The sequence below is a fragment of the Tauraco erythrolophus genome, chromosome 14 (assembly GCF_009769465.1).
Source record: "Tauraco erythrolophus isolate bTauEry1 chromosome 14, bTauEry1.pri, whole genome shotgun sequence".
Taxonomy (NCBI): Eukaryota; Metazoa; Chordata; class Aves; order Musophagiformes; family Musophagidae; genus Tauraco; species Tauraco erythrolophus.
The window spans coordinates 9037604-9107203 of record NC_141478.1 but is presented as its reverse complement, the minus strand read 5'-3'; the positions used below and the strand labels follow the sequence as shown (position 1 = coordinate 9107203).

Genomic DNA, 69600 nt, shown 5'->3' with positions numbered 1-69600 from the left:
TGCTTCTGCAGCTAGATCCACCACCTGGACCTTTGTTTGGTTTCCATAAGAAGAAAGCTAAGAGATTTCTGGACATGGCTATAAAAAAGACAGGGCAAAACATCACACAGAAACCCAAGAACATGCATGATGGTGAAACGTTTCCTTCCCACAACCACTGCGACAAAACGAAAGTCACTTGTGCAAACATTTGTGCTTAAAAAAGGCAAGTTACCGCCAAGTAAGCAAATCCGTGCTTTTTATCCAAACAAGTAGTTGTGAGCAGTTTTATCGCCACGTTCCTCTGCCCCAATACAGAGGGATAAGCACTCAACATACAGTGACACATAGGGACTCGGGGACAGAGCTGCGGTTTTAATAGGGCAATGCAGACACCGAATGAAATAAAACCCTACAGAGATCAGCTTGCCAGGGCTCAAGGCTGGGAAAAGCTATTTGATGGCAAAGAGAAACAAGGACACTCACAATTCTGCTCTCATTTCCATGCTGTAAATTTGGGCAGCTTTTACTGAACGCAATTAAATCTTCACTTAGGATTTAACCTGGTGAAGCTGAGGTCAGACCTTGGTACAAGACCCACCTCTGGGCTCTTCCCTTTGACTTGCTTTGCAGAGGTCAGCAGGAGCTCTGAAAAATTTGAGTGAAAAAGCAGGGAGATTCATAGCTCCCAGCCAACATGGCCATTTCAAAGCCCCCTCCAGCTTCGTCTCAGCTGTTCTTTCCTTCACCGGAGATTTGCTGCTTTGCTCACGGAGCCTTGGCTGCAGGGGAAAGTCAGTACCAGTCTCGTAGGCACAAAGACTCCAGGGTATTCGGGCATCTCCTTCCCTTTACCTCAACGGGAGCTGAAGACCTCAGTGTGGATTCCACACAAGACCCTTACAAGAAAACATGCAAGACCCTCTGTTATTAACACTTATTTGACTATTCTTTAAACTTTACCTTATTCTAAGGTTTTTTTGCTCACCAGCACAGTTCAACACTCTGGGTTTCACAAGCAACAAGTGGTAAAACTCCTCACCTATTTGCACCACATAGGTAAGGTCACTTCTGGACTGTGACCTTAAATCTATACATGCTTTTCGCCTCAGACATTGAGAGGTGTAAATCTCAACATCTCATTAAACAGCTCTGCAGATCACTCAGAACAGATTGCCTCACGACATAACTTTTCAGCTGGTCACTACCCACGAGCGGATGATTTTACATGACATTTATTCATGCAAATTGCAGAGGCTGTAGTCTGGTTACCCAGCAAGAGCGTAAAAAATTACAGTTTAGATGCATAAATACTGGTACCATCATAGAAGGCATGATGAGACTGGAAACACATCCCTGGGTTTCAAATGCAGGGCAACAAAACTTAGAGCAAGTCCTTGTCAGATGGGGGTTTATCAGGAATGACCTCCCCCCAACTCAAAATGACCCAGGGGAGACAGAGAAAGGCACGTGCAAGGCTGCAGGGGCTACAGAAAAATGAACTTCTCCCACTGCATGTGCAGGAACCTGCCATGGGGAGAGCACACGCGACATTTTACGTCACTCACAAAGCCTACTCTGTCCAATAAAGTGGGGAAGTAAAACAAAGCATGAAATCCAAGCATAAATTAGCATCCCTCTAGTCTAGCTTTATTTGTGCTGCGGCTGCGGTGGATTAGCATCTAGCTGGCTGACAGGCTGATAGGCAGACAGAAACAGGGAGAAATAAAAAAAAATAAAAATCAGTGGGTGTCTTTTTTCCCTATGGTTCCTGGGATGTCTGCCATCAAAGCACACTGTGTTCATCCCTTTCGGACCAGAATTTTTCCATTTTCCTGGGAGAGCAATAGGCTCTGCAGGAAACCACATCCCCCAAAAACGTTTGTGCCTGCGCCCTGCGAAGCTGGCACCTGTCGTCTGACTGCAAGCCCAGTGCAAACCCGTCACATCCACAGCCGGCATCCCTCCAGCATCCTCAGCATCACTCCAGCAGTGTTTCCAGAGAGGCACAGAGCCCCGGGAGCAGTTACAGTGTGGGGCTGGGAGACCTTGAGGACAGCACCTCGCTGCAGGCACGTGTGGGGAGCAGACGCTCCAGGATTAGCTCTGGATCATGTTCACCAGTGCTTGAGGCAGCTGCTTCCTTCACTGCTCGCAACCACTGGTACCTGATCCCAGATGACATGACCGGGATCTCACGCAGGCATCTCCTCTCAGTTCGTGTCAGAAATGTGTCACTACCACCTCCTCGGGCAGGGGGACCTGCGGAGAGCGTCCGTCGGGCTGTCACACAGCCTCCCACTCCTCAGGGCTGCGTGGCAAAATGAGTGGTCATCACCGGAGACGTCTCTTCTCCCCGGGCTCGGTGGCCTCACGCCCACCCACCCTTTCTGAGCACAGCCACAAAAGGACAACACTAAAGAGGTGCCAGTCCTGACGGCCACCACCTCAGTCCTTCCCAAACCAGACAGCCCTGCCAAAGGACATGTTGCTGCCCTAGCAACTTTGGGCAGCAGAAGGGAGCTGCGATGCTCAGGGAGGACGATATCAACGTGGCACTCTTGCCCAAACCGAGGGAACAACAACGGCAGCCTTGACTGTTCAAACCAAACTGCAAAACCTATTTCCACCCTCACTGAGCCATCCACAGCTTGGCTGAGTTCTCAAGTCACAGGAGATCTCTAGTCCCTGCCTGTCACTCGCGGAGCCAAACAGATAGCTCAGTTTTTAGGCTATGGAAAGCAAATTTTCAGCCATTTTCAAAGGTGGCCTAGAAAACACAGACCAACTCTGCACAGCCATAAAGCGAGTCCCTCAGAAGCACAGCGAGCAGTTCCAACACCTTGGTGTCCCTTTGCCTGCCAGCATGACACTTGCTGAGTGGGTCTGATCAGAGGCCACAGGTCTGAAAAATCCCCAGGATGTGGCGAATCCCTCCTCAGCAGAGCCTGCGCAGCTCCTGGCCTCGCAGCCAAGCGCATCAGCCCCATTGAGCACTGGTGCCAGCAATCCTGGGCTGACCCCAGCAGCTGGGTTCTGTCTTTGCAGTGGGGAGCAGGCGAAGCCTTGCATGCACCAGGTGTTCACGGCCAGTTCTGCATGCCCGTGCTCAAATGGGTCAACACAGGCAGCTCTTCCCCAAAGGAGGCACAACGGCACTCTGCAGTGCTTCAAGACAGCCTCAGCTGGGAATAGCCCAAGCAGAGGGGATGCATCCCTGTTCCTACAGCCTTGCCTCCCACAGTGTGCGTGGCCCAAGGCTGGAATAAGGCACATCATCACCATCCTTATCCCACTGCACACAGTGAGACAGTCCCCTCCACACCCACGCACCCACAGAGGCATCTATGGAAACGTTCCGTGATATCAGCAGGGTGGCTTCTTCTAGGGGTTAGGGAGGAAGGAAAGAAGGATGAAGACAGTGCAGAAACCTGAGCCTTTGTTTCCCAGCACTCAGCCATGTTGCACACTGTCCATGAGGTACTGGAGACCAGCCACTTCCTACCATCTCTTCAAGCTCTTGCAGTAATAGCAGGCACTCCTTTAACCTCTGGCATTTGGGGATGGAAGGAGGCAAAAGTCAGCCAGAGCTTACAGAAATGCAGCGAGCTGCAGGAAAAGATCTTCCCTTTGCAAGGAAACAGTCCCCTAACGGGTTCCCCAGCCAGCACTTGCCTACGTGAACCATTTCTTTCCTCCCCAGGCTCTCAGCTTGCTCCACCACATCACTCGTCAACCTGACTGCAAGCAAATAAGTCTGATGGGTGCCAGCCTAGCACCCACTCATGAGCCCTCTGTATTTCTACTCTGCTTCTCAGTGCCACGCCATCAGGAAGGCCAGCCCGGGGATGGTGCAGGACCACAACTGCTTTAAATGCTTGTACAAGTCTTGACTTGTGCATGCAGCTTGCCCGTGATTTTAGAGAGCTCCAGTACACTTCTGCGTAAAATATATTCAAGCTTACACTTGTTACAGCACATTCAGGCAAGTGGCCACTGGGGCCAGGGCGATGCCTATGAAATGTATCACAAATGGACTGAAGGAGCACATTCCCCTGAGACACTGGTCCGAGTGGCAACCTGGGACATGTCTGCAGCAGCCTGGGGAGATCCTGCACAGTCCCATGAGGACACCACAGAGACGGCATCTCCTCCTCTGGCTCTTAAGCAGAGTCTCCCAAAGCGCTACACACAGTACATGACCTCTCAGTTAAAGCAAGGACCAAATAAATTCAAAAAGGCATTTTTTCCCCAAGTCCTGGCAGTGGGGAAGTCAAATGCTGTTTTGCAAGCTGTTCTCAGAGCAAGACAAACCCATATGTGTCCACAGGCACAGCCAGCCTGCGTCTGTACAGCCTTGACCCCACCACCTGCACCAGCACATAGACAGATGTGCATCCCTCACCTGGTCTCTTACAAAATAGGGTGTCAAGGACCAACATCATCAATTATTACCTTCCGGAGGCTGAAGCACACACCATAGACATTTGCTTCCAAGTTTCTCTGTGCCCAGGGCCATATGACAGGGGGTGGGACCACTCCTGAGAGTCATCAGTATGTCTAGTGGTTTAAACAGGACCCAAGACAGCCACCATTCAACCAAAGGTGATCCATGACACTTTTCAGTTGTTAGGCTCTGTTTCACTCCCTGTCCAGTGTTACACAGCCTCCTAGCCTGTCAGCCTTGAACTTTGAATACCAGGAGTCTGGATCCCTAGAATTGCTAAGCCTGACCCCAAAGAAACAAATATTTGAAAGGATGTTTTTCAGACCGGTAATGTCTAAGCCCTGCGAGATCTTTGACTTGTTTCTAGATTTTTCCCTGCAATGATGATGTCCCCAAACACACTCCTTGTTGGCATCTTTTGATTACTTTGAAGAGAGAACTGAGACTTTCAAACAGCCCATGATCACAGTTGCTGGGGGTTTGCAACAGACACCCCAAATCCCAAGCTTTGCACTAAAACCCTTGTGAGTCATTCTGGTCCAGCCTTGCCAGCTGCTCTTCTACCCAAAAGGCACTTGCCTTTGAGAGCAGGATGGTAGAAGAAGAGAGGAAATCTGGAAAACAGCCATTTCTGGGACTATGGATTAAATCAGGAGGAATAGCCCCAAAAGCCTCCCCTAGCCTTGGCCACCAGCAGCAGCTACTTGTGAAGCTCCCACTGAATTTGTCTGAGTGGGAGCCAGAAGAAAAGACACAATGCTCCTGCCTTGCTAGATTTTCTGCCAAGCTTGTCAGCAAGACATGCTCAGCTGTGGCCACCGAGTGTACGCAAACCTGGCCTGACACCTTCTTCTTTGCACGGCTTTCTGGACACCTCCCTCTGCCTCCCGCCGCCCTTCCTAAATCACAAAGCCAGCACTGCTGCTCACAAGGTGCGCGCCGTGCCAGAAGCAGCAGAGGCGTGCTCCTCGCAGCCTCCCAGCCCCAGGCTTTCTGCCAACGCCGTCCCAACGCGAGGCACGCAGGCAAAAGAGCTGCCGGAGGAATCTACACCAAGCAGCGCTGAGCACGACCTTTCTGCTTTACAATGGTAACCTGAATCCTAAATACTGGATTTCTAGGCACGCATTAAGGCCATGAGACAATGGAGACGGCGAGGCTGGAGCTGGCTGGAAGCCAGCTCTGCACCGGCCCCGCCAGCGCCCGATGTTTCCCATTTCCCTCATTTTTGCCCTGGCAGATAAGCAAAGTCCCTCTAAGCCAGGAGGCAGGTGCATGCACAAGCTCACCCGTGACTTGGGGACTGTGAATGACTCACCCCTCACAGGAGGTGGATGCCCGAGAAGACATGGAGAGGTGGTTGTCTTCCTCTCTCGCTCACTCTCTCATACGAGCATTGCCTCTCTTTTAATTGGTTTCATTCATGGCGGCCCTTCGCTAAATGTAATTATGCCAGGCTCTCTCCATCTGTCTACGTTCAGGAAGAGCCATCCCTCTTAGTGGTTTTATTTTCAGTCTTTACTTCTGCATTAATCTTCCCTCAGCAGCTCACATGTACAACAATGCCCAGGACCTCCTGAGGACATACGGGCACCAAACGAAGAGCAGGATTTGTCCCTGGGTCTCTCCTGGCTGGAAAGCCCCATATCTCATTCGCTCTCTGTAACTACCTCCATCTCTCAATGATACCTGCACAAGTTAGTCCTTTTGCAGACACTCAAGAGCTGTCCGTGAGCCCAGGCAAGAGGACATAGCTTGATTTTGCCTGCACCCGCAGACGCAGAGTTCTCTCTGCCCTGACTTCCCAACCCCAGAACACAAAGGCAGCAAGGAGCTATCTGCTCAAGCTGACATGTACAGCTTTTTGCAGGAAGACAGCATTCAATCCTACACAAACTAATGCACTAGTTTTCTGATCCAGGAACGCAGATGGAGTGACGATGGCTGAGCACAGGCCTTAACAAATTTCAGCTCTCAAGGGCAGCTCATAGCTGCACGGCTGAGGATGCAAAGCACCCAATGCACCCAGAAGCATCTTGTCCCTTGAGGTATATTACCCAAGGTCCTTATTCCTTGCTCAGCCAGGCTAGGTAGATCTTGAAGGGAAAACACAATGCTAAAGGAATTGTTGGTTTATCGAAAGACTAAATCCAGCGACATAGACCCTGGGCAACCAAGCACCATCTGGTGACCGCCAGCTCCCGACACAATAGCCCACGTTGGCATGTTTATGATAGAGACCAGAGGCAGACTCCCATTATCCCCATCAGATCCTGTGATGTGGTTTCAGGAGAAGGACCATGAGAAGCAGATGGGATTGCAGAAGAGAAAAGAACACAGCGAGACAGACAGACAGGAGAGATTTATATGAAGCTAAAGCGCATACCCATAAACATGAGATAAATAAATAGCATGTAAGTATGAAATTAAATGTGGGGAATCCATGGCATCCAGTAATCAGTCAAATATCTCCTTCACCTCTTTTTCAGTTTATCATCGGCATTTTAAAATGAGATATTTATGCCAATAAGTAACCCAGTTGTATATTGTAACCCTGCAAATATTGGCTGGGATCTGAGAGATTCGTCCCGACAGACAATTCATTTTTACAGTTATTTTTGGACTCCCAGCTTTCGTGGAACACCGGCTCTCTGTGTTGGATTTTATGCCCCTGAAATGTATTTACAATGCATGGCATCTGTATTGTGCATTACACACTTAAATCATTGCTTTTCATTCATCGCTTATAAAAAAAAATATTGCAATATCCTGAAGCTCCAAATACTCAAATACAAAATATTACTGCTGCGTTTTCAGGGTAATACTATAAAATAACGTTGCGTTTTTAGATAAAGGAGGGAAAATTGATCACGAGGAACATGGATTCCCAAGACCTGAGAAGAAGGGGAGCTTGAATTTCAAACTACAATAAATGAAAAAAAAAAAAAACAAACCAAACAAAAGCTGAAAACCCCACAAAGGTTTATTTTCTAAACAAGAACATAGAAACATTTTGTCACTTAAACAAAGGGAGGAGGGCGGGGGAGGCTCCACAACCCCGGCTCGCTCTCTGCAATGGACAAATACTATCAGAAACAAAAAGCATGGCATAGTTAGGAGGAGCTCAGCGCTTTGGATTTAATGATATGTATTTAAGTTCCTTTTAGGGGAAGCCTTCTGCAATCGTTGGGGGGGGGAGGAAATCATGGGTTTACAGGCTTCTGTCATTGTCGCCTACATGTCGAAGAGAAAGGTGCTTTCTTTGTCATCCGGGGGTTTATGGAAACACCTTAACGTGTCCCTTTCACAGGTGGAGCGAGGTGCACAAAGCAGCCGCGCGCCAAGGCGTCCCCCCCGCCGCCAGCACGATAAATAACCGGGGGAACACGGGGCTGGCGGCCGGCTGGCGTAACCCCCCAGCGGAGCGGCCGCAAGGACGGTCCGGCGGGGTAAATACCGCACATCTCCTGCCAAACCCCGCGCCGGCTATTGTCCCGCCACCCCTTTTAGATGTCATTAAGGATTTTTCGCGTACAACCAAACGAGCGGAGGGGACGAATGCGCGCGCTCCTTCCCCACCAGTTGGAGAAGCCATGATGAAGCGGCTGGGAGCCGGCGCGGGGAAAACACAGGGCAAATTAGGAAGTATGTTAATTCAATTAATATCACAGAGGGGCTGGCGGGCGGGGGGGGGAGGTGTGCGCGCAGATTTTCCGCCCGAGGAAGGAGGTGGCAGAGAAAGAACTGGGGCATGCCAGCTCCCGTTATTGTTCTGCCTTCATCGGTAATTAGCAAGATAAGGAGGGGACGGCGCGAGGGAGGCAGCGTGGCGAGGACGAGGCAGCGCTGCGCCCCACCTCGTGCCCATGCGGCCATCTTACAGACGGCGCTCGCCTCCCACAAAATGGCCGCCAGGGCCCGCGCTGCCTCAGGCCTGTTGCCGCCGGCCTGCACTGGCGGGCGCCCGTCTGCCCAGCCCGAGGCGGCTGGCATCCAGCAGCTGCCAGGAGCAGAAGCTGTCCCGCAGGGAAAGGGGGGCCCTGGGAGCGAGGCAGTTGCCATGGCGGGTTGGAGCGCGCTCAAGGCCCGGCTAGCGGCCATCTTAGCATGGGCCTCGCTCATGGTGCCAAGGCACTGGGCGCGCGGTGCTTCCACGGCTCTTACCCCAGCCCTTCTGACGGGAAAACCGTAATACACCGCTCCTTTGCAAGGCAGCACAATTTGCCCGGGGCCACCGTGGCTTTCCCCCAGACGCAAGCAGTGCGGGGGCAATGGCGGGGTTAGCCCCAGACGAGCAACTACTTTTGGGGCACAGCTGCCTGCCTGAGTGTGCCCCAGTGAGTCCTGCAAGCTGCCCGGCACTGGGCTGGCACCCTGACTGTGGTTTGACCCTGGACGACGCGGCTTGAACAGGTACCACGATACAGGTCGGCAGTCTGAGAGCTATGAGGGCAAACGTTGCCTGCCTGGCCATCAGAGAGTGAATTGTGGGAAAATTCTGCCTTTCTTCTGGCCAAAATGAAATAAATCCCAAACCAAAACTGCAGAGACACCAGTAAAGAAGATGCAAGCTTCCTAAATCTTAATTTAACACACATTTAAAACAAGATCAGTTTGAAAAGGAAAAGGTGCAGTTGCACAAACAACACGGACAAAGCTACACCTGCATTTCGCATTCCACGGAAGCTTTACAGTAGACACATCAGCACTGTTCAGTTCTCCAAATGAACAATACCAAATACCGACCAAGGAACCCTCATCCAGGGTCTCGGGCGGTCCTCAGGACAGCTACAGCAATTACTGATATTGAAGCAGTATTGGGAAGCATTTCATGTGTCTTTAGCCACGACAGGGCTATTTCACACAGTGCAACGGGCGCATGACGCACATTGAGAATTCGGCGTCGGCTCCAGTACTCTGCGGAGAACCAGAGTGTGAGGGTGATTGCAACCGCGCGCGGACAGGGCTGTGTTATACATCTTGGCTAGACAGTGAAACATAAGGGATGGCAGGCTGGCTGTGCCGCTCCAGGGTTGTCTACACGGAAAACCACACCATTATAATGACAGCACTATAGGTCAACTGCTACTGCTCCTCGCCACGCTGGTGCACATCTCCACTCTTAAACTGGCTTTCTCCAGTTTAGCTTAAACTGCTTCCAGCATGACATAAGCGGTACACAGGAGAGTCCTGCCTTCTGCTAAAGTAAATATCCACGGAGGTTGTATGCGTACAGCTCCTTGCTTTGAAATCCATCCCCCGACCGTACGTCTGTAGCCAGACCTGCCCTTCGGCTAACCTTTCTGTACTCCGCACACTTCTGGGCTGCTCACAGTGCCCGTGAAACACTATTACACCCTGCTTCCCTTGGGTGCTAATCCTGCTTGTCAACCCAAAGGCAGAAGCAGACGGTGGCTTGGCATTTTGATTACGTTGTGATCTGTTTGAACCTTCCAGACTCTTTTGATGTCTGTGCAAATTTGAAAGGGGGAGCCTCCATCCTTCACAATGAAACTCCGCTATCACACAGTGAAACATCTCGGGACTCCTACATCCGTAGCCATCACTAGATTCGAAGTGGGGAGGGCAGTTACGGCTCCTCCAGGAAGAGTCTGAATTTCAGACTCACCAGTTCTGGCCCTGAGCAGAGAACACCGCAGGGACAGTGTGTTGCTCTTCAAACAAATGCATGAGTAGGGGAGTGTGCGCATGCACAGAGACACCATATTTATACAAATAGATGCATTCATAGAAAAATGCAAATAGCATCCTCTTCCGTCCCAGGCTCCCTTCGAGCTCCTGACATCCCAAGGTTTCAGAGGAGTACAACTGAGTCTCAGATCAAACATTAGCCCTGCGGGGGTTCCCTCAGGGAAGCAGCCATGCACCAGGGTCTTTTCCCCGCTTCCATGCGAGGTTTCCCGACCCGGCCTTCCTTGGGTGCTCTGTTCTGACACGCGTACGACACATGTGCGTGCATGCAGAGCCTTGCTAAAAGGCGCTTTGGGAATTGAGCTCCGCTTCCTCCTTTTTCTAAATCAATTGTCATAAACCAGCTTTTGTTTTATTTTTAACAAAGCGACAGAAATAACCTCCACACACAGTCCTCGCCGCCCCTACGGCCCCTTCCTTCGGCACAATGAGCTGCCCAGGGCCCCTCAAGGACACGGGCAGGGGAAGACAGTGGGGTAAGAAAGACAGAGAGAGGCTGCTTTCTGGTGCACAGAAATCTGCTCTTCCTCTCATGAGCCCATCACTTGGCAGGCAGCGAGGCAGGGTGACGGGAAGGAGGCTGGATGCTGAGCGAGGCACTCCCAACCTCCCCGACCTAATCTCCAATAGGGCCCTTCATCCCCAGCCCACCGAGGTGCCTGCTTTTGCTCTGCAAACCACTGTTTCTCACTCTCTTTGGTACCGGCAAGAGGTGACTCTCACAGCACCATTGCAGCAATCGATGGGCTGACATGCAACCTGTGACAGCCCAAGCTCTGCCTTCTTGTGGTGCATTCCTCTCTCCAGCCTCGCCAAGGACCCGTTCCGCCTCCTCCTCCTCCTCCTTCTCCTCCTCCTCCTCCTCCCATCCCACTCACCCGGGTCCAGGACTCAGACATATGGAGACATTTCTTGATGAAACCTATCAGTGGGTGAGTGGCAGCTGAGCAGGTACTGAGCAAGACGAAGGGCCAGACAACAGCCAGGGGGGAAGGCAGCGGGTGGAGGGAACGTGCCTCGTGCCTCGGGAGGAATACTCACAAAGGGCTGCTTTCATTAATAAAACATTCCCCCCTCGGTCGCCTTTTGATTTGGGTGTAAGAATTAACCCCATCTGCCCAACAGTACACTACCGACCAAGTCATCTCTGCTGAGGAAGGCCATCTGACGTGTCCACTCACGCTACGCTTCCCCCTGCCCATGTTCCTGGGCTCTCCAGACCCCCTCCAAACAGCTCACCAGCCTCGCCGGGTCTGCCCTATTGAAGAGATCCTCTTCCCACAACATAGATTAGACCCAGTGAAAATAGGCTTAGTGAAAATACCATTTCACTATTAATGCCCCCCCCCGGCCTTCACACTCTCTCACACCCAGAAAGATTATAACAAATCCTGGTCACCTTTTGCCCCTGCTAACTACTGCTCCAGTCTTTGCACTGCACGCCTTCTGCTGCGAGTAGAAAGCCAGGCACAGAGTAGTACTTACGTGTATATATATGCACACATACGCCTAGTCAGCACAGGAGATCTTCAGCTGCAGGACACAGATCTCCCTGCACAGCATCTCGCCTTGTCATGACACACCAATCAGTCCCTCTCCAGTGTAACTGCAACGCCTGGTCCTTGGGCATCAGCAGAAATTTGCAGCAAAACCTGCGTTGGTCTAAGCACGATCTGTCCATTCAAAATTGGTAGGGGGTTGCTTTTACATCACTGAGATGTTTCTATTCTCTTTCTGTTTCAAGTAAAACCGAGATGCCAAGATGCCTTCGAACAGACAGCCCCTTCATTTTTCCAGAGGTGTGTTTTAATGAGTTACTCGCCTTCCAAAAAGGGGCCGGCGGAGGGGAAGGACGGCAGATTCTCCACACAAATTCAATAGCTGGTAGGTTGCCATGGGCTAAAGCATTTCTTTGCACACATGAAGGGAAAGGACTCCAGAGCACTAAGGGTTTTGCCTCCCATGAGTTATAGCTCTACCCTTCAAGAGCGGAATAAATGCTTTATCCCATTGCAGCCTGCGATGTATTCTACATAGATGGATTGATTTCCCCTATTGTTCTTAATAAATCCTGGCGCATGAAGAAACTCACTGCACAGCCATTTTTCCTGCCTTGTTCTACCTTGCAGAAGTAATAAGGGTCAGATGTGACTGCAGTGGGAAGCAAAGGCCGTATGTGAGGCGGTACTTTGCTGGATGCAGTGGGTGTGCTCGCAGGAGCTTGGTGGGTGCAGACAAGCAACACCCTTTTCTCGGTTTATTCCCCCTTCTCATCTAAGCGGAGGAAAACAGGAACCACGGCTGGGTACTGCAGCATCGGCATGGCTCCGAAGGGAGCAGCTGCTCTACAGGCTGAGCCTGCACGAGCCCCCCTGCTCTGCACAGGGACAGGCAAAGCTCTGGCCCTCTCCGATCCGAGCTCTCACAATGGCTGATACACATAGGGCTGAGCCCTGCACTGCCGTAGAGCCTCCCCAAGCACACCCTGCTCCCTGCTGTGCCCTGTCCATCAGACCTGCCCCTGCCTGCATCCCAGCTGAGAGGAGCCCACATCACCAGCCTGGGGGCTCCTCTGGTTTCTAAAACCCAAAAACCTCCCCCACAAATGCCAAACCAAGCCCCCCTCTCAATGAGTCCAAATTGTGCAATTTAGACCCTCAGGTTGTTGTTGAAACCATCTCTCCCTCCCTAACACGTTTTCTACTCTCAAGGTTAACACCATCCTCTTCCCCTGCTCCAGGAGGGTGTTTGCTGGCCACAGCTTCGTTGGTGCCCAGCAAGGAGGCACTGCTGGGCTCCAGGAAGCAGGTGGTTTTGCAAGGACCTGCCTTGGCCACCTGTCTCCAGCTCCGTCCAGGCGCCCTGGATTATCACTGCTGGCCTTCTCTAGCAGCAGCTAACAACTGGCCCTGTTTCAAAAGGCTGGCTGAGAAATTTGGCTGTGGGTGGGAGGAAGAGATCAGGTAAAAGAGCTGGTCTCCCATGCACAAGCTGGACTAGATCCTTCAGGAAGACTCCCAGGGACTCACCTCTCCTTGCTCAGATGGAGACGTCCCAGCCCTTCCCAAGGCATCCCACTCCGCAAACTCGCAGTCAGGTCTGATTAAGGAAAAAAGAATTTGTCTCAATTAGAAAGAGGCTCCCATATGTACGGACGGATGTCAAGTAATTACCAAACATCACTCACAGCTGGAAAGGAGACTTTAAATTTGGGACTGTGCAAACTCGTACACACAATTGCAAGTGAGTTACGGGCCTTGGCATGCTTCAGAGCATACCTTGTGTGGATGCTCTCAAGCCCGTCCCCTCGGCTGAAATACACCCAGCCCTGTAAAATACAGCCAGACACGACCCCATTCTCTAATCAGGAAATAAAGCCAAGCGGACCTGCACTGCCAGAGCCCAGAGAGCAACACTGTCTCTTTAATTTTCTCCCTGGCTATCTCATCTTTTGCACAAACTCCTTCCTCCCCGTGGCTTCTTCCAGCCTGGTGGGCAAAGTGGGAAAACATCATTAGGGAGGAAAAATAATTTAGTTTGTTAATCAGTATCCAGTGGTGGGAAACAAGAAAGACAGAGAGCAGGGCTGGCGGTTAGGGCTTAGGAAGGGCCAGCACAAAGCCCACCATTCATGACATCTGGGGCTGGGATTCTCATTGAATTAAACAGACACAAAGAGCAGAGGCATTTCATGCTCTCTTCACAAGAATTATCATATCTCCCTGGCACTAGGAAACCTTCAGCACGGGAGAGGGAGAGAGAGAGAGAGACAGAGGGAAAAGCGGGCAGGCTGGGTAGAAATATGGGGCAGGGTAGAGGAGGCTTTGTTCCAGGGTTGGATTTATGGATGGGATGTGGCGCGTTGCTTTGCGGGGAGAGACAGGGCCCTGGCGCGCTGGGTCTAATAAGAATCAGCAAATGTGAAACAGAGGGCCCCTGTGTACCATGAAGCAGGGAAACCCGCGTTTGACAAGCCAACAGAATAACCGCTCGCGTCTCAAGGCTGTGGAAGGATGCTGACGTTCGTACGAGATGTGTTGTCTTGTGTGTGTGTCAGTGGGGAGGGGGGAGAAGGGGAGCGGCGAGGAGTATAAACAAGAGACCAGGCAGCATCGTTCAGTCATGAAAATTAATTAGCTAATGTGCAAACCATGGCTGCCTCTTCCCACTGCCCTGCAAGCATTCCCCATAAAGCTATGGTGTGTGCGGAGCCTGTGACTGGGAATGACAGGGGCAGATTAGGCAGCTCCTTGGGACACAAGCCTGGCAGCAAGAAACCCACAGCCTATGCAAAAAAAGTGAGGAGGGGACAATCACAGTCCCTGGGGAAGGGGCAGAGCCCAGCGATCAGGAGAAAGAGAAATGGGCACCAAGCTGAGACCAGGCATCATGTTGCTGCAGTAGCAGAAATTGGGATGGATCTGAAAAAACAGCCATTAACTGGGTCTGGTGGACAGCAAAAGCATTTAGGGTTTAGACCACAAGCTCTCTGGGGCAGGACCCGTCATTTCTTACAACCTCACACTGTGGAGGCTCGTCCTGCTTGGTCTCTGGGCATCACCAGAGGATCTGCTTTAAATACTAATTGCTCCATGACCGAGACCTGTGAGCTGCTGGGAGCCTCCCTACAGCATTACCTGAGGGAAGAGGGGACAGATCTCTGACCTCACGTCCCCAGGGTACTTTGACCCCAGGCACTGGTGCCACAAGTCAATATTTCTAGCCGGTGATGAAGACAAGAAACTCCTGACCGACTTCACATGCCCCATTCCCGAGCTTTCAGATCCCACTACAACATCATGCTCATTCTTTGCTGGGAACAACCACAGGAGAATGAGGGTACGGGTGGCAATTACCCAGGGGAAAAGGGCACAAAAAGGGAATGAAGAGATGCAGAAAGCAATTGGTAGGGAAAAAATAAAGAGAGAAGCCTCTTCGACATGGGATGTGCGCAGTGAACAAGGAACGTGCTGGAAACAAAGGGATGCAAGGAGAGAAGAGAGGCTGGGATGGGCATCTCGGCAGACATGTAGGTAAAAGTTGAAAAGGAAGCACTAATTAGCACCCAGACCATCACTTTCCATTAATAGCTTGTCATCGTTTCCTTGATGTTGCTGAGAGCAGGAAAGTTGGTATGTGTGATGCTTACCTGTCTCTATCTCATTAACAGAAGTCAGGGTGAGAACAGACGTTTATTGCCTGCATCCAGACAGACAGGCCCTTTGCTGAACTGAGACGTGGGAGAGAGGGGGAAAGTTATGAGAAAGATGCTGGTGAAACACAAGCCCATCCCCACACGATGGAAACCCAAACGTAGGACACTGAGATACCTGTGCTGATGCAGGAACAGCCCCAGGCAGATATGAGGCTCCAGGAGTCCACAAGGCAAAAACACTAGGTCAAATAATTATAACCCAGGGCAAACGCACTGCTGGCAGGGGGAAAATGCTCCGGTAGCAGCACAAGGTATGTGCAAGGAGCCATGACTGTGTTACACCCAGGAAAGTAAAACAAAAGACTGCTTACTTCCCTGGACAAATTTGCTCAACAAGAGTCCACTCCACTAGAAAACAGACAGCCAAATGTCTTATCACAAGCCAGAATGGAGAATCTCCCCAGTAAACAAAGAAAAAAGAAAACAAAACAAAACAAAAAGCCATTTCAAGCAAAGATAAATCTGCATTGCATGTTATCGCCTCCAAAGTAATTCTTCCAGCAGTTACAAGAAGAGCTAGATCTCCCATGTAATACACAAAGGCCTCTCCTTTCCCTCCAACATGTGCGATGGCTCCTGTTAGCGACACTGGAAAGAGGGAGCGTGCAAGGCGAGGCAGGGAAGCCAAGCAGCGAATATCTGTGAGCTGGTTGCACACGTCTGCTGGTGCTGTGGCGGGAGCGCGCGTGCGCATTCCTAGGGACACCCCCACTTTCACGAGCACACAAATCCACTACACAAGCCAAAGGTTCCTCAAGAGCAGGAGCTCAAACCTCCCGAGGAGCGAACGAGGCAAAACCAAAGGCAAAGAAAACATCAAGGCTGGGGCTGGAGGAACAAAGGCTTCCTCCTCTCAGCTTGGAGACATCTTCTTGGCCATTTAGCTTAGATCAAGTGTAGGCTCTGTTGACTCTCCCATCCATTCAAACAAGCGCTTTCAATAGTCTGATAGGTCTTTTCTGCTCTACGGCTGCCCTACCCCTTGTATTTGCCGTCCCTGACCAATGCAGTTAACGCCACACGCAGAAATACTGCCCTGAAGAGCCCTCGTTTAGATTGCGTGGTCAAGCACTTCAAAGTTAGGAAGTGTCCAATTTATGGCCGTCCGTGCAACCTTAATTCCATCTCACCGTGCAGCCTCTCCGGCCAGGCAAAGAGGGAGCAGGCTAAAAATAGGCTGTGACCGTGTCATTACAGCCTCGTAAGGGCATGGGCAGGGAGAGGCTGAATTCCCATCTCATGGTCAACCTGAAATCAGTTACCCCGCCACTTGCCAGCGCTTGCTCCTGTACATTTTTAATATACAGAAATCACGTGCATTCTAAACATACAGAAAAATGCATTATTTATAGCTAATAAATAATAGATTGTTTATATAAGCAAAAAGAAAAACAATTGTAGGCAAGTGTAACAAATTCCCCTCCCTCCACCCCGCACCCATCTCTGCCTTCGTCCTGCGCGGGCAGAGCGATTTCAAGCCCCGAGCCTCGGCGCAGATTTCTGCCACTGTGAAATACAGGACTAATGTTATCTGGCAGCGGCAGAAGGCTGCTCTCCCGGGGCTGGTGGGGAAGGGGGACCACTGGGGCTGGCAGTGCCCGGGCCAACACACTCACACCCCCTACACTGCTTCCTCCCAGTGCCAGGACCCGGAGAAGTTTTATCCCAGGAGATGGGGCCATGCTGGAAGAATATGAGCTAGAGGTGGAAGAGGGTCATGGAATTGCCCGTAACTGTCCTCCCACCTTCCCCAGCTGGTCCAGAGCTCTGCAACACAGTGGTGGGAGTCCAGGGCTTCACCCTGCTCGTGGTCTGCTATTATCATTCCAGGGAAACAATAAATTTTAATTTTTATTTTCTCCCCAAGAGGTAACCGAAGGAAAATCGTGATTCCGAACAATTCATAATTCAGCTAAACCTGAAAGGAATTTAAGGGACAAAGAATAGGCATTTCTCAAGCCAAAGAGCTTCCCCCAGCCGAATTTCAAGAGCCCGCAGTGAACAATGGGAGTGTCAGAGGTGCTCAAAAAGAAAAAAAAGTTCAAGAATCTTTACAATAAAAAGTGTTAGGCAACACAGAGGTCAGAGCCAGCTCCTCCTATAATAAATAGCATGACTATCCTACATTAACTATAGGAGACATTTTAATGCAGTGCCTCGGCTTCGTGCTAATTATACTTTTTCACCATATTTTGAACCTAAGAAAAAATGTCATCAGTTAATTATAACAGATGAGGGAGTGTGAAGACTTCCTCAATAAATAATGCCTTGATATCTCATATCCAACAAGCTGCGCACACTGCTCTGAAGGTGCCCAGAAATATGTCCTCTCAGGAAATATATCAAGAAATGATGGTCCCATAAGCTGGCTTTGTTTCCAAGCCTTGATTTTCGGCCCAATAATTAAGCGATTTTTATGGATTGGGGAGAGTAAAGGTCGTGGGACTGCTGGAACCATGCCAGAGAGAGACGATGTTTAAAAATAAATGAATTCTCAAATCAAAATGAGATACAAGAGACCTCAGCAAATTCCCCCCACGGCCACACACACAAACACAGAGAAGCGATTTGGTTTCTGGACCCAGGTCCCATCCTTCCTTCACTCCCGGCATCTCCACGGGAGTCTGGCATGCAGAGAAAAAGCCTGGTCTTAATGAAACCAAGCCACTGCCGCCAGCATGCCACCTGGAGCCAGCCACCGCCATCCACCTGGCCCAAGGAGGGACCCCGTCGCCCTGCAACCTCCCGCTGCATCCATCCCTGCTGAGACCAGTGGGCGTTCGGGTGGTTACGAAGGTTCCTCAACTAAACCATCTTTCTTTCAGCTCCCTTCCCCGGCACCCCTCACTTCCCTCTCTGAAGAGCCGGGATTTGGCGTGGGAAAGATGTCTTTGGGCTTTTCACAAATCCAGTATCCCCTTGAACCAAAACCAATTAGCCTGGCCCAAGGTCCTGCCATTGAAGGACTGTCCCTTCTTTTCAAACCCCCGCGGGCTCAATTGCTCTAAGGAGCCTGGATGTGAATGAGCAAAGCCCACTTAAAGTGGTACTTAAGGCCAGACCAGGGTGAAGGAAAAGAGAAAGCCTCTATAGGAACAGCAAGCCGAGTTTCCAAGAGACAGCTAACTGCCGGAGATTGTGTTCTTTTGCTCCCCCCCATTTTCTTTTTTGTACCCTCACTCCTGAGCTTTCGAGGCAAACGCTCCTAACCAAACCTGAGCCCCTGAATAAATATTAGGCGGCACCTGAAAACCTGAAAGCCAGAGCCCCATCCTGACTCTTTGAGGATGCTGGGAGTCCGACCACAGGCAACGTGATGGCTCAGCCTTGTACCAGCACAAGCTCTGGTCCCAAACACATGCGCCCAGAGGGATGGAGAGAGGGAGGATGAGCAGCCCAAAATGATGCTTTTACAGCTTGGCAAACACCTTCCCCAGGTGACTGGACTTGTGGGCACAAAACGCCAAAATCCCTTAACTGGTAAGGGCGACTCGCAGCATCCTACAATAGGAAGCCAGCATGGGCAGGCACGCAGCCATCTTACGCTCACGGCCCCTGAGGACTTCTGGAGGCTCTGGATGCTCAGGGTGACCGAGGGGCCGCGATGCAGCAGCGCCGGCGGCAGGGGTGGCACACAGTATCCAGCCCATGAATGGTGTGTGTGCACCGCCACGTGCCAGGCGCCAGCACTGGGAGAAACTCCCATCACCTGCACAGATGCTGTATGAGCACCTTCCCTCTGCCGAGACAGGAGAAAGTGTGGTTCTGGCACACGCAACACCCATCCGCAGCCACAGGCGGGATGGACCCTCCAAGCCCCTGAGCTCTGCCTCTTCTCCAGCGGCACGGACAAAGCCAGGGCAGAGCAGCAGGTACAGGGAGGCACCGTTGCGTCAGGGGTGCAGGGAGGGGGTGGGAGCCGAGACAGACAAAAGAAATGGCCGAGCCCAGCCTCACGCGTCGAACCCACCATTGCCAGGCGATTCCGCAAAAATGCCCATTGATGGGATTTCATCCATAACCGAGCAGGAGGGCTCACACGGCCTGGCTCCTGAGGTGGCTCCTTCGAATGGCAGGCACCGAACAGCCCCTTCTCCACCTACCCTGAGCCCAGGTGGGTTTGGCTTCCCTGGGTATCTGGTACAAACTCCCTTCACCTCGTGCCTTAAGCTAAACCCGCTGCACGGCAGCCAAGTTTTAGGAAAAGATGGGAAATAAGGAGTTGGAGCACACAATGCCCCAGACCATCATTTCCCCAGGGTGAAACCCGGAAAAGATATTTTCCATTTATTCCTCAACGGCACACGCCAATTCTTCCGTTTCTGGCTCCCTCTGCCCATCCCCAGCTCTGCCTGAAGAACAAAGACATCACGGCCCAGCTCCAGAAACCTCACCCACGTCTGACCTATGCTGCATCCTATCGCTCCACTGGGAGAGTCCCACCAAGAAGAGAAACCCACCAGCAAGGACCACGAATGCCAGGACTTGGGCTGTTCTCCCTGCATAGCCGAAAAAAGATGCCCTCCTTTCTAGGTTTGGGCTGCGCAGAGGAAAAGAACCAGACGAAGCCAACAGCTACGCAAACTGGGCGAAGGGCTAAGCCACAAAAGAGACCCGTGTGTAGCCAAAATCCATCCCTGGCCCAAAGACGGACCCTTGGGGACCCTCTTTCCATTGCCGTGCTTAAAAAAAAAAAAAAAAAGACAGAAAGCAGAGATCTGACGGTGGGCTGCCAGGGACTCTCTAAATGCAGCGGGTATTCCACAAGCACGGATTTACCGGGGGGCTTTATCCACCTCCTCGCTCCCCACCCATGCGCACACAAGCTGGGGATGCTCGTACCACTGTCCCCCATCACTCACTGCCACCTCCCTCATTAGCGGGGGGGCCACCTCCACACCTCCCCCAAACACCCACAGGTTCACGGCGACAACGGGGGCGAAAATGAAAAATTTAAGTGCCAGTGAAAATTCAATCGCGTTTTCTCTTTCCCAGAAACTAAAGGCCCAAAATTGCTCAGTCCCTATCTCGATCCCCTTTGAGGGGAACTGCTCTGGGGTAAGCGAACCAAGCCCCACGGCCTGAAAAATTACCTGAAAAATCAGCTCAGAACAGGCGATTTTGGGGAGAAAAAAAAATTAGGAGTCAAGGGTGGTTTCTAACCAGCTGATCCAATAGCAAGGTGAAAAAGCTTGCATTGATCCTTTGTAAGAGTCCACATGTAGACACAGATTTCCACACTTCCATTTTATTTCATAAAAATTATATATATATGTGTGTATTTATATATACACACACAAAGACATTTATTATATGTGTGTATATATATATTTAATTTTTTTTTCCTCAGATCCTCTTTTTATATTTTCACCTTTTGCAATTACAAAAGCCAGGGACAGAAATACCTCCTGGGTTCTGCCAGTGCAGAAACACTCCCACCAAACAGATTTTCTCTAACACACTGGTCGAATGATTCCTCCTGAATTATATTCATTAGGAATTTGAATGTTTCTTTCCTCCATCCCCCATCAAATCATTACTCTGGAATAAATGCATTCATCAACCACCTTGCTCAGTTCCCTCCTGCTTTGTTCAGTCTACTTTTAAAGCATCTCCACGGAAAACGTTTGCACCTGACTCGATGCTAGCATATGGAAGGGGAAAAAAAAAATAGGAGAAGAATTGAGTGCCACTCACAATATTGTGGAAATAATTGGAAAATTATTTCTTAAAAATAGCCAACATAATAAAGGAGGGAAAGGACTACATTCCCTCCTCCCCACCTCCAATCTCTTCCACAATTTCTGGGATTGCATCGAGCATACATATTCCAGATGGGCTGGAGAGAAGGAGGTTGGATCTTAATGACACGTCTTTCGCTGCCTTTGGAATGAATGATTCATTCGGATCTCGCCGAGACTCGGTGCCACAGTCGAGTTACATTTCTAGAAAATCCGTATCTTTAATTCTGGCGCTGCGTGTGGGACCCAGCAAATCATGGAATTACTGCTGTAACTTCGGATTAGTAACGCTTTCTAAATGATAGTCTAATTCCAGGCCTTCATGCTTTTCAGCGTTCACACTCACACAGCCTTTTCCCTGGGAGGCTTCCTGCGGAATTAGTGCTGGCGTCTTCGTCTTTCTCTGCCCTTTTTAATTTCTCCAATGACTTCTCATTAGAATATATAATAACAACAGTTCCTCAGAACTTTTCTTTCTCCCGGTATAGCCAAATTCAGGCTGAGCTCCTTTTTCCTTACTGTGGGTATGGCGGTGCTTTGCTGGCCCTGGAAGGGTGCACAGGCATATTTAGCTTTGCGGGCCTACGTGGCGTCTGACGCCATTATCCCGTGCAAGGGAAGGTGGAAAACCTGCCTCCGAGGTGTGCGGGGCTCCCACCTCTCGCCGTCCCTGCACGCCGGTGGGCGCGGGTGGCTCAGCCCTCCCGTGCTACCCTCTTCCCTCAGCGAGGGATGCCCAGTCGCAGAGAAAGGATGGAGCAGGGTACCCGCGCTCCACCTCTCTGAGCGGTGGGAGTGCGGCAGCATCTTCTCCTCTCCCCTCCCCGCATCTCCCGCAGCATCTCCCGGGGGGCAGAGAGCCGGCAACCAGCTCACTCGCGACCCCAGCCACGGGAAGCTTTTTCCCTGCAGCCTCCCCGGAGCTGTCACGGCCCGCGTGGGTTCACGGCAGCGCGCGGACCGTTCCTGCGGGATGCGACCCACCAGCGCCGGGTGAGGGGCTGAAGGCGATGCCCCTCGCACTGCCCCAAGGTGCCGGGGGGGCCCGGGGGACCCCGGTCCCGGCCAGGGGCGCTCGCCCCACGCCAGCTGGGAAAACGTACCGGGGAGGCTCGGCGGACAGCGCGGTGCTTTGTGTCGCCATGGGAACGGAATGCAGATTTGCCAATTGCTTTTTTTTCCCTTTCTTTCTTTCTTTTCTTTTTTTTTTTTTTTTTTTAATTATTATTTGCCAGACATTGTAATACATATTATGTTTCAACTTCTGGGGCTTACAGCGGAGGTGAGGGAAGCTTTGTGCCTCGCCAATCGCGCGGCTTCCAGAGAAGCCCCAGGGCCAGCAGCTGCACACCGGAGGGGTGCACCCAGCAGCAGGACCCCTTCCCTGGGCATCCCCCGCCCCGGACACACTCTCCTCCAGCTAAAGACAAAAGTAACAGCCACCGCACAAGAAAAGCGATCACATTATCACCAACTTGACCTTCCAAAGGGAGGCCAGCATCAAACCCAAAGCCGAAAAAAATAACGAGAGGAAGGGAGAGAGGAGAAAAAAGAAAACATTCAAAAGCCCGGGTTTTTTGAGGTCTGACCCGCAGGCTGGGACGGGGGGGGATCCATATGGGGAGGGCGCTCCTTCCCTCTGTCCTCCCAGAGCCGCGACACCCCGCTGCCTAAGAGTGAATGTCGAGGTGTGTTTAACTGAGTGCTAAACCCCGGATTTCTTTGGCAGCGAAAGCATTCGCGCACGGTTCGCCTCCCTTTCCCCGGCCCTCCCGCCCGTTGCCGCGGGGCCCCGGGCTGCCGCTGCCCGCAGCGGCCCGGCGGGGTGGGCGCGGAGCCGCAGCCCTTACCTGGAGCCCCGAGGGCGGCGGGTCGGGTCGCCTCTGCACCGCCGGTCCTGGTGCGGCCGCTTCCCCCGGGCGAGCAGGTCTGGAAGTCATTTCTACTTTCGGTTATCTAGCTTTATGATGGCTCCACAACACTCATACAGCTAGATAACCAAAGACAGAAACATCCCTCCGTCGGGGATGCCGGCCATCCGTCCGTCCGTCCGTCCGTCCGCTCCAGGGTGCGGGCACGGCCGGGGCAGGGCGGCCGGGAGCTGCCACCGGGAACCACAGACACACACATATATATATAAAAATAAAAATTAAAAAAAAAAAAAAAAAGAGAGAGAGAAAAAGATAAATACGAGGCGGAGAGGACGAACCGGGGCTGAGCCACGGGCGCACGGGAGGCGGGCGGCACCGCCGGCTGCGGGGCTGCCGCGGGGGCTCGGGGCGGGCTGCGGATTGCTGAACCGAGCCGTACCGAGCCAGGTCGCGCCGAGCAGGGCTGTACCGAGCCGAGCAGGGCTGTGCGGGGCTGCGCCGAGCCGTGCCGTGCCGAGCCGTGCCCAGCCCGCCGCGGTACCGGCCCGGGCGAGCGGCACTCGCGCTCCCGCCCCGCTGCCCAACTTCTACTCCCCTCGCATGGTAATCACCCCCTTTGGGAAGTGACGTCACGCGGAGCACAGCCAATCCCCGACCCCACATTTAAATCAGCGCCCCCTTTCCCGCGCTTTCCAACCCCGGCCCGACCGGGAGAGAGCGGCGGGTCGCGCCGCGCCCCCGCGGCTGGACGGGGCGGGCCGGGACAGCGCGGACCGGCACGGCACCGGGCGGGACCGGCCCCCCGCGGCGCCCCGGCGCTGGCCTCCCTCCACCCGCCGTGCCTCGCCTCCCGGCCGCGGGTCACTCGACCCCCCCGCCTTCTCCCGCCCCGCCGTGCCCCCGCGGCAGCTCCACTGGACCGGCAGGGAGGGGAGAGAGGTGGGCAGCACCCCTGCACGGCCCGGCGCGGGGGATCTACCTGCTACTAACTTCCCTCTCCCCGTCTTCGGCACTCCCCTCTCTCCCTTTCCTCTCTCTTTTTGCCCTCTCCCTTTTCCCTCTGCCTTTTTCCCGCTTCTCTGCCTCTCTTCCCTTTCCTCTCTTCCTTCCTCCTCCCTTTCCTTTTTCCCTTTCCGTCCATTTTCCTTCCCTTTTCCCAACCCTTTTTCTTCAGCCTTTCCCCGCTCCCCACCACGCCATGCCCCCCCACCCATCCAGCGCACCCCTCTCACAGCTTCTCCTCCCCCAGCACCGCCCGTCCCGTCCGGCCTCTGCCCCCCGCCTCGGGGGCAGCCCGAAGGGCCCCTTTCTCCACAGTCGGGCGCGGGGCCCGTCCGTCCCGAGACGCACCCGGGGGCTGAGGACGCACCCGCGATCCCGCACCGATGCTCTCTGCTCCACTTTCCTTCTTATTTTAATTATTTCCCCTCCAGGTCTTGCTATTTTCCGCACAGGTTCTTAACGCGATACGCGTGTAGCGGCGAATTCGGCACTTACAAATAATAATAACAACAATAGTAATAATAATAATAAAATGCCAGGAGGTAAATACGATTATCTGCGGTGCTTATCTGACCTAGTCTGCATTTAAAAAAAAAAAAAAAAAAAAAAATTGTTATCCCTCGCCGCTTTTAAGCATCGCCTTCCTTTACATTCGAGGCGAGAGTAAAGCGTGACCTGCTGCAAAACGAGGGATCCGCGAAACGGAGCGATCGCGGCGGGAGCAGCCGCGGCTGAGCGCAGCCTGCCGGTTCCGCCGGCTCCGGCTCTCGGCGAGCTCCGCTGGGGTTATTTATTTCTTCCTTTCCTCGCTCCCTCCTCCCCTCAATCCCCTTTAAAAAAAAAAAAAATTAAAAATGAAATAAATAAAACCTGCGAGCTCAATTAGGCTAAAAGCTAAAGGATCAGCGCTGCCAGCCCCGCTGCGAGCCGGCGCAGCTACCGACGCCCAGGCGAACCCGGCCGCCCTGCCCGGCTCCCGGTAACCGCCCGTTCCCTCCTGCCTCCTACCTAACGAGAAACGGGCCCCGGGGTGCCTCGGCCGCCCCGACGGGGCTGCAGAGTGCGGAGAGAAATCTTTGCTCCGTCCCCAGCCCCTCGGTGTCTTCCCCGCGGCCCGGAGCCGCTCGGGAGGGGGCTTGGCCGGGGTTTATTATAATCTGCCCCGGAGAGATGGGGACAAAATATTGCCGTGAATCCGATTTCCTTAATTTTCCGGCCCTGGATTTTCTCCTAATTTATCGCAGTCGCTGTTACGCTGGTCGCTGACAGTGCGCTGCCCGGCTGGGGCGAGGGACGGCGTCCGCCCGCCCCGCCGCCTCGCAGGGGCAGCCCCGGGGGTGCGGGGCCGGCGGGGCCGAGCAGACACGGGGACACGAGGGTTCGCTTGAGCCACTGTCCGGCCTCAGCCTCCCCCCACGGCGGGAGGCCCCGTTACTCCCTGCGGGGCCCCGGCGGCGGGGAGCGGCGTTGGGGGCCGCCGGCAGCCTCCCCCGGCCGTGGGGCCGTTTCGGCAGCGATGCGGCCCCGCTCGTGTCCCCTCTCAGCCCCGCCGCCCCTGCGGCAGCCACGAAGGGGCCCGGGCGGGCAGAGCCAGCCCCGCCAAGCCGCATCTCTGCCCGGCTGCCGCCGTGCGAGGTCTCCCGCCCGCCGTGCCGAGCCCCCCCGGCCTCCGTGCTGCTCGGGCGAGGATGCTGCGGGTGAGGCACCGCACCTCGCCGGGCTGCTCGGGGCTGGGGACGGGCTCCCCTCTCTCCGACGGGCAAAGCAGACGATTTTCTTGGCAGAAATATATTTTTTTTTCCTGCTTCTTTCTGGAATGCCTTGCTCTGCTCGGAGCCCTCGCCTCGATCCGCTCCGTGCTGGCAGATCCCCAGCACCTGGGAGAATATTGCACTTTGCGCTTGGGGTATTTCGAGGATTTTTTTTAGGATTTGTTTTTTTTTTGTTGTTGTTGTTGTTATTTTGTTTTTAAGGGGTTTGGGGTTACATTTTTTTTTTTTTTGAGCAATTTAAGCAGGACGCGTACAAAATGGCTTCTTGGCACAGCGCAAAGCACCAGCGAGCAGCCGATCGGTGGAGGCTGCCCGGGCTCCGGCAACAGCAGCGGGCAGCTCCCGGAGGCAGACGGCGTCCTGCCTCACCTGGGCCACCCACGGGGCCGTGGGGACTGTGGGACAGTCCTTCCCCTGCATTCACCCACGAGAGAAAACAACCCACCGCTGCGGACGGCCCGACGGGACGGGGACGGGCGGCCGTGCCGGTGCGGCTCTGGCCATGGTGCTGCACCGCCCGCTGGCCCCGGCGCCCGCGGACTTTCCGTGCCCGCCCGTGGGCGACATGGTCCCCTCTGCCCGCTGCCTCCCCGGGTGACCCTCGGGCCGGGCAGGGCGGGCGGCCCCGTCGCCCGCACCTTGGGAGAGCCCCGCTGCCCAGCGCCCGCCCGGTCACTGGGCAGCCCCTGAATTATTTAACGTGATCGCCCTGTAACGAGTTCGCTGCCTTCCCCTCTTCTACGTCCTGCACGTCTGACGTCACTTTTCTTTAATTAGGAGAAGTTATTTTTAGCCAACCTGGAGTAACCCCCGCGCCTCGCCGCCTTGAACTGCATCTTCTCTTAATTGTGGTTTTGTGGGGGGTTTTTTATATTTTATTTTCCCTCCCGCAGTCGGGGCTTCGCACAACTTCCCGACGGACGTGAAGGAAACGCGTTGCTTTGTTTAGTAATTAAAAGCCGCCTCTGAGCAAGCCCCGGTGCTGGAAAGGCAAAGCAGTGCCGTCCCAGCCCCTGGCTGCTCTTTTTTCCTCCCCGACCGTCGGGGGCCGGGCCCCAGGCGGGGACGGTCCCGGACTCTCCTCGCTCGGCGGGGTGAGGTGCTGCCCGGCCGGAGCCGGGAGAGGAGGCACGTCGAGGGGATCCGGCAAGATGCAGGCTCTCAGGCCACCTGCACTACTATGAATGGAGTTTCCTTAAGGCTGAGGCCTAAAATGTGTTTCACTTCCAGAGACATACAGGAGAAAAAAACCCAAACAAACAAACAAAAAAACAACCACCAAACCCCAAGGAAATAAGCGATCGCGGAAAGGCACGGAGCAGAAGGGAAGAATGAACGGGTGAAAAATGGAAAAAGAAAAAAAAATTAAAAAAGGAAGAAAGAAAAATGGGTGAGAGGGGGAGGCTGAAATAAAATATTTTTAAAAAAACAGAGCGAAGAAAAGAGATACAGCAAATGAAAAATAAAACGAATCCTGCAGCACCAGAAGCCGGTGGCGAATCGGACTACAGGCAGCGGCGGCCTCGCTGCTGCTCCTCGGCGGCAAAACCGAGCAGGGGAGCAGGGCGCCTCGGTGCCCCCCCGCCGCGAAACGAGGCCCCACAGCAGTCTCCGCTGCACCGGGAGGAAGAACTTCCCCGGGAGCTCGGGATTTATTCCGCGGCCTAAAGCCTGGGTGCCCCGGGAGTCTCGGCCTCTTCCAGGCGTTTTGTCCAGTGCCGCCTCTCTGGCTGGCGAGCGGGAGACGTTTGGGGGCAGCTCAGCAGTCCCCCGGCAGCGCTCGGCCCCGGCTCCCCGCCGCCCCGTCGGGGCTGAACCCGCCCAAGGTCCCGCTGCCGAGCTGCAACGTCCCGGGCAGCCGGGGAGAGGCTGCCGGAGCAAACGCGTCCCCGGCAGCAAAAGGTCCCCCGTGTCTCCCACTCATCCCCTCACGACGGGTGGGCCGGGGCCGGGGAGCGGCGCGGTCCCGGTCCCGGTCCCGCGTAGTGCTGGCACCTGGAGGTGCCCAACTTCCCGGTGGGGACGAGCCCAACTTCGTTTTCCCCCTCCCTCCCTCCCTGCCTCCCTTCTGCCCCCCGGCAGCTGATGTGTCGCACCCCGGGGGAAAAGTCCCCCCGCGCCCTCCCGCCTCCCCGGGGCCGCCCCGCCGAGGCGGCGATGCCCGGCCGCGACACTCACTCTTGCAGCCTTGCCGAGGGCAGGACGGCGGTCCCCGGGCGAAGCGGGTTGCGGGGGATGCCCCCCCACCCTGGGCGGGCAGAGGAGCGGGCAGGGCTGCCCCCGGCCGAGCAACGGTCCCCGCGGCCCCCAGCCCCGGGCGCGGGCCGGTCGGGGGCGGCGGGGGCGGCTCTGCCCGGGCTCCTTGCGTCTTCCCGGCTGCTGCCGGTGCCGGCTCTGGTTGCTGGCCAGGAGCTGCCGCCGCCGGCAGGCTCTGCCCGCACTGACGTCAGCCCGGCAGCCTCCTATTCACTCCAACCATGGCGGAGAGGAGGAGGAGGAGGGAGAGGGGGAGGGGAAGAGGCGGGGGGAGGGAGGGGGAGAGGAGGAGGACGGGAGGAAGGCGGCGGTGGCGGCGGGGGTTGGTGGCTGGCAGGCTCCGCCGAGCAGAAAGCGCAGCCCCTCCGCCTCACCCCTTAATTACCCCCAGAGGATGGGGCTGCGCGGGGGAGAGGGGCTGCGTCCCCCCAGCCCACGCCCCGGTGACACCCTCTGCCTCCCGCTCCCGCGGGGCCGCCGCCGCTCACCTGGGCGTCCCGCCGCACCGCCGGGCACCCCGCTCTACCCCCCTGGCCTCGAGGAGCTCTTCTCCGGGGACAGACCCGGGGCTAGACACCCCCTGCAGCCCGGAAACCCGCTCGCCACTCTCCCCGTTTCCTCGAGGACCTCTCCCGCGGCGAGCAAGGAAAGTGCTGCAGCCGTCCCCTGCCCTCCGCTGCCCCGGGCGGCTCCCAGCCGTTCCCCCGCCCCCACCCCAGCTCTCTCGCCCCGGCCCGGCCTGGCACGGCCCGGCACGGCTGTCCAAATGCTGAAGGTTCCCGCGGCTCCCGGGCACGGCCCGGCCCGCCTGCAGCCGTCGGGCAGCGCCAGGGCACCGGCTGTCCCCGGGCTGCCGCCCTGGCCCTGGAGGTGGGGTCCCTCCTGGAGCAGGGCCGTGCTGGGGCCCCCCCGCCCCGACGGCCGGTCCGAGCCCCGGGACCGCGTCGCCCCGACAGCCGCAGCGCAGCTCCCGGCGGCCGCAGCGAGCTGGAGCCGGGGCGCGGGCACGGCAGGTGCCGCCTGCGCTTCCCTCCCGCGCTCCCTCTCCTTTTCTATCTTCCTCATCGTCGTTACAGAATTACACACATATTGCATCGCCTGCAGCCTTTGCAGTCAGGCGAAAAAAGCCCCCCCAAACCCCCCACCAGCTCCCCCTCCCCACCAAACCCCTCCTGGCACACCTTTACTCCTCTCCCCACCTCACCTCCTCTTCCTTCCCGCGTGTAACCTGGCTCCTATTTTTTGTCTCCGATTCACTCCACCGATGCCCCGGAGCGGCTCTGGGGAGTCTCTCGCCGCCCCGATGAATACTCAGGGATCCCCAGACAGGTTTTCTATGTAGGAAAAAATAAACCGATCGAGCCCGAGAGATCTGCAACAGCCGAACACGCCGCCTCGCCTTTACATTCGTGTTTTTAAATTCCCCCGTTATTTTCCTTTTTGCATCTGCGAGTTGCCACGAAAGGAAACAGAACCTCAAATGCCACCGCCAGCAGAAACCGGAGCTCGTTGCCAAATTCCGTAGTATTTTATTTTGAAAGCAATTAAGTAACACCATTTAAAAAAAAAAAAAAAAAAAGCGTCTTCTCCTCTTCCCGGGGAGTGTAAGAAATCCTTTTGCTCACCCAGAGTCGAAAACCTAATGGCATTGTCGTTAAACACGAAAAGGAGAATATTAAGAAATTGCAACACTCCCTCCCGAGCACTCCCCCCCCCCCCCAAGTTTATTTGCCCTAATAATTAATTCACAAGAGCTTAACTTCGGTGTAACCCTGGCGGTCTTTTCATTAAAAAATCCCCGCGTTTCCTATTGAATTAGATCTGCTCCATTGTCGCTGAAATGAAGACGCCAAACCAACTTTTACCCTGAGCATTTTCTCACCAGCCCAAAGAAAAGTCTCTCTCCTTTTTCTTTTCTCCGATTTTTTTTTTTTTTTTTTTTTTTAATTCAAGCACCCAGGCGATGGACGTGTCCTGCAATTTAACTACTTTCAAATTCTTTGTTCGGGTCCCACCGGGGCTCTATTGTCACCCTATTGAGAGAGCTTATTGCCAAGTCAAGCCTGAGCGAATTGAGACACACACGGGAGGAGCCCCAGGGGCTGGGAGCGGGTTCCGTGGGTTGCCCCGCCCGGGGGGACCCCGGCCCAGCCCTGAGGGAGCGGGCAGGGCGCGGGGCAGGGGCTGTCTGCAGCCCCCGGGCCGGGATAACCGGCACCGATCTCCCCAGGAGCCGCAGCCGCCAAAGCAGCGCCGGTCCCGCGGCTCTCGCAGGAGTCCGAGGGTGGGGATGTGGCAGCCGTACCCTCCAGGATCGGGCTCCTTTGCATCCCCAAAGCATCCCCTTCGCAACCCCGGCACCATCCACCCGTGCCAGCAGCGCCCGGGCTCCCGTACCACCGCTGCGGGCAGGAGGGGGACTTACCTCGGATGCCCGCGGTGCCGCCAGCCTCCCTCCCTCGCCGCTTCTCCCTTCATCCCGAAAAGGAGGGTCCTCCTCACTCCTCAGCACCCTTCCATGCTACCCCCGACCCCTCCACCTCGGAGCCGGCTCCCGCCTGCCTCCCCTCGCCCTGTCCATCGCTCACTTTGGGAGCTCCGGGGCTCGTCTCCCGAGCAGGAAAACAGAGGGATGTAGGGGGCTGCTTTTCTTTTCTCTTTTGCTTTCCTCCCTTCCTGTCTCCCTCTCCAGCTTGGAAAAAGGGGTACGAGCTGGAAAAGGGGGGGTACGAGCTGCAGGGAAGTGTTATTTCAGGAAAAAAAAAAAGCTGAAAGAGCGGTGCTGGGCACGGATCGCACGTAAGCCCGTACGTCACCTATAAAAATGGCCCGTTTCTCCCGTTTCTTGGCTCCCGAGGAGGCAGCTGAGATACCTCTGCAGCCTCAGGGGGGTAAAACCTCGTTAAAACCGGTACCCAGTTAAAAAACGTCTTGCTCCAGCTGGGAGGGGAAGGCAGGCCCGGGGGATGCTGGAGGGCAGGGGCCACTTTCCCGCATTTCCCCCTCTCCTCGCCCCGGTGTGATGTTTGGCCGCCCCTTGCTCCCCCAAAACCACTCACTCGGAGGCTTCCTCAGCTTCTCGACGCCGGGGAGTGATGGAGGTTCGCGGGGTCCCACGCCGGTCGCTCCGGGAGGGCCGCGGCGGGAAGTGGTGGGGGAGCGGTGCGGCTGCCGCTCCCGCCCCCCCACTTCCCGCTGCGGCCCTCCCGATGCGACCGGCGGCCTCTCCGCCGTGCCCCGGGGGAAGAGGAAGCCCTTGACCCCTGGCCCCGGGGGCAACGGGGTTAAACAAAGTCCCACCGCCCCATTATCCGACCGACAGCAACGAGGCCCCGGCGGGGAGCAGGGTCTTCAAGGCGGGGTGGGGTGGGGGAAAGTCGCATTTCCCACCGCCCGCACCCGGCCCCGACGGGGCGCACCGGGATGGGGATGCTTCCCCGACAGACAGACAGACAGACAGACAAAGAGCTTGAGGGGAAAAAAAGACCCTACATGCCCCATCCCGACTTACGCATTGCAACCAACCCTGCTGAAATCGCGGGGCTTTGGGTTTATTACTGTTGTTTGTTTTTTTTTTTTTGGTTGTGTGGGTTTGTTTTGTTTTTTTTTTTTTTATGATGGTGATTTATTTTTTTTTATAGCAGTTGCTGAACCTCCCTGCCCGCACCCGGCTGAGGTGCAAAGCAGCGGCGCTCGTTGTCATCGACCCTCCCCAGAGCGCTGCCGCCCGGGAGGGCTTCAGAAATAAAGCGGGGAGAACAATTTCGGGGAGAATTATTATATTTTTTTTTCCGCTTGAGAGGGGAGGGATTTTTCTGGTGGGGCAGGTTTGTTTGGAGTTTTTAAAATTTATTTTGTTGCGACCGCGATAAAAATAAGCAGATCAAAGACCTCAAATATGAGGAGATCTGCGTTAATGTCATGCACCGGAGGGGAGAACAAGTCCCTCGCACCTGAGTCCTTCCCAGAGCCACTCGTAGCAGGGGATCCCCAAATCCTTCTCCGCTTTGCTCCAGGGCAGCTCACGGCTCTTCTCTCCTGCCCAGAGCACCTGCAGCCCCGGAGCGCCCCTTCCCGCCGGGTCCGCACCCCGTACAACCTCATCTCCCCCCGGTGACAGCGGAAGGACCGGGAAACCTCGAGCCCTCGGTATGGTGGCGGGGTGCTGAGCACGGGCATCCCCCGTAGGGCCAGATCCTTCCATGAGAAGGCACCGGGTGCCCTCCGCTGCTGGGTGAAACAGGGTGAAGCGCTGCCCGCCTCCATCGGATGCGAGGCTGGGGGGGGTGGTGGCAGCAGGTGTATTGAGGGGCACCGGGGGGCTGTGAAATGCATTCAAAGCCGCAGAACACAGCATCGGGGGGGAGGGCGGTGCGTTCCTCACCCCCCAAATGCTGATGCAGCCGTTTTAGACAAAAGGTGACACAGCTGACCCCCTTCCAATTCTGCACCCCCAAGGGGAGGGAGGATTGGAGAGGGGGGCACACCCTGGGTTTGGAGCCGAGCAGGGGCCGGGAGTAGCCTGGAAGCAGAAGGAAGAGGTCACAGTGCCCGGCCCCCCGCTGCCCGCTGCCTCAGCGGGAGAGCAAAGCGGGATGGGCCCGGAGTGGTACCCGCGCCCCGACGGCCCCCGGGCCCCGTGGGAACCGGCCCGGCGCGGCCGGCAGCGGCGGGGCCGCAGCGCCACCTGGCGGATCGGCACGGTACGGCACGGCTCAGGCTGGCACGGCACGGCACCCTACAACGTCAAGGCCGGGTTGCCAGGAGCCACCTTCCCGCCAGAAGAGCCCCTACGCGGGGCAGGGAGCCTGCACCCATCTGCCCTGAGCCCGGCACATCCTTACCCCATTCCCCTGCTTCCTACAGCCCCTTCCTTGCGCCCCGCTGTCACCCCAGGCTTCCAGCCTCCTTACTCACCGAGCTGCCCCCACTCGCGTCACACGCCCCAGCAGTGAGGGCTCCTGGTGTCCCCACGCACACCGCACGCCCAGCTCTCACCTCGGTGGCCCCACAGCACCCACCCTGGTCGGGCTGGGCGAGGGCACCGTGGGACCCCACTGCTCTTTCCAAGCAACCCTTGAGGCTTCGGAGCTTTAAGGCGCGAGGTTTTGGGGCGCGGGTGGGTGCCCTGGCTCTTGGTGAACGGTGCTGACCCGCCACCCCGGGCACTGGGATGGAGCACGTGCACCCGCACGATCAGGGGGACCCCGTGCGGGTCCCTCCCGCGCTGCGGTGCCCCCGGTTCTGCCCCGGGACTCCTCTGCCCCACTCGTGTTACACACGCGCTCGGCCTCCGGCTCCGTGCTCGCAGCTTCCCTTCGCCTTTTATCCCCGCTCCGCCGGGCAAAACGCGAGTCACGCGCGGGGTGACCCGCGCGGCAACGGGGAGCGGGAATTCCGCCACCCGCGAAACAAAATAGTAAGCGGCGTTTACGCCCTTCTCCCCGACCGCGGCAGGACTCGAACCTGCAATCTTCTGATCCGAAGTCAGACGCCTTATCCATTAGGCCACGCGGCCGCCTGTAAATGGAGTCCCGTGCGCCTTACTGAGGTTTCCGAGCCTGGCCGTTCCCTGCGCGCAGGGGGCGGTGCGGGATGTCGGCGCGGCCGGAAGCTCCCCGGCAGGCCCCGGTCTGGATCCGCTCTCCGGCCCAGGCGCGGCGGCGCGGAGCGGGACGAGGTTCAGGTACGCGGGGCTCGGGGGGGAGGCCGGGCACGGCTGGAGAAGGGGGGGGCGTGCATGGCGGCGGGGGTGCAGCGCTGCCGGGCAGCCCGGCCTCTCCCGGCGCCGTGGTGCCTGGAGCGGCTCCGGCCGAGCGCGCCCGGAGCGGCGGTCGGGGCTGCCCCGCAGCGGTGCCGAGCGCGCCCCTCGCTCTCGCTCTCCCTGCAGCTCCGGCCGCCCGCGGGGAGCAGCCTGTGCCGGAGCGGCGTCCCCGGAGCGGCGGGATGAGGCGCTCGCTCTGGCGGAGGTCGGTGAGGGGCTGCGCGGCTGCCCGCGGCGCCGGGCCCCGGCGATGCACCTCCAGCTCCTCCGCCAGCCGCCCGCAGCCGGAGAACGCGAGCCGGGAGCCTGCCGAGGGCCAGCGGCGCATGAACCCCCTCAACATCCAGATGCTGTCCAAGACCCTCCATGAGCAGATCTTCCGGGGGGCGCAGGTGCGCTACTCGGCAGCGGAAATCCAGAGGAGCGTGGAGCACCTGCAGCGCCATGGCCTGTGGGGCAAGGAGACCTCCACGCTCCCCGACGTGGACCTGCAGCTGCCCCGCATGTTCGGGGACAACATCGACGACCATTTTCGCCTCCTGGCGCAGAAGCAGAGCTTGCCCTACCTGGAGGCAGCCAACGAGCTGCTGCGGTGCGAGCTGCCCGCTGTGCCCGCGCAGTGGGCATGGCAGCTGGGCTGGACCCGCTATGGCCCCGATGGGCAAGCAGAAGCTGTCGACTTCCCAGAGGAGCAGGCGGTGGTGTTGGACGTGGAGGTGTGCGTGGCTGACGGCCACTGCCCGACGCTGGCCGTGGCGGTCTCGCCGCACGCCTGGTGAGATGCGGTGCCAGTGGTGATGATTTGGGTTGCATTGGTGGAGGGGACGCAGTTTCAGGAAGGATGGGGATGCTCCCAAGTGGAGCCTCTTCTTGCCAACCACCACCAGCTAGCAGAGAAAGCGCAGCAAAACCCTGAAGCGTGGTTCTGGGATGTGGGATGTGTGTCCTGGTTCGTGAGCGCAGCGCTCCCCAGGGTCAGTCACCTCCCTCCCATGGGTGGGATCCTGCTCAGTACCCCATGTCACAGCAGGTGCTTTTGGTCCCAGGAGCTGCTCCTTTATGTTTTATGGCTGTGAGGTGCTGCCTCTCCTCCGCAGGTACTCGTGGTGTAGCAAGCGGCTGCTGGAGCAGCGGTACTCCTGGTCCAGCCACCTCACCCTGGCTGACCTCATTCCCCTGGAGAGCCCAGCAGGCACCAGCTGTGCTGGCAAGCAGGACTGGCCGGAGAGAGTGGTGGTGGGGCACAACGTGGCCTTCGACCGGGCGTTCATCAAGGAGCAGTACCTCATCCAGGTAATCCATAGTGCTGTTGCTTTGTGCTGGCAGCTGCAGTTTGTTACCCAGATAGTCGTTTGTGTTGGCTTTTCAGGGTTATTTTGGCAGATGCCATTCTGCACAGATACCCCAGGTTTGTGCTTACCTCATCCTGCAGAATGGATTCAGGTTGGATTCCTGGAGAGGGAGATGTTCTTGGACTCCATAAGGTCGCTAAAGGCTGTAGGGTTGCAGCTGGGGACAAGGCAGGAGCCTTTGAGCAGCTGACAGCCTGCACTGGGAATGCTCTCGACTCTCAGGAGTGCCAGGAGGCAAAGCTTTGCCTTGACAACAGCAGCCTGAGCAGAGGACTTGCAGCGCTATAACGCAGAGTGGTGCTTGCTACCAGCTACAGGACGTTTGGCAGCACATTCCTCCTCCAGCATGTCCCAAACCATCTCTTTTTTCTCCCCTGTCATGTCCCAGGGCTCCCGGGTACGTTTCCTGGACACCATGAGCATGCACATGGCCATCTCAGGGCTGACGGGCTTCCAGCGCAGCCTCTGGATGGCTGCCAAGCACGGCAAGAGGAAGGGACTGCAGCAGGTCAAGCAGCACATAAAGAAAACACGCAGCAAAACGGAGGGGCCAGCTGTGAGTAAAGGAGCTGAGTGGCAGTGGCATGGGTGGCAGGGGAATGTTTGATCCTGCAACGGGACCATTTGCTCCTGTGCCAGGCCCATTCGCTCCTGTGTTGGCAGAATAGGAACTGTTGGAGCAGCTCTGCTGGGTGAAGGTCTCCCAGCGCCTTCCAGATGAGGCGGCCTTGGTTTAGAATGGAGCAGTGGCATCCTTTATCTCTCCTGATCTTGGCTGTGGCCAGTCCTTGTCTGGCACCATCTGACCCCCTGCTCCGTTCACAGATCACTTCGTGGGACTGGGTGCACGTCAGCAGCATCAACAACCTGGTGGACGTGCACGCGCTGTATGTCGGGGGGGAGCCGCTGGAGAAGGAGGCGCGGGAGCTCTTTGTGAAGGGGACCATGGCCGACATCAGGAGTCACTTCCAGGTGCAGGCGGCCATCCCAGCATCCTGATGAGCAGCAGGAGCCGGAGATGGGAGCAGGGCGGGAGCAGCTGCTGGGGTAGTTTCTATTTTGCTGCCCTTTCTTGCGAGGGCTTTGAGTGCATGTGGGCTGCAACTGCTTTGACTTCTCTCACCTGCCTCTGCCCCCAGGACCTGATGTCATACTGTGCCCGCGATGTCCAGGCCACCCATGAGGTGTTTCAGGAGCAGCTGCCACTCTTCATGGAGAGGTGAGAGCCGCCGAGCTCTGGCCAGCGTCACATGGTGGGCTGTGGTCTTGGCCAGTGGTGGAGAAGGTTGCAGTCCCTCTGGGGGTGGGATGCGGCTCCTTTTGGCGTTGGGGGGGCCCTGAACTCGTTTTTGGGAGAGACCTCAGACCACTGCCTCCATGGGTGAGAAGGAATGAACAGCAGCAGCACAGCCTGGCTGGAGGAGGCGAGCAGAGTTAATGAGGCAAATTGGAGTGATATAGCTTTGGGGTTATTGCACAGGGTTGTTTTTAGGATAGCAATTTATGTGCAGGGCAGGCAGAAGATATAGGGATTGTTACAGGTTTAGGGGAAGACCGTTGAGGCTATACAAGGCTGGGAAACTCTAGGTGAAGACATGTTCATATCCGTTGTAGTCTGGTGCTTCCAGGGCAAATCTCCTCCAGCAGACGTCTAATTCCTCACTGCTTCGGGCTGTAGGTGCCCCCACCCCGTGACGTTTGCAGGAATGCTGGAGATGGGGGTGTCCTACCTGCCAGTCAACGGGAACTGGAAGAGGTACCTGGACGATGCTCAGGGCATCTACGAGGAGCTGCAGAAGGAGATGAAGAAGTCCCTGATGAACCTGGCCAACGACGCCTGCCAGCTGCTGCATGAGGACAGGTACCTGTGGGCTGGGGGTGCAGGTCCTGCCGCTTGCAGGATGGAGACCAGATCTTGGGTGGTCCCCAGCAGGCTGCAGGGGAGTGCTGGGGACAGGAGCAAAGCTGCGGTGTGACAGTGGTTTGTTGGCAGGTACAAGGATGATCCTTGGCTCTGGGATCTCGAGTGGGACACACAAGAGTTTAAGCAGAAGAAGAATCCGGGGAAGAAGAAGAAGAATCAGGACAGGAACAACAAAGCCGCGGTGGCGAGTGCAGACGGATCCGCACAGGAGTGGCAGGAAGGTGAGCGCAGGTGGTCCCTGGGGATGAGGGATGCTCAAGGGACACCTTCCCGTGGGCGCCCAGACAGAGGGACGCAATTTGTTGGTGCTGGCAGGGTGAGGCATTGCTGGCCTGTGTCCCCATGCTGGAGTGCGTGGCAGGGGACTGGCTCGAGGTCCCCATTCCCAGTGAGGTGGCACTGAGGACTCTTGGCCAGCCAGTCCTCCTTGCCCCACCAGACCCTGGTCCCCCCAGTGAGGATGAGGAGCTGAAAGCCCCTGCGAGCCAGCTCTGCCTGGAGCGTCTGAAGGAGACGGTCGCGCTGCAACCCAAGAGACTCCAGCATTTGCCGGGCCACCCGGGGTGAGTTGGGGACCCTGGGTGTCCCCAGGGGTTGCCCTGCGCTCTCTGACTCATCCCTGCTCCTCCCCAGCTGGTACCGCAAGCTGTGCCTGCGCCTGGAGGAGGCTGAGTGGGTGCCAGGACCCAGCCTCATTAGCCTGCAGATGAGGGTGACCCCGAAACTGATGCGCCTGGCCTGGGATGGCTTCCCCCTCCATTACTCGGAGAAGCACGGCTGGGGCTACCTGGTGCCGGGGCGGCAGGACAATTTGCCAGCAGCCTCCTCGGAGGCGGAGGGCCCTGCCTGCCCACATAGGTGAGGGGAACGTAGTGGAGTGCTGAGCCAGGGGGTACCCCATGGCGGTGTTTGGGATGTCCCTGGCACCCTGCGCAAGCGCTGTCCCTGTTGTGGGTGCGTGAGCCTGGCCCTCTCCTCTGCCAGGGTGATCGAGTACCTGTACAGGCAGCACTGCTTGGAGAAGGGCAAGGAGCAGCCCCCGGGGCTGGAGGCTGCTGTGGAGGATGAGCTGCTGGTGATGGATGGCAGCACCATGTGGCAGAAGGTGAAGGAAGGGATGGAGGGTCCCTCGGGGGGAGGGAGATCTGGGGCTGGGCTTATTCCCGTGTGCATGCGAAAACCAGCCCCGTGCATGGCTCCGGGGGCTGGAAGTAAGAAATTTCCTTGGATAAGTGTTAAATTACTGGAGAAGGGGTGTTTGACCCGGCTCCCTGCGTGGTCCCTTTTTGCTGCAGGTAGAGGAGCTGAGCCAGCTGGAGGTGGACGTGGAGGAGAAAATGGGCAGAGCAGACCAGAGCCTGTGGCAGGTACATGGGGTTTCCTCTGGGGTGGGATGGTGGATCGGTTCCTGTTTCCTCGATTTCCCCCTCCCACTGTACCGAGGGGATTCCTGGCGTCACCTCGCATCACTGGTCGCAGGAGGAGACGGAAGAGCTGTGTGAGCCCGCGGAGGCGAGGAGCCAGCCCTCGTACCACTATGGCAATGGTCCCTACAACGATGTCAACATCCCTGGCTGCTGGTTCTTCAAGCTGCCTCACAAGGCGAGTTGGGTGCTTCTGGGGCTCTTCCCTGCTCCTGTGTCCCCTTGCCCATCACCCCTGTGCTGCACCGCTCCTGGGACCCCCGTGATCTTGTCCCATGGGATAGGATGGTGAGGATGCAACTCTCTAGCTGGGGCAGGAGGATGGGCAGAGTTTGATTGATATGGAGTGGTGGCACACTGAGCCCTGGCACCTCTTTTGCTGCTAAAGGATGGGAATGAGAACAACGTGGGAAGCCCTTTTGCCAAGGATTTCCTGCCCCAGATGGAGGACGGCACCCTGCGGGCTGCTGTGGGCCGCACCCATGGAACCAGAGCCCTCGAGATTAACAAAATGATCTCATTTTGGAGGAATGCTCACAAGCGGATCAGGTGAGTGGCCATCTTCAGCTGAATCGTGACATTCTTGCAGGTAGAGGCTGTGTTGCAGCCAGGGGAGGTCATGCAGACATGGGGGGCTCAGCATCTCACTTGTCACCTATCCCCCCAGTTCCCAGATGGTGGTGTGGCTGAAGAAAGGAGAGCTGCCTCGCGTGGTGACCAGGTACAGGGAGGAACGGTCCCCGCTGGGACCATGATCCCCTTGGCGCCGCTCCGGGAGGGCTCTTGCGTGGTGATGCTCACCCTCACCTCTGTCCCAGGCACCCCGACTATAATGAGGAGGACAGTTACGGAGCCATCCTGCCGCAGGTGGTGACCGCAGGCACCATCACCCGCCGAGCAGTGGAGCCTACGTGGCTGACGGCCAGCAATGCCCGGGTACGGCCACGCTCGGATCCTTGCAGGGGTGTTTTGGGGCACCCTCTGTGTGTTTTGGACTGGTGGGAGCAACCTGGGTTGGAACTAGGAGTTGGGGCTGGATGCTGGGGTTTGAGGTGGCAGGGCTGGTGCTGGGGCCTTTCTCTTGCTCGTGTGCTTCGCCTTTGGGAGAGGGGAAAAGTCAGCAGAGGCTCCTGAGCTTCAAAATTTGGTGAAAGGAGAAGAAAACACTGAAACTCTTGTTTCTTTTCTTCCCTAAGCTCCTCTTCTTCCATGCTGCAGGAGCGCAGAGGGAGTAACCAAGTGAGCAATGCCCCGTGTGTGTGTGTTAAACCTGGCTTTGACTTTCAGAGCAGAGTTTAGGGCACAGGGAGTGCCGTGCCGGCACGCCATGGCTGCGGGAGGAAGTCTGCTCCTGTGCCGCTGAGGAGGAGAGGGAGGTGCAGGGCTTGTGCTGAGCTGGGCATCGTGTCCTGCAGGCTGACCGGGTGGGCAGTGAGCTGAAAGCCATGGTCCAGGTGCCGCCTGGCTACTCCCTGGTGGGTGCAGACGTGGATTCCCAGGAGCTCTGGATAGCCGCTGTCCTCGGCGAGGCACACTTCGCCGGCATGCACGGTGAGCCAGGGCTGCGCCGCAGGGGATGAGTTCACTGGGTAGCAGGGTGACCCCACGAGCCTGTTCCCATTTGGCATCCAACCCCTGCTCCCCTCCTGGCAGGCTGCACGGCCTTTGGCTGGATGACTCTGCAGGGGAAGAAGAGCAACGCGACAGACCTGCACAGCAAGACGGCCGCCACGGTGGGCATCAGCCGGGAGCATGCCAAAGTCTTCAACTACGGGCGCATCTACGGGGCCGGGCAGCCCTTCGCCGAGCGGCTGCTGATGCAGTTCAACCATCGGCTGACGCAGCAGCAGGCGCGTGAGAAGGCTCAGCAGATGTACGCGGTCACCAAGGGCGTCCGGAGGTGGGTGTGCTGCCTGGGGGGATGGGGATGGCGGTGGTGTCCCACAGGACCTGGGCATGGATCGCTCTCCCCTCCAGGTTTCGTCTCTCCGAGGAGGGGGAGTGGCTGGTGAGGGAGCTGGACCTGGCTGTGGACAGGGCGGAGGATGGTTCAGTGTCAGCCCAGGATGTCCAGCGGCTCCAGAGAGAAACCATGAAAAAGTGAGATGCTCTGACCCCACACAGCTCTAGTGGCATCGGGGTGTGGGGTGGAGGGAAATGCAGCGCTGCGGGCAGATAAGGGAGATGAGCTTGGGTGTTCCTGATCCTCCCTCTCTGCTCCTCCAGGGCTGAGTCCGTTTGATCTGGGGGCTCCCAGTCTCTCCCAGTGAGCAGTTAACAGCAGGAGGCTGCAGGGGCTCATCTAGCTGCCTCAAACCATTTGAGGCTCTCAAAGAAAGCTCACAGCCTCATCCCACGCTTCCAGCAAACCTCCCCTCTGTCCCTCCAGGTCCCGGAGGAAGAAGTGGGATGTGGTAGGGCACCGAGTGTGGGCCGGAGGCACCGAGTCTGAAATGTTCAACAAGCTGGAGAGCATCGCCTTATCCCCGTCCCCGCAGACCCCGGTGCTGGGCTGCCACATCAGCAGGGCCCTGGAGCCCGCCGTGGCCAAGGGGGAGGTAAGGATGCAGCTCTGTGCTGCTCAGCTCTCAGCTTTGTTGTCTTCTTCAAAATGGCAACCCCACGTTGTGCCCTTCTTAGCTGCTGGAGACCCAGTAGGCTCTTGGAGCCATGTAGGAAGCCTCCCTTTTCCTTATCTGGATGCCATCAAAAAACCCAACAGCCCTGAATTTAACAGACTTATCCCAGGATCTGTCCAGACTCTGGACCCCGATGCTCCGCTGGCATCCATCTGTGTTTCCTTCCACCAGTTTCTGACCAGCAGAGTGAACTGGGTGGTGCAGAGCTCAGCAGTCGACTACCTACACCTCATGCTGGTCGCCATGAAGTGGCTTTTCGAGGAGTTTGACATCAACGGGCGCTTCTGCATCAGCATCCATGACGAGGTGCGCTACCTGGTCCAGGAGCAGGATCGCTACCGGGCAGCCCTGGCCCTGCAGATCACCAACCTCCTCACGCGGTGAGATGCGAACGGCTGCGGTGTCTCCTGGGGACGCGCACCAGTGCCTCTGGGGTGGGACAGGGCAAGCCCGAGGGGCTGGGGTGATAGCAGAGGGGTTAGCTTCGCCCACAGCAAGCTGGTGCAGAGTGATTTTCTTCTGCTCAGGAGAAGTTGGCAGCGCTGGGCATTGCAGCTCCTTTACGTGTGACTTGGGTGGCTATAAATGGAGCTCGGCTTTGATTTCCAGGGATAATCTACTGGCAAGAGGGGGATGTCGTCAGCTTTTGGCTCCTGCAGAGATGGTGCCAATCATTCTGCTCTGCTGGGATGCACGCGTACCTCCTGTTCCCTTCGGGTCTGCAGCCGTCACGTGGCAGCGGCCCTTGGGCTTGATTGAGCAGCTGGGAGCCTGAAACTGTCCCCATCCCTTGTCTTCCCGCTGCCCTCAGGGGACAGCAAGGAGCTCGCTCGCTGTCTTCGCTGCAAGCACCAGCGCTGTTGCCCCTTCCACAGCGTGGGGGTTCCCGCTGCCTCCCTGTCCCTGCAAGGTTAAGCTCAGCCTAGAAAGCTCCTGACCTCAAAGAGCTCCCTTCGATCTGGCTCTGGCACAGCCAGCTTGGCAAATTCCCTTCCCAGTGCCGTGGGGTGTTTGGTTCTATGGGAGCTGGCCAAAGCTGAGCTGCTTTCTCCTGGGCTGAAGCGAGCATGCAGCAAACAGGCTCTGTGCTGGTGCGGTGGGCGCAGCGGGGGCAGTGCCCCTGGCGTTTGTGCCTTTGTGCCGGGTCCTGCGAGCGCAGGGCTTCCTGCTGGGAAAATCCAGCACCTGCTCTGCCTGGGAGGATTAGCCAGCAGCGAAGGGCCAGGCCCTTCCTTTCTTCCGAGGAGGCTCAACGGACTGTTACTGTGTTCCTCCCGCGTCCGCTTGAGCAATACTTGACCCTCCTGCTGCTCCGTATGTAAAAAGGATCTTGTCTTCCAGCTGCTGAGGGACCTGGGAGCAAAGTAACCTGCCAGCGACGGCCGGCATTCTGTGAGGCTGTGGCTGATCAGAGCCAGGTGTGACAAGGCAAAGCGTGATGTGACTGTCCTGCCTCGTCTCTTCTTCTCCCAGGTGCATGTTTGCCTACAAACTGGGCCTCCAGGATCTGCCACAGTCAGTGGCTTTCTTCAGCGCAGTGGATGTCGACCAGTGCTTAAGGAAAGAGGTGACCATGAACTGTGTAACGCCATCAAATCCAACGGGGATGGAGAAGAAATACGGCATCCCTCAAGGTGAGCGGTGTCTGTGCAAACTGGCCCCCCCATAATCCCTCTGCACCAGCCTTCCCAGCTTAGGCAGAGCACTCGGGCTATGCAGTCGTTCCCCAAGGGCTCCTCCGTTCTTCCGAGACACCTCGTGAGCCTCTGGCTTCCTGCCCCAGCTGCTGCCCTGCAGGGCAACCCTCACCCTGGTGCCAGCTCCTCTCCAACCCTCTTTCCGTTCACGATCCCCCAGTAGTTTGTGCTGTTGCTTCCAAATGTTTCCGATAGCGATGAGCTGGGCTCTGTTATCCCATGCCCACCTTTGCCTTGTGCCTCTCAGAGAGGAGCCCCTCTGTGCGCATTTAATACAGCCCAAGATTGAATTGTTCCTTCTCCGAAATGAGGTGCCTCATCTACCTTGTACAGTTTGCCCTCCAGACCCAAACTTTTCCAGCCTTCGGTGCTTTCTGTCCGTCCCCACTCCCTTAGCCCAGCTCTGTTCAGAGAGCTGCCTGTGCTGTGTTCTTCACCAGCGATCCCAAGGCCTGCAGTCATGCCTGTCTGCACAACAGCAGCCCAACAGCTGCAAGCAAACATTTAACCCGTGGCTGGCAGCTGCTTTAAACAGCTCCTCCTTGATGCTGGCAGCGTTTTCCCAGATAAGAACCACCTGCCCTCAGACTCATTCTCCCAGTCATTGGACACATCAGGTGCTCTGCTCTTAGGTAAACTTTATTAAGAGTCTCACAAGGAAAGGGGAGTTTTACAAACAGGATTTGTGTTCTGTGGGCAGAAAGAGCACTTCTCCCCAAGAACAAGGCAAATCGAACAAGTGCATCGCATCAGGGTCAGCAAAAACATAACAGCAAAACCAGCCTTGCCAGAGGAAGCTGTCACCTTTCTGCTTCTCAGGAGCTGCACGCAGCAGCAAGCTTCAGCTCCAAAACAGAAGAGTTCGTGTTTCCAGCTTCCTCCTGGTGCTGGTTCCGGTGTTCACACCACCACACAAAACAGAAGGTTGAATAAATTTAGGGCTTTTTGTGCTACACGCACTGAATTAAAGCAAATCGTGACCGTCCCTCTCATGTTACACAGTCTGAGTGTACTGTAGAATGCAGGGAACTGATTGTCCTGTTGTCTTCCAGGAGAAGCACTGGATATATATCAGCTAATTGAAATAACGAAAGGTTCGCTGGAGAAGAAGTGATGACGCTAGAGTGCCAGAATGACAACTGTCCAGAGAGTGTGCCAGAGCCAGGCTGTCCTTTCAGAAGGAGATCTTTTGGCAGGGACTGATTCTGCTCACTCTTTCCTTTTTGCTGTAAGAAGGGGATGTTCCTGGGTAAGAAGATTTTGATAGCAGCACATTGGAATAGCAGAGGTGCTCCCAAGGGCAGCAGCTAGCTGTAAAACCTGAGACAGGGGCCAGGGTCACTGCTGGCAGACCCATGGGCACAAAGGAAGAAGTCATAAGTATTTGGCAAGAGAAACAACAAACCATCATCTGCACAGTTCTCCAAGATCAAGGCGAGTCTACTACAGAGCAGGTGTGGTGGGAGGAGGCAGCAGTGGCAACCCCAGCTTTATTTTTTTCGCCGTCTCTTCTTTTTGGGTTCCTGATTCTCATCTGGCTGCTCCGCGGTGCCGCTCTGGAGAGAGAGGGAGAGAGCAGGAGTACAGAGTGTGATTGTTTTTGTGTGATTAGGCTAAGGAATGTTTACTTAAAGCAAGAAACCAGATAGGCAGAATAGGATTTAGTTTTTTCCTCTCTAACACAATGGCCTTAACATGGGACTCCTCTCAACCACTGAAACTTTCCCCGTAGACCTCCTGAAATTCCTGCTGGAACTCAGGCCCCAGTTTATGAATGGCACAAGATGGGGACTTTGTGCCAGACTTTGGCTTGTTGAAACACTCAGGAAAACGTGGACAGAGGCACCAATAAAAACCTGGACAATCAGCAAAATATATTGTTTTGGTGGTTTTTTTTTATCTGGCACAGGTTGTGCTACCTTTATTAGCACTATTTACAAGAGGAGATCGGGCGAAGGAGAAGGATGCCTTGCAGAGTTTGCTTTGCCAGCTGTTTATCTACAAAAGTTAACCTGGATGCAAAATCACTTTGCATCCTGCTGCAAAGGTCTGATCCTGGCCAGCCAGTAGGTCCTCAGAGGTAACACAGACAGACCTCTCTGCTTGCTGAGGCAACCAATGAGGCCCTAAGAGCAGTCCCACTTCCCCAAGACCAGAGAGGAAAGCAACTGGTGCACAGACATACAGGTCACTCAAGGCAGAGGGCGGGGGTGAAGGGATGTTAGCCAGGCTAACACTTCACTATCAGCTTAGTCTTAAAGTGAGGGCTAACCCAGGGAAGTCAGACTCTCCTAATTCCACATATACCAGACCAGGTCACAAATACAGCTGGGCTCAAGAGAGGGGGAACCCATCAGTAACAGCAGCTAAGTTGTTCTGACCTGGTCATTGTCCGGCTCGTTTTCGGCATCCTCTTTATTATGCTCCTGCAACGCGCTGTCTAGCATGGATGCGTTGATGCGGAAGTCCCGGGAGGTGCTTAGCTTCATATATTGCATCAAGTTTACCTGCAGCAACCAAGGTGAAAGCAGGGGGAGAGGACGTTCTGCCATTAGCATTGTAATTTAATTTTCTACCCTGCCTAATCGTTTGCACAGCACTGGGACTGAGTCCATCACAGCAATGCTGCAGGACTGAAGCAAAAGGAAGGTGAAGAAGCACCTGCCCCGTGCAGTCCAATGAGCCATTTGCATTTTCATAAGAGCCAAGTGATTACAAGGCACTCTCACTCTCATGTAGTACCTCATCGTGGTACATTGATCGCCTTATGAAACAAGACTGGGCGAGTGGGGTGGGGAAAGCTGGCAGTAGGTGTGAGTTTCTGGTTGAGCAGAAGCTTGCCACACAATGGTAGGTCAGAAGCAGTACAGCCATTGACACCTGCTGGTATCAGAGTGACAGCAGCTCAGTAGCCTTGGGCCAGGAGCTTGGGGAAAGGCTGAAGGAGCAGTAAGGTCCTTATGCTTTCCTAATTGAAGCAGCAGTGGAGATTTTAAAAGGTGAAACAGCAGTAGCCCTCCACCATGCCACTGTTCCACTGAATTCAGGTCACAGAAGAGCTCTGCTGTGCATTACCTTTGATTTCTTGGAGAGATGGATAAGGAACTTCTCATACTGCTCTATTGCAAAAATCAGATTTGGGATTGGCTTGGTCTCCCGAAGCACCTTAGCCTGAAACACAGAAAGGAGTGTGACAGGTCAGATTTGGAAGCGAACAGCCCAAAGATACCCTTGTAGGTATGCACCCGTGTATGTTAACAGACCTGCCTGCTGCAGCTCTAGCACAGCACCTGTCTGTCTAACAGCAGCTTAGATCCCCAAGAGACAGTGATGGTGTAGCATGACACGAAGACCACAACCACTCCCGTTCAGAAGTGTTTCAGTAACCTTGCTCTGTACCAGTCCTGCCCCACCGAGCCTTGCCAGTTTTGTTACTGGTTTTAAATTGATTCCTGCAGTAAGGCTCTCCCATATATTTTGTACTCTGCCTGCAGCCTGCAGCCCACAGCCCTGGTATGCCCGACAGCCATCACAGCAGAACTTTCCCTGCCGCAGCTCTGCAAAGGTGTCTCAAGCACATGCCTTCCAGGCAACGAGCACGTTGCTGTTTCACCACATTTTTGCCCCACTTATTTAACATCAGTGATGTTTGTTCCCCATGCTCATAGACGGGCAAAAGGACATGCAGCATTTCAGACCGTTTCCACAAGCTCAGGGAACAGCTAGGAAGATCATGCTTGTGGCTTTTAAACCCTTAACATCACAAGAATGTCTAGGACAATTGAGACAGAGGAAATGCTGGCTGGGAGCACAAACAAAGGACATAAAAGGTCAGGAACCTGCTGCCTGGTCACTTGCTCCCAGACAAATCAGTCATTCTCAGCTGCATTACTTTAGTGGAATCCACTACTTTATCTTTAAATGTACTGATAAAAATTAGAAACACGTAAACAGTGTGCAGTATTGGCTCCAATAAATGAGCCCATTTCTGTAATTTCATAGTTTACTCCAAATGATAAAATACCAGACAAGACAGACTATCCAGACTTTACCTTTGTTTCATGCCCCTGAGCTTTTAGGCTGCATTTAGTGAAGTTTTTTTTTGGGTTTTGTTTTTCAAACTTTTCTCTGAAGTTAATGTGGAAGAAATTAGATTTTTACTTAAAGGCCTAAATGACAATTTGTCATTGGTGAAGCCACCAGGTATCACAAACCTGGAGGTACAATCCCAAGTTCAAATGCAGCTCATGTCCCATGTTCTAATAGTGAGTCAATCTTACCATGACTGTGGAGACTGCAGCAGCTTCATCCTCTTTCTTCTTCTTTTTCTTCTCTTCTGCAAAGCTTAAGCTCTCACTATGGATGTTCTGAAGGAGGATGCCAAAAGATGTGGCATTAGAGGGTAATTAGAGAAGAAAGGCCAGGCAAGTAAGGCCAGGAAGCTCTGCTCTGGCCAGCCAACAGCATTACCAGCTAGGTGATAGAAAGATAGTGATAGAAGAAGGATGGAATTGAGGGCAACCTCAAAAAAAAAGAAAGAAGGGAAAACTAATTTCATAATTTATACATTCAGAAATAATATGTACATGTGAGAAGTACCCAGGAAATATGTACGTGTAGCTCTGCACACCACTACACCTTCCCTAATGCGCCACGTCTGTTCTACAATTCCTCACTCAAGCACCCAGCTCCTCTCAAACAGCCAAATCCCATCTTCAGCACTGCAGTCTTTGGCACCCATGTTACTTTACGCTGTGATGACTGCAGTGTTGTTGACCTTTATTTGCCATTGTTGTTAACAGCAGTATTAATCTCATCCAAAAAAAGTGACATGAACAGAGAGGGGAAAACAAAAGCCAAAAATCAGCTCTCCAAACACTCTTCCTTCCCTGCTCAAGCAGAAATCAACATGCTTGGTCCCAACGGTGCTGAAATGTCTTATGCTATTATTTGACATAGTAAAGCTTGAACTATAAGAAACTCAAATCCTGTCAAGAAGATTAATAATCCCCAAAGGTGTCCATGTATTGCAGCTGATACACCACTTAGCATCAGACAGACTAACTGTGATTTTGCCAGTTAATTTAGGCCTTACCTGTACATAAGTAATGAATGAGTAACACTGCGGGGTCAAATGGGAACCTGAGAGCTTCACCTGCAAAGAAGCAGAGAGGCTGGTGTACTCCCAACTGAAGGCAATGAGCCATTTCCTCCAGCAATCTGCTCACACTCACCAGCTTTTCGAGCCTTCCTGGAATCGTATTCGAGGTGCTGCGGCAAGCTTGGATGTACTGCAAGGAAAACATAAGAGAGTTTCTTGTAGGTACACTGTTTCCAGGCAGGGCTCAAGCAGCTTGTCTAACGGCACAGCGGGGACGGCAGGATTCACAAGAACTATCCTCCCCAGTGGCTCGTCATATTCCAAACGCCATGTCTGCATTCCAGAGCTGTGAGAGAGCTAAGTGAATTCACCACCTTGACTCAAACTGGCTGCACTGGCCTATTTTCATGGCCCACTCCCCCCAGGTCGGATGCTTCAAGCCTTAGATGGGAACAAGTGGCAAGGGCAGGATTGCTGAGTGCCATGAGAATACCACTAGTGCTGTTCATTGTGGCACACAGCTGCGTACACAGGAACCTACAAGATACACTGGAAAGAGCCACACCAAGCCACGCACAGCCAAATTCAGCTGGAGAGAAGCTTTCCCTTTGTCTCCACTGGTACAACTATCACTGCCCAGAAAGGTCACAAAATTGAGGGCATGAAAGCCAACAGAACAAGGACTCAACTCCTGCGAGAGATCAACAGCCCAGTCCTGAGCATAGCTGCTGCCAGGGGTCACTGTGAGCTTGCTGTAGCAGATGGGAAAAAGTTTTTAGATCCCAGCCAGCCCACTGTCAGCAGAGCAGCACTCACATGTTTGATGAGGGAGGTGAGAATTGCGTATGTCTTGCTGAGGCTTCTCAGCAGCGTGTCCACACAGCTCCCTGCAGGAAGTGCTGTCTGTACCAGCTCATGATAAACCGTCAGCAGAGTTCCCAGCTGCAGAATTACACCTTTCTCCAGTGCCTGGATTTGGTTTGATGCCTGAGAAGAGTCTTCTAGAAGAAAGAGATGAACACCTGGTGAATGTGTGCCTGATGAAACCAGTTACGCAGGTGGGAGGCACAAAAAGACCACCTTTGTATGTGGCACACAAAGCACCAGTGTGGCACAGGGAAAATAATCACTGGAGGGATTTTGTGACAATGCTTTCTGTCTTACATTGTTCATGTGGAACCAGCTCAAGGGAGAGTTTAACCTGCCTTCAGGTGATGCTACCTCAAAATCCCAAAGTATCTTATTGCTCTCTATCTTAATCTGTTTTTGACAAAGGTGTGACAGTAAGAAGTGGGCCACCTTCATTACCTGATGTGTCTGATCCCAGACTGGTGAGTTTCTTGATAAGCCAATCCACCTCTTCAAGGACCTTATCTGCCTGACCCAGAACCAGCAACTAAGACAGAAACACCAATAACAAAACAGGCTTTTGGAGGAGTTTGGCACAAGAGGAATCTACAACCACTTGCAGCAGAGTAGCCCTGGACACTACAGCTTGTTCCATACACACTATTTTGACTCACACAGACAGTAGGGGCTGCAGTCTTGGCATTCACTATGGCAAAATGGGACCGACTCTCTACTTCTACATCCTGGTCGAAGGAGAGAAGACAAATTCTGGTGAGTGAAACTTTAGCCACTGTCACATAGTTTGCACCAGAGATGCACTCAATTCTGCCCTGACGGCAGTAAGCAATGAAGAGTTAGCCTGCTTCTGCATCATACCTGGTCTATATCTCCCAGGCAGGCGTGGATGTCTTGTGCGAGTTCACGCAGCAGACTGACAGGACTCTTGTACAGAACGTGGAGACTGAAGAGCATAGACAGCAAACCCTTGCAGCAAGTGATATCCTCTGTGGGGAAGGGAAAACAACACATTACCAGGTGCAGAGCTCCCCTAGCTATGTAGGAAAATCAGACATCCCGTGAGAGAAAGTCTCAGATTCAGTATGGATTTAACAATCTGCATTCCCAGAAACAATACACAGTAGGTGACAATCCTATCAAAATACCACAGTTAAAAAAGCGGAGTTTACAGCATCGGGCATCACATATAATACTGCAAGGGGAAGTATGGCACACTGGAGCCCTCAGCTCACAGAAAAGTGATGACCAGAAGCACAATACAAACTCTGGCAAGAGTAATATCTTTCCAGAGTATAAATCCAGATTTGAGCAACAGATGTGCTAAATAAGAAGGGAGAGAAGTCAAGTAAGCAGCTTCTCTTTCTTCAGCAATGCTAATATTTACAGAGATGGAGTTTCTTCCCTGATACTTGTGCTAATAACCACAATGTCATGGCAATCTGCCACAGAACGGGACCTCAATATATCTGTAACAAAGAGGTAAAAACAGGACAGACAACAGCAGGGCACCTAAGGGTCTAATATCAGACCTGACCCATCACATCTAGACACGCCCCCCAAAGCTTACTTACCAAGAGCGTTTTCTTTGCAAATTTTGACTGTCCAAGTCAGGAACTGAAGGAACTGCATAAGGGAAGAAAAGATATTGCAGCTTTGAAACAGAATTCAAAGCACAAAACTAATAATAATTGAAAAAAAAACCAACAAAAAACAGCAAAGGGAGACCAGCAGAGTCCTCTTCTGGCAAAAAGGCACCCAGCCATGCTCTGTGAAGTTCCACAAGGGACACTTAACCTACTAACAAGTGAAAAGCTGAGATCCAGGACAGGAGAATGGCTATGCGTTCCCTTGGACAGAGTAACAGCTCCATTTAATTTAAGGTAAATGATGACTCCAGACTTCTGGCACACTTTGAATGCAGTCCCCAGCTTGTAAAAGTGGGGCACCTCTAGTCGACTTTAGAGAATGCCTCCTTGCATGGAAGGAATTAGGCGCTCAGCCAGTTTGGACTGGTCATAAGTCTGCTGGCCTTTTTTGGCTCTATTCTCATATGGAAGCCATCCCACATCTAGGCTCTGTTAGGAGTCCCTGCTCAGGCGAACAAGTCATTCAGACTCCAGGTGCCCAAAGGCAGGATGAGAACATGTAGGAGAGACAACTTGTTCTTAACTGTCCTTGCAGGCATTGGACAGGAGTGTGCTTGGTAATGTAACTGCCACTTTGACATGCTCTGGTCTGCAGGAGAAGGCAGAACACACACACGTGTCAAAGCCCTCAGGTGTCAACTCACTCTGATAATCTTCTTCCCACACCTAAGGCTACTACACACATCCCTGCCACTCCAGAAAGGTTGTGAAGTACCTGCTGAGAGGCGGGATCCAGGAGTTTGGACAAAGTGGAGAGAACTGTGATGAGTGACTGCGTTTCCTTGGAGTTGAAGTCATCTTCCGCACTGCTGAACTGGTTCACCAGGGACCTCTGATCACGGGAAGGAAAGAGAGTGCATGCTTGTTGCAGGGCCATTATAAGACACAAATAACAAGAAGCTGCAGCAGATAAAGGAATCGGCAACAAGGGGAATGACAAAGAATGTAAAAAGAGGACTCTTCTTCTAAAGAGGGAATGCTGGTTTTTGTTCTGAGTGCTTACGTAGAGGCCCAGATATAATTCAGTGTGACTTTTACAGTACTCAGGTAAGTTTATGCTGCACTGAAGGACCTTATAGCTCTGTAAATACAAGCGCACTTCAAGCCAGCTCTGCACAGCACCCTGAAGCAGCTTTCCTCAGGGATCAGAAACTCTTCCGAACTGCCAGCGAATCAGTGTCACAGTGGCTATCACATACTCAATCCTGTGGTCAAGCAACAGAGAGCTAGCAGTGTTTTCTGCCAGAATTACCAGTGCTTTGGAACACTTGCAGTGCACAGTGGTACATACCTGAAACTGTCGGATCTGGAAGGCAGCTTTCTCCGTGACATTAATATCCGTTTCTTCTGCGTCACCATCAGTAATATCTGGCAGAGACAGAGAGGTGCAGAAAAAAGCTAAATGCCAAGAGCAGAATATGGGATTTATTTCCAAAAGTAGGAAAGACTGTAACTGCTCACAGCTAGAGGAGGAATACAGACTGCAAAACCGTTGTGAGCACAAAAATGTGTTAAAGGCAAACTTCAAATAGACGAATGTTATATCAGACCCCAGCCATCCTCTGCTGACAGACTGAGAGCTCTATACAAGCAGGTAAAGATATCTCCGGAACTTGTCTCTGGCAGGAAAATCAATGCTCCTAAGCCCACCTTGTTACTGAGAGACAAGGACCAGACCCCTCTCTCTCTACTTACCGATAAAGGGCACTGGGTCCCTAAGTGCCCACACATGGGCTGGAACACAAACCTTGAAACCAGAGCAGAGTTGTACCATGTACCTACCTAAGGCTTGTAGAAATTGGGGTATCCTGGCAGCGTACAGCTGCTGCACCGTGTTGAAGATCCGCAGCAAACCTTCCAAGCACAGAAGTGAAATGCTTTTGCCCTTCTTCTTCCCCGATTCTTCAACGACAGTGGGAATTGAAGTGTACCTCCAAAGCAGAACCCTAAGGGATGGGAGACAAGTTAGCATCACATGCTCCAGTAAAGCTGGCTGCACAGCGCAAGAACTGGAATAGGGCTAATCACAGATTCTGCTCTTAGGATTGTATTTTTAATATAACTAAATTGGAAGGTCTGTTTCCTATAGGAAAGTGGAGGGAGAAGAGATCCATTTTTAAGGAGATCTTGTTTCAGTGTCAGCAAAACAGCTACTGCATTCTTCCTACACGGCTAAATAATTTAATTCTTTCCAGGTGCCAAGGGACCTTCCAATCCCATTTCAAGTCCATCTTTATACACTCATTTCTTCCACTTGGCTTTCCTTCTGTCTCAGACTACCCAAACACTGATCACTGGTGTCAAATCTGTCAGTGACAAAAAGAGTTTTTCTCCTGACAGTTTGAATCTGTGAAAGGTCAGATATCTCTACAGGGCTTCATATAAATAAAATCAGAAAGGTAAAGGCAGGTAAAGTAAAGCGAAAAGCTTTGAAGGAAGCAAAACTGTTTGGCCCAAAGAAGACTTTTCCATTTGTAGACAAACATCTTTTTCTTGCTCCCCGAAGCCCACTTCTTTCCTTTTTTGTTCCTTCTCTTTTCTTCTCATTAGTTCTGTCGCCTGCACAGATGATCTTATTCTATTTCAATGTCCAATGACACAAAACATGTAGCTCACATGTAGTCCTAACAACTGCAACAAAAATAGCCTCTATTATTTGGGGCGAGACACAAAACGGGCATTATTCATGGCAGAGGTAATTTGCATTTTGTGCTTTCTGCTGACTGGGATCTGAAAAGACCCCATGCAGATATGACCTAGATCCCAAAAGACATTTACATGCTTAACATTCTTGGATTTCCAAAGGATTAGATGCATGAATGTCTACAAGCATCTTGCAAAAGTCCTAAACAAATGTTTTCTAAAGCTGTGTCCCTCTTCCATCTGTTTTTATACCATAGCTAGAAGTGAATTTTAACTTCATTGCATCCCAGAGGCCTCAAGAATCCAGCCTGTAACCATCCTATCTTCTCTGTGACAATGAGTGATGAGCCAAAAGTCAGAAAGAGGCTGAAAATGAGAGTTTGATGACATTTGGTTCTTTCAGGCCACATACCATTATTAGAGCTGTATCACTCACTCTGGCACAGAAACTGTAGTGCTGTCACTTGATTTCTCAGGAGCAAAGAATGGCAATGATCTCAACCCAGTAATAACAACTGTTTGAAACAGTTCTAGTCTGCATTCTTTTTTCAAAACCCTACCTGAGAATAAAAAAATCCTCAAAAGTCTCCAAAATGCATTGCTGCTTTTTAGGGCTGATGTCTTCATGTGCCACAGTGACTCACCGTGTGATTTTGCAGAGGTTCTGAAACATCTTCTCAGGATTTTGACCGTCTGGTCCATCAGTTTGTCCTGTCTCCTCCAGCTGCTGCACCTTCTGCAGGGCTACGCTGACAGCATAGCGCAGGAACTCTGTGCTGGAGCGCAGAACCCCTAGGCTCTCCTCATGGCCTTGGGCATTGTCCCTGAAGAATCAAGAGCACTGTCAGAGAATTGAGGATGCACTGGAAAAGCACAGGAATGGCCTACGAGATTCAAAATCTAAATACACACTTACAAATAAAATCACTAGCTGAATTCAGGGTGGAAAAGACCCTTTGTTTTGGTAGCTTGTAGTGAATACTCAGAGGACAGAGTTCCAGCAGCCTTTCCAAATACACTAACAGACATGGTTTGAATTGATGTCTGGCTCTGTTCCATAGAGGGCTGGAGCTCAAACACTGGAGTTTGTTGTCTGGGGAACGGCCCAGGACTGGAAGAGCAGAGACTCTCCAAGGTCTTAAAAGTCACAAGCAAGGTTCAGGAAAGCTAGTTTGTCAATACCAGGAGTTGTACAGCTATGGTTCCTGCTTGGGCTATGATGTTCTGCAGACAGCAAGTGCTGTTACTGCTCGTGCTTTGTACAGAAATGAAAATGTCTGTACTGCCTATGCAGCGCACAAGACAGCCATCATGCAGACACCACAAAAGCAGCTTGTGAATAGGCCTTAAAGCTTCTCCAGATACGGCAGCTTCTCACCTGAACAGAGCTGTGAGCAGAGTAGATACAAAACCCATGGACAGGAAGCTCCGTGCAGTTTTGTTGCCCGAGGTAGACTTGTTCTTTCCAGCTTTCTCCTTCAGGATTTCAGAGAGTTTGTTGTAACACGTAAACAAGCCTAGAACATCCTCAAACTTGTTCTTACTGCAATAAAGTAGTAGAAAAATTAATGGAGAAAATCCAGTCTTATATTTTCCCATATGAAGCTTCAGTTGCCAAACCACACAATGACTTTCTAAATGATAAAACCATGACATATGACATCTCTACCTCCATAACAGTGTATACCTCATCCATTCCTCCTTGCCCTGCTCTTCTACAGAAGGTCACATCCCATCTCCCAGAACACACAACATTCAAAATGAAGACACTTCCCAAAGTTCTGCGAATCTCTGTGCCACAACGTGCACACACTCAGAAAGTATCATTCTGATTCCGTGTTGGCACTGTTACCCTGTGCTTGCAACGAATGTGTCCTGTACTCTGAAGAGCTAGGCACAGCATAGCACAGCTAGTGCTGGAGGGTAAGATTTGATGTTTTACCTGAAATTCCCTATGTTGAAATTGTACTCAATCAGGACCTCACAAATCCCCATCACCTGGATGGCATAGATGTTATTCTTTACACCAACACCAGAAGACAGAGAAAAATCTGCTGATTTATCCTAAAAGGTAGAGGAAACAAGTGAAAAATCTTTTTAAAACCTGACAAGAACTCAGTGTCTTCTTCCTCTGAGTCAAACTGAAAATCTGATTTACCAGTTCAAAGTCTTCCAGCTCGCTCTTGATCATGCGTCGTGTGACAGATTCTAGCATCTCTTCAAAGTTTTGCTCAAATCCCACATCCTCCTCCTCCTCCTCATTTTCAGCTCCTTGACATAGACGCACAGTGCTCGTGTACCAGGCGAGACAGTGTTGAATGCAGCAGAGCAGATGTGCCTGAAGGAAGCAGCCACAGTCACACTCAGCCTTCTAGGTGGAGGTCACTGGCAGAAGCGGACACAGACCAGGCTCTTATGGTTGGATGTGAAGAGCCATAGCTGCCTTCGGAGGTTCACGTGAGTCTCAAGAATATGCCCCATCCCAAGAATGAGGGAATCTGTAATCCTACACACAGCTACCCAGTTCTAGCTTCAGACAATGTTGTCTGCGTGAGATCGTCTATATGGGATGTGAAGACTCAGCTCTCACTGATCCCTCAACCCATCTACCTCAGCTGCTGAAAGAGAGGGACAGGGAATTTCCAAAAGGGCTCTCACTCTAGCTGAAGTACCTGCTCCCTTTCTGGTATGCTACTGCAGTGCAGCACAGAGCTTCCTTAGGGGAAAACAAAGAGATTAATTTGAATTTGTTCCCTTAGAAATCCAATGAATCTTTGAGGTCTCATCTGTAACAATATCAAAGGAGCAAAATCAAAAGGCAGATTCCTACCCCTGCTACACACACACTGCACGACTTTTATGTGGAATTAAGTTGAAGGAGGGAAAAAAAAAAAGAGAGCGATCTTAATAGACGATAACAGAACTACATTGTTCCTAGAGCATTTGTCACACAGGTTTCCCAAATCACTTTGCTAATGGAGCTCTAATAGACAGCCTGAGGCAGGGGTGAGATGCCCAGCTCTATTGTCTTTAAAAGAATTGCTCCAGGCTAGAAGAGGCTGGAGAAACACAAGGTATTCAGCTCATGTAGCAGCACAACTAAAATGCTATGGAACAGATGAGCTTGCGGCTGTGGCCAGCCAATATAGCTCTTACTAGTGGTTCTTGCAGAAAGATTTGATCTCCTTGAGCCATAATACATCCCTCAAGTTTCAGTGGAGGCAGGAGGTCTGGCTGGGGCAAGTAATATTGCTTTATCTGTCACAGAAAACAAGAAACAAAAATAACCAGTTACTTAGTAACTGAGCCTTTTAGGTTGTTTCAATACAGAATATGATAATCTTTGCACTCTGTTCTACAGAGCAAAAACTGTCACTATGATAATGGGACTGTACATGTACCTGAGCCACGTCATCTGCTCTTAGTAATTAAAATCCCCTCTTGAGTTGCTCATGTACCTCTCAGCTAGGACACGTCAGCGTTCTAAAACAAGTTTATCTGACCACTTGCTGTTGTATTGCCTCAACACACATCACTTGCACTTCATCTGCAGTGCTACCTACTGCAGAACTAACTGCCCCTGTTGCCCATCACCTGTACGGAATGCTTGGCACTGTTATGGCATCCAGCTTCCTGGCCTAAGGGTGCAGACAGTTATGGAGGCTACGCTTGGCACTGAAACAAATGCATGAGAGACCGTGCTTGCACCAAATCCTCACTGTTTGGCCCACCACTGGAAGGAGATATGCTCTGAGTATGGATATAGGATCAGAACGGAATAGGGAAAGTTATATACACAATGATGCAATAAAATTTTACACATTTGCACTAAGTTCCCGTTAAGTGCCCTCTGCTCTGCTCCCAAAAGCCGCCACGGCTATGTTCATGTTCCCTCTCAGACCCTATACTGTCATGGGAAAGCTGGAATTAGTCAGCATGAACTCTACGGATGATTAAAGGGAAGAAAATTACTTGTCTCAAAGAAAGCACAGCCTGTCCAATGGATTGAGGAAATGTGATTGTCTTGTTGCCATGAGCAACACTGTTGGGGGATGAGTTAATCCTCCTAGATCCTACATGGACTTGGGTATTCACTCGATGGGAGGACAGCAATAATAATTACTGTGTCAGCACATATCCTTGGGGAAGTATGGGAGGGTAACTGCTGTGCTCTGCTAAGGAACAGGGAGCGCACAAAAGCACTTCTCTGGGCATCGCACTTCTCACAGCATCTCAGAACTGAAGGGATGGAAAAGGGTCCAAGAGATCCTTTCTCTTCCATCCTCTGACAGGATATGAACCAGTCTCCAGACGTTTTTCTAGTCTGCTTTCTCAATATAGTAGGAATTTGAACACCTCTTTATAGAAGTGCTGCAGCACTTGAACCTGTTTCCAGTGTAAGGGAGAACTATTTTCCCAATATTTAAACTGAACTGCTTGCTATCCTGGTTACAGTGCAGAATTCTTAGAGTCTCTGCAGCCACACCACAGAGCATTATTTACCTGGGACAAGAGCGTTTCCATTATAGAGCTGGCCAGCTGGGAGTTCCTGCGAAGGACGTCATAAAAACCCTGAAGACAGGAAGGAAGGACAAGTTGGCTTACACAACACAGAAAACGAACCACGTGCATAAAAAATTGGTGTCATACGATGGCAACGAACCTTTGACACCACAAGGAACCAGGAAGAAGTAACAATGTGCTCAGTGTAAAACCCCATACCTGGCAAAGCAAAGGCACCACAGAAAGAAGGTATGAATCAGAAAGAGTATAAATTTCCTCACAGGGGCCCTCTCACAAGCTGTATCTCCCTAGCAGCGGTGGCATCAAGCCCAGAGTGACTTTCACTGCTATTTAACACTAGCACTAGATCCAACTTCAAACTGCGAAATCCTGCTTCAAAGGCAAAACAAGCCAGTGGGGAAACTGTAGGAGGTAAAAAATCCTTCAGACTGAGAAAACTCAGTGGATGGATAAAGCAAGCACAAGTCTTATAGCAACAGTGATGAACACACCCAAAACTTGCAGGTCACCAAAGGTCAGTCCAACCAAGTCAAGAAGGAAACAAAATCTCTCTGACCTGACCAGGTTTTTTTCTCAAGGTGGTACCCCACAGTTACCTCAGGAGCTAAGATACACACCCAATAATAGGCCATTTACCTCAAGAAAACCGAAGGACAGATAAGCCTTTACAGAAACTTGGAAGAGGAGAAAAGACAGATCCCTGATGCACTCTCTAAAGAAGTTTCCCCATAGTCTCCAGTCAGAGTTTTCTTTGGAGCCCATCATTAACTCCCAGCAACTCTGCTTCTGTCCAATGCCTATCATAACACTCCTCTTCACCAGGCATCAAACATGCTTCCCATTTCCTAGGCCACACCACAGGAAGAGAGACTTTGACGCATTTTTGGTCTTAAGGAACACATTAAACGAGGAAGATACATCAATGTGTCTTTGGGCCTATAATGGTCCCAAATAAAAAGAAGCAGAAGGATTGAAAAAGAAGAAAATATAGTCCTTGATACATGTGTCCCATGAAGAACATAACTGAGATGATAGGTTGTTTTCCACAATAACGTGATCATTATTTACCTGGGGCTACAGTAGAACCAGACCAAGGAAGAGCTAGTGGCTGTTTAAAAGGATATTGAAGAAACCGTGTTTACCTCATATAACATGAGTCGAACATCCGCTTGCTGGCTCAAACATCGCCTCAGGCTGCCTAGGATTTCAAGGCAGAAGGCCTCATTAGCTGCAGAATTATAGCAGGCATGAACATCTGCCTGGACCTGAGAGGGAATATTAGTCACGTTATACTGGTTACAATTCTCAAATACCACAACACAGAAACAAGGTGATAAGGGGCCCGGCCCCTGAACAATCACTGAAACCGTCCTTAGTGTGCTGCTAGGCTCTCCATCATCATCATGGAGCAGAGTGAATACTCCCCACAATACTGGTGCCATAAGAGAGAATGACTCAGAGAAGCAACATCCCTAGCCAGCTTCTCTTTGCACATTGCACTTCCCAAAGTTTTCCTTCCAGGACTAATCCTAACTGAAGTTATGTTCGCATTTTGGGAAAACACTCCACTCGAGTTGTTTCAAAGAGTGCACATTAGATGCGAGACAGTCTCATATGTTCACACCACGGGCTGTGGAACAGCACTTACCTGAGTGGCACCAATGGCCTGGCTGCACTGCGAAGAAGACAAGCTGCCCAGAACCTTAAAATTTCTTAACAGAAGCAAAAATCCAGCAACTGCAGCTTTACGAGCATCGAGCTGCCTGTGAGTCAGGGGGAGGAAACAGAATCATAAGGAAAAACGCAAGCAAGAAGCTCAGAAGTAAACACAAGATCAAGTCAGCCATGAAAAAGGGTCCTGAATACAGTGACTGGGCCCAGTGGAACTGCGTTCCCCAAGAGGGCGGCACAGTCCCAAGCAGTGAAGAGCCTGGCAGTTTGCTAGGAATTCCTTCGCTCTACATTCTCACAACATTCAACTTCCTTTCTGTCCTCGCAATGCTCACTCTGAGGGAGAGCCCCAGGCCAAAACCCAAGCATTAGATGTCCCCTGAAAACTGGAATGGGAGAGTCTCACAGAGCTCTTCTCAGAGTTGGAAAACTCCTCACAAAAAGCTGGGGTTTTGCTTTGCTCACCGAAACCTCTTGGGTCTTTCCCAAGATCAAGTCCTTTGCCTTGAATAATAACCCTAAATTATGAATTCTGTATTCATAATCAGGCAGCCACTGCCCAAGAAAATCCAGTCTACGATTACAGCATTATGAAGACAGCAGGATGGTTTGCTCAAAGCATTACCAAGCCTGCTTCTCTACCAGCTTGTCAGGGATCAAAAGGAAGGTGGCGGCTCAGCACTCTGATCAGTGGTTCCTTCCAGACTCTCCCTAGCATCTAGATGTACTCAGCCGTGCAGACATACGTTGGAATTGGTTTTAATTTTGCCTGTTTATTTGAAGGTCCCAACAGCTTTCTGAATTTCCAAAGCCCATTAATCTAGGAGTTGGGATTTGCATCTCAGTGGGTAGAGGTGAGACTGTAGTACAGTCTTAAGCTAAAGGGGTACGAGATGTCACCACCTAGTTATGGGAAGAACACAGTAAGCAGACACTTAGCCAAAACCAACAAAAAATACTTCTGCTCCAAAAACATAAATGAGTGGTAGAAATCTTCTCAAAGAATCCCCTTCCCAGCTTACCTGGAAAAGATAGCTTTTTGGAGAACAAGTATCAGGGAGTCCCTCACCGACATGCTGATTTTGAGGAGAGGCTGGAAAGGAAGATATATTTTGGAGAGAAAATCACTAAGGCATGCCAAGCCCTTGGGGCATATGAGATCATCTTCCTTAGGCCCATCTGGCCCTGCATTTCCAATACTGTCATCAGTACAACAGGAGAACCAGCACATTTTAAAACAATATTAAATTTAAACCCAGAGAGCTGTAGCAGTGAGACACCTTAGCAGGTCAGTGAGGACACAGTGCAAGGGTTTGGGAAAAGAACTGTTATCCTCAGATTGGATGAAGCAGATAAAAATTTAACGCCAGGCCGGGCAAAGAGAAATACTGACGCGGAGCTCGGAAGGAGCAAAAATCAACCTGACAGCTACAGCTGTTCAGCTAAACACCGTACATTTGGTTTTCTACACTGCGCAGCATCTGGGCATCTTCCAGATGAAAGGTCAGCACGGAGCGGTCTCGGTACCACGCCAGACCGCACCATATGCTCTTTGCTAGAGGGCACGTGCAAATCCATGCTTGAAGAACAGCTCCATGCTACACTGAGCAACCTACAGCAGAGCATGATGGCTTATTTTACGACGAGGGTTATTAGATCATGCATATAATTGTGGCCTAAAGCTGTCACTGGAACTAAATTAGCAAGGATATTCATGAAGGAATGCAAAGCTTTACCTGTACTGCCCGGAGGAGCCCTTGCACAGTGTCGATGGGCAGAAAGGACAAATTGTCAAAGGTCTCTGTGACTTTGGAGGATGAAGTCTGAAGCACAAGAGGAGCAGACACAACAATATTGGACAGCAAGTCTGAAAAATAAAAGGATGAAAGGAGCAGCTGGTGCCAAGAGGCCAGAAAAGTCTGACCAAAAGACGGCTGTAGAGCTAACAATTACAGAACAATCAAAGCCGTTCCATTACACAGAGAGGATGAGCATTGAAAATCTGAGCTCTGCTGCGGGTACAAAGTGCAAAGCACTCCCAGCTCGGCTTGCAGGGGCTCACCCCACCAGAGGGCACTGAGGTATAAGAGGAGAGCCTGTAGCACAGGCATTCTGGCAGCCCCAGAGACTCCCAAGCACCTGCCCAAGGACAAGGAGGAAGGTAAGACTAGGAATGTGTAACAGGTTACTGACTGATGGATACCAACTTTCTGTGCGTCAGCTGTTCCATGGCAACTGCCTGCAAACATGTTTTTCACCTGTGCTGAATACAAGGTAATCTGATGCAGCTGACACCTCAGTAAGAGGGGAAAGAACAACTGATTTTCTTGGCTTCCAGTCACTTTAGCGGGAACTTGTTCTGAGAAGCTACATTCTGAGTGTCCACAGAGCAGGACACATCCCTTTTTCTTTCCTGTTACCTATGAAGTGGCTGACAGGAGATGCTGCTTTTGTGAGGACTCTGTTCAGGACCTGCTCAAGAATATCACTTCTGATGGGCTCATGAACCTGAAATGAGAGACAACAATGAATAAATATCAAAACCTACATAAATGTAAGATATTCTTGTACCTCAGAGCATAAGCATTGTGTAGTACAAAGCAAATCCAGATCTGACAGGTAAGCTGGGACTGGTTGCCAGAAGTCCCCTTTCAGCTAAATGGGTACAGACTGAATCATATTTCGTCCTAGTCCAATCAGAACCTGCACATCAGAGACACACACATTGTACACTCGGAGCATCATGGATCAATTGGTCTGTGGGATGCAAATTTACCATTTCAGTGAAGATGCTGGTTTCAATCTCACCTGACAGATTTTCTTTGTACCCCTGAATTTCTCTACCTTCTCTGCAGTTTCTGGGAAACTGTAGTAAGGATTACATGAGTATCACGGTAGCTGGAACAGATTAGGATTAGGTCTTTATGAGGATGGCCTCTTCCAGATGGACAGGGGTAAATAGGATACTAAATCTAGTATTGCTTGTAAAACACTAGCAGGATTTGGATACAGCAGGCAAGGTTTTGATACCATTCACCAAGAGAGAATAAGAACAGAGTTCCTCTTGCCCGACCCACCCCTCCCAAAAGCCCCTCTCCAAACCATATGCTACCTTAAACGTTTCCAGCAGGATACTCGCTCCCAGTCTGCAAGCCTGCTGGGTTGGCATTTTTGAAAGGCCATAACCGGTATCAGTAGCTTTTCCTCCAAAGGGCTTTTTTGGTTCGTACGATTCCATTAGGCTGAAGCCAAGATCCACCAGGCCCTGAGTAACGTGATCCCAGCCAAACTCACTGAGGAAAACATTAGACCAGGAAAGAAACAACTTAGTCATAGAAAAGGTTCAGATTAGAGCAATCTAAAGTAAAATCATCTGCAGTCATTCCAGGGTCCAAAGCAGCAGTGAGAGATGCTTGATCACTCCAGGGAAGATGAGATCCCTCAGAGCCCTATGACTGTCTCTGGGCTGAGGGGCAGGTGCTCAGCACAACACGTCTTGCAGTTCCAGTTCTCCAACCATCAGGGTTCCTTTCCAGTCCTAAGGTTTCCTCGCTATGGGGAATGACGTGCACTGAGGTCTGATCTGAACACGACAGTAGCCTACAGCCGGGATGCACAAATATCCTACTGATCCTGAGATCTTCAAGCCAGAGAGGAAGACAGAAGAGGAATGCATCACATCAAACTAAAGGACAACTGGTGACAGATCACAGAGCTATCCCACAGGATGTGTAAAGCACTAACCATGTGGGTGAAGAAAACAGTGAACTAATCACTCATCCCTTGATCAGAACACAAACTGCAACCGGCAGCATGACTCATTCCATCAGCTGCTTTACCAGTAAGAAATAGATGGGGCCCTGATCAGTTTAGTCCTTTGTACCATGAGATGCTGTGATTTGAGGTAGAGGTGGTAGATTTATATAGCTGCATTTTGTTGCCTTTTTTTTTTCCTAATTCACCAATATAAAACTGGGATTAAATCTCTGGATTTTGACACTGCTTCCTGCCAGCACCTGGTCAGCAGTATTTAGCACCCTGGAGCTTTCTAGCGAGGCTGAAACTCTCTCCCTCCTAAAGCCCAGAGTGTTCTGCAGCATGTGGCAACAACTCACCTATTTTTCACCACTTCAAGAATTACAGCGGTTACATCATATTGTTGAGGAAACAAATCCTGCAGAAACTTGGAGGCCTGAAGGAACTGCAGGTCCTTGCAGCTTCTTGTGATTGATGTTTTCAAGAAATCAAATATCTGGAACATAAAATTATTGAGTGTGAGGAAACGATCTTTGAAATGGGACCTGTATAGTCTTGGGTATGTTCCAGTAAGAGCACCAGTCAGAGCACAAGTTCCAGTACTGCCTGCCAAAAATCTTAACTCACTTCTTTCTCAGGACAAACACACCAACCTCCTTAAGTGCCTCAAGGAGGGTAACTTGCTGCCAGATGCTCTTCAGGTGGCTACCACAGAGCCAAAACTTTAAAAAAAAGAACACATTGCTTTTCTTCCCATCCTACAGTACCAATCCACAGGAATCACAACTCCGGAAAATTCTGATATTGCTCTGGGGTCTTTTATAGTGTTTAGTGAACTACGGCATACCAATGACCTAACCGCCTCCCCATGAGCATCCTGAAACCATTTTAAGCCTAATTCTGATGGGACTATGACCTAACCATGCTTCCTTTCCTTTACAAGGAATGCAGTGTACATTCCCATGGAAGTTCTCTGCAAGCTTATCCCCCACATACCTGCTCTTGCAGTCTGTGTTTCACTGCAACCGACAGCAAAAGAGCCACGCTGAAGGGACACAGGGCTTTACCAGGGTCCTTCTGTTGCTCACTCTAGAAAATAGCAAGCAACAGTCAGAAAGCTTGTGACCTCCACCTGCAGCGTCCTGCAAGCTCAGGGAAGCTACCAGGCCCATATCGCACTGCTGCTGTGGTGCAGAAAGGGACATGTCTCTTCAAACACATCATAGCACTTGCTGAAGCGAACAGGACTGCAACCATAAAATGATTAAATCCCTTCTAAAGATAACCAATTAACTTGATTTTTAAACCCCTGCTTCAACACCTTCAACAACAGTGCCTGTTTCACCTCTATCATACCTTCAGATGTCTGATGAGTTCCTCGCCTAGGTCCTGATCCAGGTTGATAACAGAAACGATATGGAGAATAACGGTACCTTCCACATGGCGGAGCTGGTCTAGGGACACTGTGGCCACCTCAAGGTCCACTGATCTGTAAAATTTACCAGAAAAAAACCACACTATTCAACACCATAAATTTTTTTTTTATGGAGGATGTACTTGCACAAACTTTGACAGTCCAAACTGAAGGAGTCCTGGACAGAACCAAGGTGACTACAAACACCCAGGTAGTAAAGAAAGGGGATAACAGAGGAAGAACTTACTGTGGAGCCCTCTGTTCTTCCTTTTGCCTCTTATCCAACTGATTGAAAAAACTAATGATTCCTTCTAAAACAGTCTTCCTACTGCCCTGCAAGGCAAGATGTTACATTAAGGCACTGCAGGGTCTGCAGTATCCCAGAGAACTATACTCCCACATCAATTACAAAACATAGAATCATAGAATGGTTTGGGTTGGAAGGGACCTTAAAGATCATCTAGTTCCAACTCCCCTGCCATGAAGCAGAGAAACCCTCCACTCCACCAGCTTGCCCAAAGCCTCATCCAACCTGGCCTTGAACACTTTCAGGGATGGGGCAGCCACAACTTCTTCGGGCAACCTGTTCCAGTGCCTCACCACCCTCAGAGTGAAGAATTTCTTCCTTATATCCAATCTAAATCTGCCCTCTTTCAGTTTAAAGCCATTTCCTCTTGTCCTGTCACTACACGCCCTTGTAAAAAGTCCCTCTCCAGCTTTTCTGTAGGCCCCCTTTAAGTACTGGAAGGCTGCAATAAGATCACCCCTGAGCCTTCTCTTCTCCAGGCTGAACAGCCCCAACTCTCTCAGCCTGTCTTCACAGCAGAGGTGCTCCAGCCCTCAGATCATCTTTGTGGCCCTCCTCTGGACCCGCTCCAGCAGCTCCATGCCCTTCTTGTGTTGGGGACTCCAGAGCTGAACGCAGTATTCCAGGTGAGGTGTCACGAGAGCAGAGTAGAGGGGCGATGTCATGGTATCCTTCATTTCCCTTCATAAATCACTGAAGCGTGGGAGGGCTCCTGTGTGGCTCATGTCCAGACGAAGTGACTCTGGTTTAGTTTGCACATGTCTTCTGACTGCACTTATCAAAGAGCCGGATGAAACTGAAGCTCTCAGCTGGTCTTTTTTTAAAGTTATTGTTAATTGGAAAGGATCCTTTATGTTATAATCAATTAGGGAGGCTTTCAAACTCCTATCCTTAAATCTAAGATTACATTTTGGCCAGCGGATCCAAACAACCCCCTTTGTCATTTGTCTTTGACTGGATCATTTCAGCATTGACTTGGTCACAAATTAAGTAAGCAAAAGAGCCAGATGACGCTGTCACAGGGCAGAGATGTCACTGGCAGCCTCTGCTTGCAGCAAGAACACATGAGATGAGACGTTTCCAGTACCAGTCAGGCTACAACCCAGGAGACAGCCATATTAAAAGAGCTATTATAGCGTGTAGATCACAGAGTGAGCAAAACCACGCTTAAGAACACTAGAAAAAACAATCCTCTCTGCTGTCTGCTAAGTCTGTGCTCATCCCTTATTTCCCAAAGGTTTCCTTTTTTCCCCACACAGAAGATCAAGATTGTATCTTCCTCTGAGCATTCAGCTGCTTCAAGCTAGAGGGAGTTGGAGCAAAAAAACTATTGATGTTTTGTTGTGTCCTGCTCCCCACAGCACAGTGTGGGAACAATCAGAATCCCCTCCAAAATCCAGCCTGTAGCTCAGTCTGTACATACTTTTTTCTCATGGTACATGCTTCGAAGGAGGCCAGCATCCATGAGCTTTTTACCTTTGCAGAAAGCAGCAGCAGCTGATAGACCAGAGGGGGAATTTCCTGCAGGTCTAATTTGGAGAACATCCTAAGGACCTTTTCCACAACAAACTGCAGCTCCTCTCCCGATAGTGGAATATCCCTGTTGGATCAAAGATGCAGCCTAATCATTTTCACTGATTTCCTTCAGAATCCCACAGCAGATTCAACCCATAACTAGACAAAGGGTCCTCTAATGTACAGACAGGCAGCGAGTGCTCCCCAGGTCCTCACCAGAAGCTGCCACAGATCCCTCAATACCTTACCACTGCCCCAGGATACTCCTCAACTTTCAGTGCTTAGATCAACTTCACATTAAGCTTGTTCATTAGTGTATTGTTAATTTGCCAAGCCTCACTCACATCTGGAATAAAAACCACGATGCCGTGCCCAGTCTCTGAGGCATGCCTGCCCAGCTGTGTTTTGTATGCAAATAGATCTGATGACCATCCATGGGGCAGTGCCTGGTATGGTCAGACCTACTGTTTGTCCTTGTCCCAGACTATATGTGAAATAGGACGTGGACATGACCGCAGCACCAGAAAGTGTTAATGTTGAAGGGAAAAGGAATTACCTGAACATGTTGGCAAGATGTATCACACTTCGAGGATCCCATCTGGTAAAAAAACCAGTATGTCAGAAAATTGAGAGCAAGCAGAATCATTGCCTGTCTTTTCCCTCCTTGTACACAATTATTCACTGTCACTATTTCCCTGTTACATTCTGATATTAAAATTAAAAGCCAAATTGACACCAGAAGTCACCACCCTAACCACCCAGACTTAGAATGCCCCAGATTGCCCCCACTCCAATGATAACAAATACCCAAGAAAGGAATAAAACCAAGCACTTCCCAAGACCAATTCACACACCACTATTACAAGATCTAGGAACAGTGTGTTCCCTTGTCTTTCCAGCCAGAGAAGGCACTGTCATGGAGGGCACGGATTCAAAGATGATAGACCAGGACACAGACGGTGACACCCAGCTCATCATGATGCCTTTTCAAAGCACTACACGAAGCACACTGTTTTGCCACGTGACTGTCAGGGATACAGACAAACGTAGCCACTGCAGGTTTAGCTCCCACTGTAACTCCCACAGGGAATTCTGTAAAAGGCCCAAAAAGTACTAGGCACTGACTGATTTTTAAACGGATTAAGGCATGGTGGAGCTGGCAGAGATATACGTACTTGCTGGAGCAGAGGGTATTTATCAGCTGTTTCTTGAACTCCTCGCCATTCAGTTCACCTGAAAAAGCAAGTCTTTTAGGAGCTGATTCCAGAGGAAAGAGGAGAGGCTGGGGAGAAGGAACTGAGAAAGGTTACCTTTCCCATAAGCCAGGGTCTCCTTTGAACTGGCCAATGCAGTGAGAATAGTGGAAAACAATTCCAAGGATTTCCCATTAGACAGGCTGCCGCCCTTAATAACATCAACAAACAAGGTGGCAAGCTCAGCCAACGCATGGCCTGGCAGCTGGCGAGCCTGGAAGAAGATATAACAACATGAAAGGGCCTAAGGCAGTGCACAGACTTCCACACACATGTCCAAACTGTCGCCAGAAATCAGCACAGGACAACATTTCTTACAGTTAAGTGTTCCCCTAAAAGGGGAATTCACCCCCAAGACTGTCATACTATCATTTACAGAACAGAGCAATAAATCAAGTTGATGTAATTATAGGTTTGGAGTTTCGAGTCTGACTATCCAAAGACAACCACAGTTACACACACAGCAAATTCCAGCACCAGCTAACTTAGGCCAGGGCAGACCCATGGAAAGGACACAACTCCTTTTCCTCAGTGGCCTAGTGCACTATCTCAATCTATATATGAAATGACACCCAGCAGACCCCAGGAAAGACAGCCCAAAGGAGCTTCTACCTCCAGCATCAGCAGTCCTATGATTTCAGACACCTTGCCCAAATGCAGGTCCCCTGACTCCACTAGCGGGACACAGTGCTTGTAAACCTGAAGCCTTCTGAGAACACCGCTTCGCTGGGAACAAGGGGAGCCTTATAACAAGAAAATAAAGAAAACAAAGAATAGGAAAAAAGTTATGCAAATAACAATGTTGCTAAACCCCAGAAAATTAGCAGGGCTAAACTGTCACCTGATTGCAACTCCCTATTGTATAGGGATAAAAAACACAGCACAGGAAATGAGAATCTCTTGGATAAAACAGCTGAAGCACTCAACCCTGTTACCACACTCTATGGCTCACTCAGCCTGCTGCTGGAGATCAGGAAGTGTCAAAATGTTGAGAAGAACCAACTTGGCAATCAAGTCTCAGCTGGCCAGCTCAGTTCTACTCCAAGGTACCCCAGAAGTAAAGCCCGCTTACGACAGGTTCATTAAAAATACGTTAGCCCAGTTTCCTATTTCCCCACACCTATGCTCAGATACCCCGTTTCCCTGTGACAGCCCTGACTGGCCGGTTCTTACCAGGATGCGAATTCCTTGTGCTGCTGACCGCCTGCCTCCCGCGGACAGCCTGTAACCCCCCGGCTCACGGGCAGCCGGCGGGGCTGGGGCTCAGCCCCCTCCGCACCCACCCCGCAACGCGCAGTCCAGACATCGCTCACCTCGGAAGATCCCCCGTAGCAAAGCTGCCGTCTCCCTCCCCTTCAGGGCCTGCCTCGTCACCATATCGCCCAGCTGCGGAGAGAAGGGGACGCCGTGAGCCGCACTTCACCCGAGGCCTCCCGAGCAGACGCGGCCTCCCCTCCCGGCACGCAGCACCCGGCCCGCCCCCCGGCGCACCTCGCTCTCCTCCAGGCTCTGCAGGGCTTCCTGGAGCCGCTCAGGGGCCTCCTCGGCCGCCAAATCCAGGATGCGCTGGGCCATGGCGCCGCGGAGGCGCTCAGCGCCTCAGTTCCGACACCCCGAAATTCCCGCCCGGAAGTGCCACCCGTCACCGGGGCAACAGCTCCCGCCCCCGAGCGCTCACTTCCCGCCCCCGCCCCCGGCCGCGGTCGCCTCTCCCGGGGACCGCGGGTTCGAGTCCCGCGGGGTGCAGGGCGGTGGGGTGCCGGCACGGGGGGTGCGGAGTGGTGGGGGGTACCCGCGCGGAGTGCAGGGCAGCGTGGGTTACAGGGCGGTGCGGGGTGCAGAGCGGTGTGGGGCGCACGCATTTGGGGTGCAGGTGCGTGGGGCGGGGGGGCGGGGAGAACTGGGGCACTCAGCACAAAGTGCCCGTTCGGGGCCACCGCGCAGCAGCGACCCTCGGGCCCTGCGAGCGTCACCCCCGTGGGGACGGATCTCTTCGAGTAAACCCCTTGGTTCCGGGGGGCACGAGGGATGGTGGCCGTGGGCGCACGAGGAGGTTTAGCCCGCCTGTAAGCAGTGGGATTTAGCCGGAGGAATCCCGGTGCCAGACC

At 52.7% G+C, this 69600-nt stretch overlaps 2 protein-coding genes and 1 non-coding gene across 3 annotated transcripts; 1 reads left to right on the top strand and 2 right to left on the bottom strand.

Annotated features, from left to right (window-relative positions):
* Positions 1 to 33440: 33440 nt before the first annotated feature.
* On the bottom strand, positions 33441 to 33513 carry TRNAR-UCG (transfer RNA arginine (anticodon UCG)). The gene has a single exon. It is a non-coding gene; the product is annotated as a tRNA-Arg (tRNA).
* A 428-nt stretch (positions 33514 to 33941) lies between these two features.
* On the top strand, positions 33942 to 43910 carry POLG (DNA polymerase gamma, catalytic subunit). The gene is made up of 22 exons (XM_086620043.1): positions 33942 to 34534; positions 34857 to 35052; positions 35500 to 35667; positions 35937 to 36083; positions 36251 to 36330; positions 36790 to 36972; positions 37105 to 37256; positions 37475 to 37598; positions 37669 to 37893; positions 38020 to 38140; positions 38331 to 38402; positions 38515 to 38637; positions 38848 to 39008; positions 39127 to 39180; positions 39278 to 39395; positions 39875 to 40010; positions 40113 to 40359; positions 40437 to 40559; positions 40849 to 41017; positions 41270 to 41478; positions 42572 to 42732; positions 43848 to 43910. The coding sequence occupies exons 1-22, from the start codon at positions 33942 to 33944 to the stop codon at positions 43907 to 43909; spliced, it is 3624 nt and encodes a 1207-aa protein (XP_086476169.1). The 3' UTR covers position 43910.
* A 375-nt stretch (positions 43911 to 44285) lies between these two features.
* Positions 44286 to 69067, bottom strand: FANCI (FA complementation group I). The gene is made up of 37 exons (XM_086620042.1): positions 68984 to 69067; positions 68806 to 68878; positions 68105 to 68235; positions 67550 to 67706; positions 67415 to 67472; positions 66796 to 66837; positions 66201 to 66324; positions 64665 to 64750; positions 64360 to 64492; positions 64000 to 64092; positions 63363 to 63499; positions 62360 to 62540; positions 61668 to 61755; positions 60984 to 61114; positions 60270 to 60340; positions 59225 to 59339; positions 58719 to 58841; positions 57556 to 57624; positions 56209 to 56310; positions 55211 to 55390; positions 54995 to 55116; positions 54431 to 54595; positions 53697 to 53876; positions 52192 to 52355; positions 51701 to 51777; positions 51125 to 51241; positions 50335 to 50386; positions 49622 to 49749; positions 49420 to 49488; positions 49205 to 49292; positions 48713 to 48897; positions 48030 to 48086; positions 47891 to 47950; positions 47076 to 47162; positions 45871 to 45966; positions 45177 to 45302; positions 44286 to 44351 (listed from the first exon to the last, which is right to left on the bottom strand). The coding sequence occupies exons 1-37, from the start codon at positions 69065 to 69067 to the stop codon at positions 44286 to 44288; spliced, it is 4017 nt and encodes a 1338-aa protein (XP_086476168.1).
* Between the last annotated feature and the right edge of the window lie 533 nt (positions 69068 to 69600).

Bases quoted from the DNA above. Each gene is read 5' to 3' on its own strand.
- POLG (XM_086620043.1), top strand. From the start codon at position 33,942: ATGAGGCGCTCGCTCTGGCGGAGGTCGGTGAGGGGCTGCGCGGCTGCC. The intron at 37,599-37,668 runs GTGAGTTGGGGA...GCTCCTCCCCAG, and splicing joins CATTTGCCGGGCCACCCGGG to CTGGTACCGCAAGCTGTGCC. The intron at 42,733-43,847 runs GTGAGCGGTGTC...GTTGTCTTCCAG, and splicing joins GAAATACGGCATCCCTCAAG to GAGAAGCACTGGATATATAT.
- FANCI (XM_086620042.1), bottom strand. From the start codon at position 69,067: ATGGCCCAGCGCATCCTGGATTTGGCGGCCGAGGAGGCCCCTGAGCGG. The intron at 52,356-53,696 runs GTGAGTCACTGT...CCCATCCCTTAG, and splicing joins AACCTCTGCAAAATCACACG to GGTTCTGCTTTGGAGGTACA. The intron at 50,387-51,124 runs GTACTTCACAAC...TCCCTTATGCAG, and splicing joins TGGATCCCGCCTCTCAGCAG to TTCCTTCAGTTCCTGACTTG.